At 38.2% G+C, this 72,089-nt stretch overlaps 2 long non-coding RNA genes across 3 annotated transcripts; both read right to left on the minus strand.

The window, feature by feature from the left end:
* Positions 1–10,098: 10,098 nt before the first annotated feature.
* LOC112662318 (uncharacterized) lies at positions 10,099–53,411 on the minus strand. Of its 2 annotated transcripts, none has more exons than XR_004814716.2 (3): positions 53,321–53,411; positions 12,495–12,641; positions 10,099–10,945 (listed from the first exon to the last, which is right to left on the minus strand). It is a non-coding gene; the product is annotated as an uncharacterized LOC112662318 (long non-coding RNA). The 2 variants fall into 2 exon arrangements; XR_003138398.3 differs by lacking the exon at positions 53,321–53,411 and adding an exon at positions 29,649–30,281.
* Positions 49,124–52,085, minus strand: LOC112662380 (uncharacterized). Its single transcript, XR_003138473.3, has 3 exons — positions 51,547–52,085; positions 50,038–50,286; positions 49,124–49,597 (listed from the first exon to the last, which is right to left on the minus strand). It is a non-coding gene; the product is annotated as an uncharacterized LOC112662380 (long non-coding RNA).
* Positions 53,412–72,089: the final 18,678 nt, after the last annotated feature.

Raw genomic sequence — 72,089 nt, forward strand, 5'->3', positions numbered from 1 at the left:
TTTAAAAAATCCAACCACTTCTCATTATGTCCACTAAGTGTCAATCAGCCTGGTCCAAGCTACTACTATTTTTCAAAACATTTTCCTAAACTGGTCTATCAGTATATCATCTATCTATCTATCTATCTATCTATCTATCTATCTATCTATCTATCTACCTACCTACCTACCTACCTACCTATCATCTATCTTCTAGTGTCTGTTGTTAGTGGGGCATACAGAGTGGTCATAGGATATTTCTCTGTTCAAAATCTGTCTTTAGTCTGCCTCAAAGCATTTATAACAATCTGCTACGTTTTATATGTTCATCTGTTTATATTTGTTTGTCTTCCTCCTCTTGAATATAATTTTTAAAAGAAGTGAGTGGGTCTACTTTTAATATGCAAATAATCACATAGTTTATTCTGTGTAGTGAATTATATAGTATGATAAATATTTATATGGTGTAAGCAACAGTGGTGTCACAGATGACAGTTTGATCAATTTTGCTTGGGGTTCAGATGGTAGAAAGATCAGGGAAAGTTTTGCAAAGGAATTAGAGTTTAAGATGCTGTTCTTGGACTTTTATCTCTACGCTTTCTATATAAAAATAGCCTCTAATTGATAAAAATGTTTCCTTATCACTTATTCTAAACAGCCTCTTACTTGAGACAACTTTCTTGATTCTTTGTTCAGGTATTTAACAAGAATTTATTGAGTGCCCTTTTTTTCTCTCATTTTTTCAGTTTATTCATAAACTCAAATGAGAAAAACAAAAGTATGATTTATTGGGTCCTCTCACAGATCACATGATTGGTGTTGCTTGATTTTCTAATTTTTAAAGAGAAACCAGGAATTCATATTTTTTGTATGAAAAATTCTTGATTTGGAAATGTTGGCAAAGAACTCATATATTTTTAAAATCTTAGATTCCAAATGAAATGTATCAGTAGGCCAGTTTTCATGAGAAGCCACAGGCTTGTGATGAAGCTCTAAACTCTATGGTTTAGGTCAGAGAAGAAGCATCTAGATTTCTGTCCCAATACCTTCTGTTGAATTTAGTTCTCACTTGGAGTTAGAGCTCTGATCTTTATCCTAGCTGTCTAATCTGGATTCCTGATATCTCAACTACTGAACCAGCCCCTTCTCCTCAAAGCTAGATCCCATTCTCCTCATCCTCCTTCTCTTCCCAACTAAAAACTATAGCTCTTCTTCAATCTTGCCCTTCTCCGTATCCCAGTCTTGAGAATTATTGCTCCTGGAGGTCTCTATAGTCTTGCCTATCTACAAGTTCTGAACTCTTGAATCAGTGACCATACCTCTTTGACCTTTGATCATAAAAACTTATATATGGGGCACCTGGGTGGCTCAATTGGTAAAGTGTCTGCCTTTGGTTCAAGTCATGATCCCAGGGTGCTAGGATGGAGCTCTGATTCAGGTTCTTTGCTCAGCGGGGAATCTGCCCCTCTCTCTCCCTCTGCCTCCCTCCACTCCCGCTTGTGCTCTCTTTCTCTCTCTCTCTCTCTCTCAGTAAATAAATACAATCTTTTTTTTTTATAAAGGGCTTATATAACTGGCCATCAGCACTCCTTTCCTGTAGGAGGGGAAAGCCCAGTTAACCCATGTTCCTCTCCATTCTCAGATTATTCCTCTCTCCCAGTGTACCTCCCACTGAGATCCAAAAATGCATCATATTAACATGTACCTTGTAAGACCTGGATAAAGTCTAATCCTTCCTTTTTCTCCCTTTCCCACTTGCTACATAGCTACTAATAGAAATTTTTTCTTTTTTCTCTTATCAATAGGAATCACCAATACAAGTTATTCTAGGTTTTGTGTTCTTATTTCCCTTACCACATTCTTCTTATTATTTTCTTTCAAGTTACAGAGTCCACTGGCAATCTCTCTCTTTAGGTCCTCATTCAGGCAGTCTGATAGCAGCCTGGAGGAAGGGCAATCTGAGTTAATTTGGTTTAATTGTGGACTATTTTTTGAAGCTTGGACTTGTCAATAATACAACATGTCAGCCTCCCCTGGGACCACCCATTTAGTTTTCAGTCCAGCTTCTTTGACTTTTTTCCAGCCATCTGTTTTCCTTGGGCAAAGAGAGTCAGTCTTGATGTCGACATGTTTTTCCTTTCATCTATATTTTTGGCACCTTTAGTTCATTCAGAGTTAATTCCAAAAAGGAAACATTTACCATCCCTCAGCAACTGTTCAGTCCTGGAGGAGGAAGTAGAGAATCTTGTTTCTCTTCCCATTAGCCTGTTCTCCCTTATTCTGGCCATAGGTATTCCATCATTCTTGCACTCTGGCCTGCCTGACACCTGGATGCACTGATTTTTGCTTTGGGATGAGAATAATGTCTTCTGAGCTCACCTCTTGTCAATTCATTTTTCAATCTGTACGAGTTCTGAATCTCAGTATATGGTCCAAGGCTCAGAGGCTGAGATTCTACCTTTGGCTCTATCAGTTATCAAAAAACCCCACATCATTGAGTTGGACTTCACTTTCCCTATCTGTGAAATGATCTGTAACAGAGATCCTGAATTCAAATGTCTTTACATATGTATGGATAAAGGAAAGGAGACACTGCTAAATTGAGAAGCTGTCTGCTATAAGGCGACTGGACATGACAGGGATTTAAAACAAGAAGACATATCCTACCTAAAGACATTTGCTGGCTCGGCTAAATCTATCTGCAAGCTCCTTGGCTGAGGACTGACTTTAGCTGGTAGTTAGTAGCTGTGTGATACCTTAAGCCCTTACATTCAATAAACCCTAAGTCCCCTGTGTTATAGCTCTTTCTCCTGAATGGTTTTTCCCTTAACTAATATTTGAAACAGAATACTAAATATAATGTGGTGGAAAATGGGATATAATTTTATAAATCATACTAGCCAGCCCTTTGTTCATGGAGGTAACACAGTAGCTTGGAGCTGATTTATTAGTATGGAGCAATCACTGGAATTGGAGCAGATATATAAATGCATTGCAGAAAGGATATTAAAAAACTTCTCTGGTTTGAAAAATGCAATTCTCAAAATATTGTTTGCTTATCAGAGCTGGAATTTGGAAAAGGCAGGATGAAATGTTCAGAGATGACAATGACTTTGAGGAGACAAATATCAGTATCTCTTTTGGTTTGATCTTTCTGATTATTAGAAACTCTCTGGTAGTTTGGAATTGACTTGGCTGGTGGAAAATGAGCATAGGGAGTCTTCGCTGGTCTCAAACATGGGCTCAGAGGTTCTGGAAGCATGCCAGTTGTAGCACAATGTGTTGAAATTGTAGCCACATTGACTTGGAGGGTATGATTGGAGAGGACAATGGCTAAGAAGGTAGGTATGAATAAAGATTAATACTCTTAAAACCCAAACCTCAAGAATCTTATGGTTAGTTTGGGAATCTACACTAACAATGATATCACAAAGATTTGTAGGATCATGTTGGACAGTCTTCAATAGCAAAATCTAATGGCAGCAAGCAGCAATAGTAGTGGACTGCTGCTCACTCTCCAGTTCTCTCATTACCTGCATTTGGAAGAACACCTATGCAATCACCATTTAAACCATCCAAGTCCAGCTGTTGTTGGAAAATTCAGGGGAGGAGAACGCCTCCAGAAAGGGGGGGGAAAGTGATTTTGTGATAATATAAGAATATTGGCACTTGAGCAAAAAATTTAACACTGAAATACATTGTATCAGTTAGCCCTTGCCATAATAATGTTGTGTAACAAATAATCATGGTATTTCGGTAGCATTTAGCAATCAGCATCCTCCCGGACTTATGAGCTCACTAGAGTGCAGCTGATCTGGGCTGAGCTCAGCCAGGCCACTCTACTTCTCACTGCAGAATTTTGTGTCAGTTGCGGCAGCCCTGTTCTACATGTGTCTCGGCCTTCTGTACCCTCATGCGAGCTGAGGCATGTTCTTTAAAAGTGGTGTCAGAGGGAATATTCAAATGCACATGTACATTTTAAGCCCTTGCTTGTGTCATATTTTCTAACATCCTATTAGCCAAAGAAGTTACACAGCTGAGCTCAAAGGGAAGAAGCAGGAAAATATATTCCTCCTAGGAACAAAAAGTTATATGGCAAAGGCATGAAGAATCAAGGCCAGTAATTGAATCTACAACAGATGTGAACATATTTTGTATCCTGAATTGAGGAAAAGGGCTTATCAGATAATTATAGATTTGGATGAGCTTCAAGGTTTTATATGTTGCCTGTAAAATAAAACACATTGCCTTTTTGCCATAGAGATATGTGGTGGGAAAAGGTATGCAAGATCCTATGTGAGATGTGTGTTTGTGTGCATATACATAAATATGCTTATATCAAATGTAAGTTGAATTCTATGGCAGAGACTTACTGATCACCAGTGATTGAGGCCTCGACTTCAATATTTAGTAACGTTGCTAGGAAGTGGATGTACACCAGGAACTGGATTCTCCAGTCTTCCTTGCAACTAGGTAATACCAGGTTCTTGCCAATGGAAAGGAGTACAAGAAATGTGCCGTGACTCTGGCCAAGATGAGATGTGGATATTCCTTTTTATCCTGCTCTTCTTCACTTGCCTAGTGAATGTAGAAGATTCTGAGGCCTGATCTGACAACTTAGTGTCAGGATGGAATAACTGTAGGCCTTTGAATCCTGTGGAGTACTACCTACCCATCCAAAACACTTATATATTGTTACAAGAAATGAATCTCCATTGTATTTGTGTTATGCCGCTACACAGGAATAAGGATTTCTTACAACTAAAAATGTCATATGGAGAAGATGCTGAAGCTCCTTTCTCACTTTAAAGAATTTATAGAATAGGATAAAATAATCAGAAAGAATGTTTCCTGTGCACTTACCATGTGTAAGCCCCACAACTAAAATATATTACACAGGTAAATCTTTCAGACCTGTGGTATGTTTTGATGAGTTATTGGACTCAAGTAGAAAGAGAGGCTGATTTTCCTGTCACCTTCTACATTGGGCTGTGCAAATGGCAGATGAAAAAAGAATAGTAAAAACCCTCTATTTTTGACATGGTGAGAAATACATGGAGACTCTAGAGCCATATTATACAAGTTAGTTACAGAGCATGTTTAAGATCCTTTACAAGAGGATGTGTGCATGAGCTTAAAGGAGGTGCCCAGTTATCTCAGGTGCAGTGCAAATGTTAACAAATATTATGCAAATTCAGTAGTTTGAGGATTGGGTCACTGGAATCCTGAGACATTGCCCTAGGGAACCCACTCTTATTTGGGATGCCTCAACTCTAGACAATAGGTAGGGATGACACATTATGGAAGGAAGACTGTAGGTTATAAGGCTGTTGAGGAAGGTATTAGGACATGGGCAGACATCTTTCTTTCTTTCTTTCTTTCTTTCTTTCTTTCTTTCTTTCTTTCTTTCTTTCTTTCTTTCTTTCTTTCTTTCAGATTTTATTTATTTATTCATGGAGACAGAGAGATACAGAGGCAAAGACACAGGCAGAGGGAGAAGCAGGCTCCTTGCAGGGAGCCTGATGTGGGACTCTATCCTGGGATACCGGGATCATTACCTGAGACAAAGGCAGATGCTCAAGCACTGAGCCACCCAGGCGTCCCGGGCAGGTATTTTCAAGAGAAGAATGAGAGTGAAAAAAAATTCCTTTAAGGGTGATAATGGTGAGGTGTTGGTACCCAGATATTTTAGGAAGAATCTGTGCTAGAACTCCGTGGATAGCAAGAAAAGCTCTGAAAGTATTATTCTTTGTGCTTCTATTTCCCACATGTTCTGACTTGTCCAAAGGTGTGCTTCAGGGAAAACAAGCATTTTTTATAGCAGGAATGCAAGAAGAAAAAAGTTAATATTCTTGTATTTTTATTAGCCAAAATAGATACCTCAAGTCAAAAGACAACCACTAAGTGAAATGGTTGTACCCTACAAATATATGAAAGATGTACATGGTTGGAAGGAGGTCTTTCTCAGAGAGAGTTTGGATTCAAATCAGAAAAGTACTCAATGTGTTACTTCACATGAATATTTTTCCAAGAACAAATGTAAGAAATATCTTTTATTTATTTATTTATTTATTTATTTATTTATTTATTTATTTGAGAGAACGTGAGTAGGGGATGGGGGCAGAGGGACTGAGGGAGAGGGAGAGAGAAAATCTTAAGCAGGTTCTATGTCAGCACAAAGTCTGACGTGGGGCTTGATCCCAGGACCCTGAGATCATGACCTGAGCCAAAATCAAGAGTTGGGTGCTAAACCAACTAAGCTACCCAGGTGCCCCTTTTTCATTTATTCTGTTAGAAATAACTTGAAGTTGAGACTGCCAGAGGGAGAGCTGGGATTATATTCTGTTTTCAACCAAATTAACGGCTATTTCAGGCATTCTGGTATTAAAAATTGCCTTTCCACTTTGTCTCTCCAGAAGAAAACCGACAGTTTGTAAGTGAATGAAATATTCCTTCACAAAAGCCAAACCTAGAAGTTTGCTTGTCCATAGTTCTATTCATTTCAGATAATTTCAGCATTCTGCTTTATTAATAAAGGGAAATTACTCGACCTCATAAACAGGGTTGATGGCATTCCAAAAACAGTTTTATAGTGGGCATTCTCATTTCTCCTTAGTTGTACCCTTGGCTTGCAAGCCTTCAACAGAATGAGGTTGATTGTGTCAGAAAAGGCCCCCTTCCCTAAAAGAGTTTAAATTTCAAAGCAAGCAGCTCGATCCATTTTGCAAGAATTGTGGAGGAGTTCCCTTGGATGATAAAGCAAGTTTGCTAAATGCTGAAGTACAATACATGACATCCCTTACTGGGAGAATTTTCCCTCCCACATAATTGCTTAGGCCCTATGTTCCCTTAACACACATGCAACTCAGCTATAACAGGGAGTAGCAGTAACTGATTCATTATTTCTCTCGATTCTTGCCATTAGTTTCCTATAGCGGGTGTGTCTTATTGGCACAAACGTACTGGCTCAAAACACAGAAATATATTATATTATGAAGGTCAGAAGTTCTACATGGGTCTGGTTTCTGTATGCAACAACATTTAGGAATACAAGAGGCAGGCTGGACTTAGTCTGCAGGCCATAGTTTGCCTGTGCCTACTCTTGTAGCCGAGGGACCACACCGTATTCATCTTTTGTGTTTCCTGCCTAGTAAAAAATAACTTGCACAAATTGGAGACTCAATAAATACTGTTTTGTTGAAATGATTTAAGATATCTCCCCTAGGATATAGATTGGTGCAACCTTTCCAGAGGGTGATTTGGCAATTGCTCTTAAATTGGACCAAGTAAGTGACTTCCAGGAACTTGTGGTCCAGCAATATTGTGTTGAATCTTCTAAGGAATGTAAACAAAGGTTTTTATTGCAGCATTATTATAATAGCAAAAAGTTGGCATTCACCTGAATTTCTTTCAATAGGAGAGTACTAAATGTCTTCATGATTTAATCAATGTGTAAGAACTGTGTATACCATATCTTATTGCGGTTTTTGAAAGGATGTTGTGTGTATATTTCTATGAACATTAAAATTCCCGTAAAGCTGTCCAACAGATTGTTAAGACTCATTATTGTTGGGTCATGACTAGTGGTCAGGAAGAAAGAATACTTTACTTTTCATTTTATATTTTTCTGTACTTTTCTCCCTAGATCCATACATTATTATAATGTATTTGAAAAATGTTAGATTTCCCTATTGCAAAATTGCGCACCATATATTGATCTTGCTGGTTCATATGATTGTAAAATATGTGTGCCTTTGGCTTTAGTAATTCTAGAGCAGAGACTCCACTTTAACTATTAAAGACAATATGAAAATGAATACTAATATATTCATCTCAATATTGTGATAACTAAAAATTGATAAAAACTTTAATGTTCAAGAACAAGAGAAGAGTAAACAAAAATTGTATACCCACCTAATAGGGACATTATATCACCTAAAATTATGCAATGGATATTTTTGAGTATATTACCTTTATAATAAAATATCCTATGTTTTTTTACATTATTATATCAAAAATCAAATAAAATTATGCGATGGAAAACTTATGGGAAATACTTGTTATTGAAAAAAATATACAAAAATGGGGCACTGAATGGCTCAGTTAAGCATCTACCTTTGGCTTAGGTCATAATTTTGGGGTCTTGGGAGCAAGCCCCTCATTGTGCTCCTTGCTCAGCAGAAAGTCAGCTTCTCCTTCTCCCTCTGCTCCTTCCCACTGCTTGTGGTCATTCTCTGTCTCACATAAATAAATAAATAAATTTTTAAAAATATACAAAATTATATATACAATATCATCACAAACATATTAAAGAAACATGGACCCTGACAAAAGGACTGTAGAAATACATAACAAAACTCATTGTGTTATTTCCAAGGCATAAAAACGAGGTGACTTTTTTCAGAAATTTATAGTTGTTTGATATGTTTCTTCTCCTCCCTTTTACTTTATTCCTCCTTTCTGTAATGAATATTCAATTATTGTATGGGTGGATGCCAATGTCTATGTTTATAATAAAGAAAAGAGAGAACATTATTACCTTTTATCTCTTATTAATTCATGGTCGTAATGAAACAGGGCATTTTAGGTTGAAAGAAAAGAGTGTCGTTGTGTAATAAGCATGAGTGCCATGCTAAAAAAGAAGGAGGAGGAGGGGAAGGGGAAAGGAAGGAGATCTCACAGTCATTTACTTTCATTTTTTATATCATCACACTCTTTAGAGGAGTTTGTAAAACTGGGAATGTTTCACTCTACTCCAAAGTATATTTAAGACTTCCCAACAGCAAAGGGAGTAAATAACTTCTTCTTCAAGCATAAAATTCATGAAATAGGTATCCGAGAGTTAGTATAGCCCAAACTCAGCTCCCTATCTGTTTTTGTAAATGAAGCTTTATTGGGCCAAGCTCTACTCATTTCTTTACATATTGTCTATGGCTTCTTTTGTGCTCTAATGGCAGAGTTGAATAGTTGTAAGAGAGATCACATGGACAACAAAACCAAATATATTTACCGTCTGCGCTTTATAGAAAAAGTTTTCTCAACCCCTAGTTTACACATCTGGGGACAGGGGGTAGCAGATAGATTTACAACAAGTTAACTCAACAATATATTGGAAGACAGTTACCTTGAACTCTTTGTCATATGTTACTGCTCCTTGACACCTTTAATTTTGTTAGGTTTTAGCCCGATACCGTAAAGTATTTGGAATTCAAATCAAAGTCAACATTATGTGGTAGTAACAAGTAAAAATGGACAGCTATTGTTAAAGGAGATCTTTTAATGGTAAAACAATTACTCACATACATGTATAAAATAAAAATAGGTCACAGATTTTAATTGACTTATTAATTAATAAAATGTTACAATGAGTACAAAGATGAATCCAAAGAACTGGCAAATATATAAACATTCAGAATACAGCAAAAAAATTATAGATAGATGCAAAACTGGTAAAATTGTTCGATACCCATAGGGCAACAATCAATTGTACATCTCTGGACATGGTTTCCATTTTGATGGACAGCAAGCAATGCTTTGCCTTTATTATAAGCTCTCCATAATTTATAGGGCAATAAAAGTTTGAGATAATCTGAAAGCTGAGTCAGACAGTAATCTTTTTGATTCATTTCAAAGTTTTTCACAACTTTTCTTTTACAACATAGAACTGAATATAAAATGCAACACTCAACTTGATTGTATAAATGTAGCACCTTTGTACAGGCATATATGTTAAAAATAGATAAGGGGCTTCTAATTGTCACATATCGAAGTAGTAGAAACTCCATTTGAGGCTACCTCATTAACCCTGCCAAGGATCAGAGGTAACTAGGAAGGAGGCAGTGTTATCAAAAATCTTATATTCACAGGACGCCTGAGTGGCTCAGTGGTTGAGTGTCTGCCAGGGTCCTGGGATCAAGTCCTGCATCAGGCTCAGGCTCCCTGCATGGAGCCTGCTTCTCCCTCTGCCTATGTCACTGACTCTCTCTCTCTCTCTCTCTGTCTCTCATTAATAAATAATTAAAATCTTTAAAAAATATAACTTATATTCATGAATAGCTGAGAGCTCTCATAGGAACTCATCCTAAGTAAAAAGTGAGCTAAGCATGACTCTGAAACAAGAGGTGGGCTTTGAAGTGGAGGAGTGATTCTGATTATGGAAAAAAAATGTCTGTTTCTTCAGTTTGTCTCCTGACTTTCTCCAAAATTATATTCACTTTGGGCCTTATTGGCAGTGTTGTGAGAAAATTAAAATTAGAAAATCATTATAAAACTCTATAAGGTATTGGACCCATGCTATTGATGTTGAACCAAGTATAACAAAAAAGGAAAAAGACATCTCCCTCACTTCAGTTTTTTTTACCTCAGGGGTTCCAGTTAATCAGTAGCTGGGGAGGTAAAAAAGGGAAGAAAATGTCCTTAAATATAGAATAGTCTGCACAGACCATCCGATGTTAATATCCGTAACCATACCATCCACTAAGTTGTTTAATAGTCCATAGGGGGGAAATTATCCACTGGAAATGTGGAAGAATGTGGAATATGATAGTATGAGAAACCAAGCTGCCCACATTGTAAAACACACGCTATGGTTTTTAGGTTGGTCTCTGCTGATAGAAAAAATGCAAATCTAAATATTTCTCAAATTCACTCACTTCTTTCCATTTTTATTGTCATCATCCTTGACCAAACCACTACTTTCACTCACTGAGCCTATGGAGAACATCTCCTCAGAGTAAAAAGGAATAAATCACAAACTAAGAACTGCTTAAAACCTTTCGTGGCTTCCTATTGACTTTCAAATAAAGTCTTGACGTGCCCTAGAAGACCACACTTCATCTTGACCATGCTTGTCTCTCTATTCTTAGCTCATGACACTTTCTCTCTTTCTTAATCCATTGCGTGTCTCTCCATCTCTCAGTAACTGGACACTGCTTTGGTTTCTCCTCTCGCTGGGTGGCCAGTTTCTCTGTTTGGGAATAAGTAACCAAGAAAAAGAAGAGGAAAGAATGTTTTAAGCTAATCCCCCATACTCAAGCTAGATTACACGATCCCATGAAACTAACTTATACTCTGAAATCCAGTATTCTATTAAGTTTGTTTTTCTCTTTATAATTCATTTTTCAATATCTGTTTGTCTCTCTAGGCGTTAAGTGTGTAAAGATAGGTATGTATAGCATATAATAGGTCAAGACTAAGTGGAAAAAGAAAAAAAATTGAGGACCACTTCTTAGAGATATCTACCTCTTTCATATATTTAAGTATACCCCTACCCAGCCATTCTTTTGTGTGGCAATATAGCACTTACTTTTACTTATGTCAGATGTAGTTTCCCCACTTTGGGTTATGTGAAAGCTCCTTGAATCAGGTCAAGTGTGTGGTGAACACTCTATAATGATTCAATTTCTTCATTTTTCAGTACTGATGCACAAAAAGTTTAGATCTTCTGGGATCTGAATGCTGCTGAATCATTTCTAGGTTTCGGGGCTGCAGAGGCAAATGTAGCCTCCAGAACTAAAGTCTTTGATTCTTTTAAGTGGATATAGAGTCAGAGACTTTGAGAAAAGATTCATGGGCCAGGTCAGGAAATGTCCTCTTAAAAATTCTAGGCAGTGTTATTGCCTTGCTTATAGCTTTTGAATATGCTGAGGCAGCCTAGAGATTCCTTTGGATTTGAAATTAGGCAGCCTAGTTTCAGAAGAGCTTTAGACCAAGGAGCTAGTAGCCCTTGGAAGGCCCCTCTTCAGGGACTAAGGTCTCTCAGGCACAATTTCTGCCAGTGGCAGGAGATACAATGGGCACTCTTGGAACAGCCATGCCAGACACTCACCCATTGTTGAACTAAAAGATATGCTATAAGCATCCGATCCTGAGGTTACAAACTGGCAGCATGTGGGCAAGGACTGGGCTTTCAGATGTATTTTGTTTGTCATATACAGTTTTTAGGACTTGCTCAATCTCATATAGGAATACAGATAGCCAAGCTTCCTTTAAAAATTAGACCAGGCCATATTGCCACAAGACAGCAGTGGGACAATGGTGGAAAGTAGCTGTATTAGTAGCTTCTCATATAAAGGTACCTTACTCCCTGTTGGAATACTTGGGACCCACTTGGTTCTTTTATAGGCAGTTATTTTGTGACCCTTTTTATAATCCAATCATCTTATTTTCCAATAAAGAAATCATTTCTTTCTGTGGATAGTTTTAAGGAAGTGGGAGGAGATGAAGTGGTCTCAGTAACAGCAAACTAGTGACAGAGTTGGAACTAAAATCCCAGCCCATTTCTCCTTGCCCCATGTCATACAGTGGGTGTCTCTGTAAAGGATCCAGTGGATCGGAAGGTAGAATAGGGGATGGTCCCACTCAAAGTTATCTCACCAGAGAAGTGCCTGGACCAAGGTCACACTGCTTATACGTGGATGACTGGTTTGCTAATGATTTCTGCATCTCCCCTCACCCCTTAGTACTAACAATACAAAAAATAGTACTTAGGAATTGAATTGAATCAGATCACATACCCTCTGTGAAGTTGTCTTATCACCAATTTTTTTTTTCCTATTCTTCCTTTTCATTTGGTTACGTTGAATCCAGCCAAACACATTAACCAGATGAGCGGGGTTACACATTGTTTTCACAGGAAATCCTCCCTTCCTCCTTCAGTTTACCTAAAAGGATGGGAAGTGGGGAGGGGGTTTGCCAATGTATACACACACATGTCGATGTATATATTTATACACCACACATATCCATATACACATATGTCTGTAAAACAATATGTGCTCACTGCAGCATCTGGCTTTTCTGTGAAGTCTTGACCTCTGCTCCCTCACAGCTGTGTTGGCTCAGAGTTTAGAGCAAGACTTGCAAGACTCCCTGAAGAACATATGTTTCTAAGCAGTCTCCTCATTCTCTATCCACTTTTTTTTTTTTTTTTTTTTTTTTTGCAAAGGGAGTCATAAAGGGTTACTACTTAGGACCTTGTACTGGTAGCCCTGCTTACCCAAAGAATTTCTCATGGTTAAAGGAATCATCCACTAAAGACAGAGTTGGTGTGAAAAATCTTGCTTTGCAAGATTCCCCTCCCTCCCCACTCCCTCCCCAGCTTACCCGCAAAAGAGTTGGTGATATTTTACTTTTTAATTGCTACGTTCTTCATACTGAACTGCTTTGTCTGGAAGAAGGAGTTGGCAACTCTGGACAAGAGTTAGACCCATTGATTCAAAGTAGCAGATAAAAAATTTGTTGGCAACCCAAGAGACTCTGATTCATCCTCAACACCTTGGCCCTGTCACTTCCTCAAGTGATATCTTTGTAGAGCCAGGTCTGGACTGGTGGGTTTTAGGAGGTCCCCTATATCAGCATTACTTGATATAGTTTCTGCCCTCAGGCAGGAAGGAAGCAGCAGTGAAAGAAAACCCAGGTGCTCTGATGCCTGTTGTACTTTTGTTTGGGAGGAACATCATGTATGAGGTGTTATAAATAACCACATGATCATGTAATTTTAACATATTAAAAATATATTTAAGACAATATGCTTTAGGAAGGCACAGTTAGACTTCCCAGGTTTTGTAAAGTAGGTGAGTCTCCTTAACTTTACTTGACACCTTTTGTATTTCACCAGCTGAGAGCTGGGTCATGACGCCAGGGAGGGGCAGAGAATCCATCCATTCTGCATTCACACCTGCTGGATTCTGCACATTTAATCTACCTCCTTTCTCCACCCCCAGATATCCTCCCTTTTGGTCTTTCCTAGCTCAGTAACCTATTTGGAGTTTTCCTTGATTTCTCTTAGAAATCACCTCAGTTCATTAAGAAAAAACAAATCCAGTTGGCTATCTGCAAGGCATAAACAGACTCTAGTAACTTATGAATGCTTTCACTTCCACCTGCCTTTTATTGTTGCTCTGTAGAAAGAGTCAGAAAGAAATGCAAAATTACATTTAGCCTGGGCTTACTGCAGTAAACCTATTCTAACTAGTCTTGCTTCCAAGTTGTCTTCTTATAGCTGGTTTATTAAACAGTAACTAAAGGGATCCTTTAAAAATATAAGGCAGATCATTTTCTCCTCTATCCTGGATCCTCCATTGGTTTCTTACATCATTCCGTGCAAAAGCCCAAGCCTATGGTTTTTGAGGCTGTAAGCCCCTATTTCATTTTACCCACCCCCACCCCAGGTGTCGCTTTATTCTTCTCTTGCTTAATCTAAGTCAATATTAAAATACCACCTCGTCAGAGAGACCTTCTCTGTCCCACTGATGTGTATCCTGCCCCAGCTCTACATACCCACATCCTGCCTTTTTTTTTCACAGCATTCAATACTATCAGATATTTTATATATTCACCTATCTCCTTGTTTGTCATTTTTTCTCCTCTCAAAAGAAAGTACATCTTTTTTTTTTTTTTTGAAAAGAGAGATTTTGTGTTTTTATTCACTACTTTATACTGAGTTCTTTATAGACCAACTGGTCCATAGTGTTTAGTTAATTTCTATTGAATGGATGAATGAGTTGAATTGGCGGGGCCATATAAGTGGGGTTACAGAGCCAAAGGCAGAGCTCACAGAAAAAATGCAGGCTGCTAAGAAAGGTGAATAAGTGGCCGAGTTTGTGAACTGGAGGGATCAATACTAGTAATGTAGGACCAGAGTGAGTTTCCAATCCAAGGGCTGCAAGATGAATTACCAGGACGTAGAGTAAGACCCTCCTGATGCTGAGCAATTTGTGTTTCGCACTCACTATATACTTGTACTGGTTCCCTGGGGCTGTTGAAACAAATTACCACAAAGTCGGAGGCTTAAAACAACATCTCTCACAGTTCTGGGGGCCGGTAGCCTGAAATCAAAGTTGACACAGCAGGGCCTTGCGAAGACTCTGTTTCCAGATAAGGCCACATTCTGAGTGTCCAGATGGGCATGAATTTTGGGGAGGCACTCCCCAAAGTGTCCCCATCCAAGTCTCTATAATATTTAAACCCTTTATTTGATTTATATCCTCACAACAACTCTCTGAGGTAGATACTATTATTGGTAACATTTAAGGGACACCAGAAACTGAGGTCCAGAGACTGTGAGTAAATTGCCTAAGGCCATATAGCTAGAAAGTGGGTTCAAACCTAAAAATATCTGACTCCACAACCATCTCGTTTGATTCTTTGACTATACCATGCTGACTCCAATCCTTACCACAATAATACGTTCAGAATATGTTGCTGGTTACGAAGGTACTTATTTTAGTAACCCTGTATTTAAAACCATGGAACCAAGCCATCTTGCAAATACAAACAGCATTTGTAACTGCTCCCAGCACTTTTACAAGTCACTGAACAAAAGCCCAAATATCAGGGAGTTGGGAGAGTCACAATCTTGCCAGGATTCTCCAAGGTCAGAGATCACAGTTCAGGGAAGCTCTTACTAAGGCTCTGGACGAAGGGAAAATTAAAGCAGTTGCCCACTTGGGGCACTGGGCAATCACTGCAAGAACAGTCTTCACCTTGGACGGAGGGTGAAATCCAAGGCAGTTGGTATAGCTTCTGCATGCAGGCAGGTCCTGTCAACCAGGCTAGGACCAGGCTAGGACCACCTCCGGGCCTGCTTTCGGCTAGAATGCACGTGAAAGGAAAACCAAATCATTGATACAGCAACTGCCAGTATCTGCTCAGAATGATGAAGCCACTGTACTTGGGTTTATTTGTAGTCAGAAGACAGGAAAATTATATCTTATATTGTTTTTCCCCTCTGACCTTTATAAATAATGTGCACTGCAGCTCTGAGCAGAATTTTTCCTGATTTCCCCTGTGAAATGCTCCACAGCCCTCCAGCCTGGGAAGATATTTACTTCTGTGATCGAAATCTTTGCCCTGGTTTGCATTAACTTTTACCAAACCTCTAGCCTAGAATTCATCATTGGTTGAAAGCCAGCTAGTCAACAAGAACGTTTAAAGGTTTAAGGCTTTGTTTAGGTTCCCCTTTCTAGGAATCTTAAGTACAAAATGAGGCATTTCGATGCTCCGTGATGGCATCTGTTTCTCTCATTAGCTTCCTTCTTTTCTACTCCTTTTCTGCTTCTTCCGGCACCCTGCCTCCTCCTTCTGTTCCCTGAATCTCTCTCTCCCTCCATCCCTCTGTTTCTCTCTTCTGTCTCTCTTCTCACCCCTGCCCCAACCATCTCTCCCTATCTCTCTCCCATCTTAATCATTTTGTTATTTGTCAGATCCTTGTGGTTTTATTGAGCCAGGCAATTAGTTTCTTTGGTCTAATGTCTTAAAAAATAATTTCCGCCAACTCCCTAGCTTCCAGTGTGCGTTGGTGCCAAGACCCCCAGAATGTTTATAATGCTGAGAAAATTAATTGTGGATTTCAGGCACAAACTCTCTCAGCTTCCCTCCCAACGCCTCTGGACTGTTGCTCAGGTCCATGCCCATCCTCTTTCCTTTCTGGGGTGCAAGGGCAAAGATGCTCAGCTCTGGCTTCCTCAACCACCCTCCTTGAAAGTTTTTCCTTCTCTACCTGGAAACATTTCTAAATATCTCTTACATTCAAGTCTTTCCTGTCTTTTCCTTTCTTCCTTCCCCTCATCACTATCCTTCCTGAAACAGTGGAGTGGACTCATTGTCCTCTCTCCCACTTCTCCTTCACTCTTTTGTACACTAAATACCAATTTCTGCTACCCTCCACCATCCCACCGTTCGTCAAAAAGTACTTTTGCAAGATTAATCACATACATGCTGTCATTAAATCCAATAGTCTTCCTATTTCCCAAACATAATACCGCTTGGATTTTTTTTGCAGTCCATTGCTTTTATTGACCAGTCATTTCAACTCTCTTAAAACTGTCTTGGCTCTTCCTTTTCAGGGCACAGGTTCCCCTGGTTCTTTGAACTCTGTGTTCTTTTAATTCCTGCTAGGGTTCCTATGTGCTTCACTTGATTTGCTTTATCTCCACTGATGCCATCCTCCATTGCTTCTCCTCCCCGCTCCTCCTTTCCCCAAACCCCACCACTGGTATGTCTCTAGTGCTTCCAGAGCGTCACTTGTCACTTTTAGGCTTATGTTCCCTATGTGCAAATCTGCCCAAAAGGCACCTAGGGGGTTTACAAGCCTGGGGACTTCGGGAAACAAAATGTTCATAGACATGATCCAGCGCAGTGGCAATAGATTTTGGTTGTAGTAAGGGAGGGGTGGAACAGGGGAAGATATGCCAAATATACATGTGAATTTCTAGACATAGCCAATAAGAGGTGGGTAGGGATAGCACAGAATTTTCAGGAGACTAGGGGTACGTGTGATGCGGATTGGGGTAAGAAATTTAGGATATTGTTTACAATATGATCTCATAAGGACCATCTAGTTTGGTGAAGCTTAGGTAAAATCAGATCACGTGGTCATTTTGACAGATATGTAAATTGAGTACCCTTTGGGGCCTTCAAAGTCAGGGCAGGTCAAAAGCATCCTGGCTGAAACACAGTGCATGGCTTGTAAACTCCTCTGAGGAGGGCCACTGATTTTGCAGCCAGAACTGCTACATCTAGGAAGGTTTGTGACAAAATCAGACCTTGCGTTGCAGGGCCATGTTTGTCAAGACTGGTTGGGGCTTGTCTACCATGGTGAGGAAGAAAATGTGGAGTGGGGAATTAGGCCTCCATAGGAAGTCTGCCGGATACAAGTCTGTGCCCAGGTGAGTGGTCTGTGATGACCGTACAGAAACCTTAGTTTCCAATCACGTCTTTTTTGTCAGATATTTGTTTTTGTTATGCTTGTGATTGCTCATTTGATTCCTTGTTTTGTTTGCTTTGATTAGAATTCGGTCACTAATACTGTACTTCTAGCATTAACCCCATTTAAACCTGACATCTTCTAAGTTACCTAAGTACCTGCACTTAGTTTTGCTTGTGTCTCAACAAATGGAGTAACTCCTGCCAGAAAATGTTATTCCAGCATGACAAGTAGAATTTTCCAGTGGTCCTAGTTAACACCTTGGATGTAACACTCCTTATGACCTTATAACTATCTAGTTATAACTAATTATCTAGTTCAGTGGTTCTCAAACTTTTAGGTACACCAGAATCATATCTGGAGGGCTTATCAAATCATAGTCTCAGGCTCCACCCCTGGAGTCCCTAATTCAGTACACCTGGGATGGGAAGTGAAAACTCGTATCTCTAACTAGTTCCTACATGATGTTGCTGGTCTTGGTATAACACTTTAAGAATAGCTGCTCTAGTTTGTGAAGTCCCTTTGAAAAATATTAGAAATCAGTGTTATTTCAAGTACTAGAAGTTATACATAAAAAACTTTTAAACAATATTTTCCTTCCTTTAGTTCTTGAGATTTTTTTCCTTTTTTTTCCCCCTTCTTGCCTTCTGTCCCTCCCTTCCTTTTCTTTCACTAAGTCTCCACAGAACAGTTTCCTGCTGTTCAGCCAATGTATGGTTTGTCTACAGAGGAACCAGCACCCATTCATTCCTGGCCTTTGGACCTAGCAGTAGAAGATTCCTAGAACTCAGATACACAATGGATCCAAGTGAAACTTTTGAGGTTTTAGATCCCAAATCAATTAGTTTGCTTTCCAAAGTCAAAGTAACTGCATAGTCTCTAGGTGGGTTTTGCCTTTGCGAACATTACTCTGAGCTTTCGAAACAACTCAAGTCTGGGAATCTGAACGTGTTAAAATTCAAAACAGGATTCTCCAAGTTAAAACACATGTAATGTCAGTGAACCATTTCTTGAAATGTTACCCTTTGTCCTCTATCTGTTAAGTATAGTAAAGCCTTGACTAATCATATGAAACCAGCCAAACCAAACCATTAATTGCTTGGATTTTTTGTTCTTGTTTCATAGCATCTGAAGAAAGTTGATCTGAGCAAACAAACAAATTGAGAGATTTATTAAAAAAAAAAAAAAAGGATGGACGTTGGACTTTGGCCTGTTTACTTATGTCTTCTTTATATATAATTTTGGGCAGCAGAATTCAGAATTATTAATCCTCAGAAACACCAAACTAAAGCTTCAAGCTTTAAAGAAAAAGAATAAAAAATAAATAAATAAATAAATAAAATAAAGAAAGAAAGAAAGAAAGAAAAAGAATGCACTTGAGCTGATTACTTAAGGCAGAAAGGTAAAGGACTTATAATTAAAACAAATAAGAATAAATTTCAAATAAAAAAGAGTTCCCAAAATAAATTGAAGAAAGGTTTTCTGATTATTACTTTAATCAGGAAATAGAGAAAACTGGAACTTTTCATTTGAGAGCACTTAAATATTACTCTGTCCTATTGTCCTTCAGCCACTTGGGTTCAGATTTCACTCATAATTTGAGAGCATCTCTAGTGGCATGTCACATCCTCAACTAAGTGCTCTCCAATATGTTATGTATTGGTCCTGAGAGCAATTTGGAGAGGTTGAGTTGTACCCACCGGATGGAGAAGCACAAATTCAAACTTAGGATAGTTGATGGTATAGTTGAAAGACAAGAGGTCTTCAAGCTGGGAAAATCTAATTCAGTCCCATATCAACCACATGCAAGCCTGTGAATGTTTGGGTGATAATTCAGCCCTTCCAAGTCTCAGTGTCCTTGTTTGTAAATTCAAGAAGAAATGTCATTTTTAAATCTATCTTTCAGAGTTGTTTTCAGATTAAATGAGAATAAACGTGGATTCACATGTAAGGAATTGTCATGAATATATTTTTCTCACAAAAGTGTGTTAAATCTTAGACAAAAGCAAAATTGGGCCTGGTTACTTCATACATAAACCTTTAGATTTTTGAGGAACAATATATCTCAAAGATTACAAACACGTTCTTTTCAATCAGACTAATCTGGATTCAAATCTTTATTTTAAAACTGATGAATTATTGAACACTACATCTGAAATTAATGATGTACTATATGTTGGCTAATTGAATTTAAATTTAAAAAAACAAAAAATAAAACACTGAAAGATTAGAAACAACGAAAAAAATAAAACTAACTTAAGTCACTTCTGTTAAAAAATTATTAAAGAAGACAGCTTAGGTAATACAAACAAACTTTACTTAGTACTTCATGAAGTGGATAATCTCCTTTTAGAGAGCTACAAAATGGGGAAGTCAGAAAGATTTTATAGGATAGAGAATAAACAATAAAGAAGAGAAAAAGGAAAATATATTGTTGGCTGAGGCAATGGAGTCAACCTTGTTTGGGTAAAAAGGCCCAGAGTTGGCTTGGTGTTTAGGGATTGGCCAACTTGATATATATTGCACTTTTGGGTCAAGCAGAGAATTTACTCGGACAGGAAAGTTATCTAAGTTTTGGTTTGTTGATGTGGCACTGTGAAATTATGATTTGTAAGAAATATATATTTGGTCATTCAGAGGACCCTGAACTCTGGGGAGGGGAGAGCAGCTGGAGGTGGAATCAACCAGTGCCCAGTGATTTAGTCAATGATGACTATATTATGCATTCACCATAAGAACCCAAATGAAGGGGCACCTGGGTGGCTCAGTGGTTGGGTATCTGCCTTTGGCTCAGGTCATGATCCTGGGATCCAGGATTGAATCCCACATTGGGCTTCCTGCATGGAGCCTGCTTCTCCCTCTGCCTATGTCTCTGCCTCTCTCTATATGTTCCTCATGAATAAGTAAAATCTTTTTAGAAGAAGAAGAAGAAGAAGAAGAAGAAGAAGAAGAAGAAGAAGAAGAAGAAAGAAGAAAAGAAAGAAGAAGAAGAAGGAAGAAGAAAAAAAGAAGAAGAAGAAGAAGAAGAAGAAGAAGAAGAAGAAGAAGAAGAAGAAAAAGAAGAAGAAGAAGAAGAAGAAGAAGAAAGAAGAAAAAAAGAAGAAGAAGAAAGAAGAAGAACCCAAATGGACTGGGTTCCAAGAGCTTCCAGGTTGGTGAACACTGGGGGAGAGCAGCACACCTGGAGAGAATGTGGAAGCTCCTAGTCCTTTTTTCATACCTCACCCTGTGTATCTCTTATGTGGCTGTTGATTGTCTCCTTTAGCATATTTTAATAAACTGGTAAACATATGTTAGTGTTCCCCTGAGTTCTGTGGCCCACTGTGGCAAATTGAAAGAACCTAAGGATGAAGTCATTGGAACTTCTCCTCTGCAGCTGGTTGGTCAGAAGCACGGGTAACAGCTGAGGCTTGTGACTGGTGTCTGAAGTGGGGTATGGGGGTGGTCTTGTTGGATTGAACCTATAACCTGTGAAATCTGATGCTATCTCTGGAAAGTAGTGTTAGAATTGAGTTGAATTCTTGGTTACCCTGCTAGTATGTAAGAATTACTTAGTGTTGTGTGTGTGTGGGGGGGGAAACACTCTCATATTGGAATTGGGTCCTGGAACCAAAAAAGAGGCACCCTGGGCAGGAGTGACTCCATCTTGAGCCTCAAAATTTATTTCAACACTACTAATCTCTGTGAACTTGGTTTTTTCATCTTTAAAATGTGAACATGATAGCCACTAGGATTGTTATAAGTCTTAAATATAATAGCAATAACTACACATCAGAAGTGTTTAGCATAGTGCCAAGGAATAGTAAATGTTTCACTAATGGTACTCATAACATAAATTCTCTTTCTGACATCTCCTGCTCCAGTAGTGGTTGTATCATATATCTATGTGGACTCTAATTTGTACTTGACACAGATCAGAAAGGATTTCACTTTAAGATGGAATAAAAGAGGTTTTGAGCAGGAATAAATTGCTGAATAAAGTGGGGCCTCTTATATGTTAAGCTTCCTCTTGTGACCTGGAGAGCACTGTTTCTCAAATTGGGAACACATCCCAGCTGTACTTGTTAAAATAAAGATTCTTTAACCTTGCACCCCTATATATACCTCTTACTATTATAAATATATATATTATTTTATATATAAAAAATATATATCACTTTGTATAAAATACATATTTATATGTTATAAATATAAAATATATATATATAAAGCTTAGCAGAAGACGAGGACTAGAAGAGACATATCACTATGTATGTATTTTTATATATTTTCTTATATGCTATAAATATTATAAATATATATGTTTAATAATATGTATTTAATACGTATGAGTATATATAGTATATACAGCATACATAACTTAAGGAGACATGTCACTATATAAATATTTATATATATTATTACATAAATTGAAAAACTGGCTTTCTTAATAAAACCATTTAACTGTAGCAGTTAAACCTGCATTTACTCTGATGCAGCTAATGGATTTCTTTTCTATTTTTTAAAATATTTTATTTCTTTGAGAGAGAGAGCATGCGAGTGGTGGGGGCAGGATAGGGGAGCCAAGTGGGAGGGAGAGGGACAAGCCAACTGTGCCAAGTGAGCCTAAGGCAGAGCTCAATCTTAGGACCCTGAGATCATGACCTGAGCTGAAACTGAGAGTCAGACACTTAACCAACTGAGCCACCAGTGCTGCCCCACAGCAAATCAATTTCTAAGTATTGATCCAAGGGAAATAAAAGCATATGTCCACTAAGTCTGGTATAAGACTGTTTACAGCGGCTTTATTCATAACACCTCATTGGTCCATCATCAGGAAGATAGGTAAACAAGCTGTAGAATATTCATATAATGGAAAAGTACTTAGCAAGAAAAAAGAACCTCTAATACACCTAATGTGAATTTCAAGAACATTAGGCTGAGTGAAAGAAACAAGATGCAAACAGAGTTCCTACTTACTTCTTGGTTACTGTAGGATTACATTTACATGAAATCCTGGAAGAGGTAAAACTAATCCACAATGACAGAAGCCAGAGCAGTGGCTGCTTTCGTGTATGAGTGGGGAGGAAGTGTGGGAACAGGCATGAGGAGAACTTCAGGGATGATGGAAACATTCCATATCTCGGTAGAGGTTTGGGATACATGCGTGTCTGCATTTACCAAAACTGATGAAACTGTACTTTTAAGATCTGTTTATTTCACTTTATGTAAATTATATCTAAATGTTAGAGATATTGAGTTTGAGTAAATGCAGGCTTGTGCTGGGTTTTGAGAGGAAGAGGAATGTGTGTGTGTGTATGTGGGGTAGTGCTTATCTTGCAATTGTGAGAGAAATATTATGGTGATCATATAACCATGCACCATGCTCACGTGGGGGAAGAATAAAAAAAGATAGAAGGTACTAAATCAGATATACTCTTACTTTTAAATTTTCCTTAAAAATCTTAAAAGCATAAAATATTTTTGCTAGGAACACATAAAGATAACAATGTCGGTTTTTACTTTGATCTGGATCCTTACTTGGCAAGTATCTGAGTGTCAGGTGTAGTAAACACGATCAGGTTTCTCTACATTATGGGGAATGATTGTTCTGTGATCATTTGAAAAATTAGGGATGCCAGGGTGGCTCAGCGGTTTAGCGCCACCTTCGGCCCAGGGCTTGATCTTGGAGACCTGGGATTGAGTCCCACATCAGGCTCCCTGCATGGAGCCTGCTTCTCCCTCTGCCTGTGTCTCTGCCTCTCTCCGTGTCTCTCTCATGAATAAATAAATAAAATCTTAAAAAATTTTTTTGAAAAAATAAAAAATCCCAAATGTTACCACTGTAGTCAAGCCCAAAATGTCAGTATCATCTTACTGTCCTTTGACAAAAAAAAAAAAAAAAAAAATCACTTTTTTTTGTCTCTGATATTAATTTGATCACAATCACACAGAAGCGCAAAAATAGAGTTATGCTCAATCTACTTGCTTTAGTGGCCCATGTAGACAAAATAGTGTTGGTTAAAAACTCTATGGGTGGGGGATCCCTGGGTGGCTCAGCGGTTTAGCGCTTGCCTTTGGCCCAGGGCACAATCCAGGAGTCCCGTCGGGCTCCTGGCCTGGAGCCTGCTTCTCTCTCTCTCTCTCTCTCTCTGTGTGTTTGTGTGTCTATCATGAATAAATAAATAAATCTTTTAAAAAAAAACTATGGGTGAAAAAGTTATATTTTGAAGACCCATTGATTTCTTCTCTTTAGAGTGCTAAGATCCAGTGCTGGCTGTGGAATTATTGGTGTGCTTGCATTGATGGTGCTGGTTTACCATTAAGAGAAGCACTCATACGACTGTGGGAGGACTCAAGAGAGAGCTTGGCAACAGATAACATATGGTTAGTAAAACAAAGCTAAATATTGTGCAGTTGAAACCCAGGCCCAACCAAAATAGAGCTTTCCACAGAGAGAGTGGGTTTTTTGAGCCTCAGCCATTAGTCTTAGTCTGATTCTACAAGACATGAAGGAACAATGCTTGGATATAGTCATCTGTGGTGGGCATTTGTGGCATTTCTTTCCTAGCTAAAGAAATAAATTTTGGGGGTACTTGCTTACTATTGTTATATGCTCAATTAACTGTGGGTTCTGGTAGTAGAACCAGACTTTCAGTTAGACAGGAATTTCAAATGGAAAACAATCAATCGGAACAAATATTAGAAGTTTAGTAAGAAAGTTTGTATTGATTGATTTTTTTTAGACACCACAAAACTGTCATCCATGTTATTCATCATTTGATTATTGTCCATTCATAGAATTGTGGTATTTGAACCATCTCTACACAGGGAAGTTGAAGAAAATAGACTTGGAGAGAATTCTAAGTATGCAGGCAGTATTTCTTCAAAACCCTAACAGGAACTCAGTGCTCATTATTATGGTAACACTTTACATTCTTTATATAATTAGAGCCTCCTTGCAACACTCCATACATTCTATATACCATTCCCATATGCATTCATGAGGCCTTAATTGATTTATGTCATGTTCTATGTCTAGTAGGTGACAGATTTAGGAGTGGCCCTGGGATTTTTGGATCCAGAAACATGATATAGCAGAAAATGAAAACTAGAATTCACTGAAAATTAGAATATCCCAGTGGTAATTTGATTGGTCAGTCTACACACATACAAGACAATAATTCAGTTGTTATTTTTCATCAGAGAGTGATTAGACTGCAGTAATTGAAATGTGATTCAGTGAAAAGAGATTCATTAACCATTCACATAGAAAAGTTCTCTTTTCACCCAGGGCTGTTAGTATTTATAGCAATTTACCTTGGTACAGCTTTTCAAAGTGTTTTCACAAACATTATATTTCATTTTGAACTTGCCAACAACAGTAGGCTGAAACAGGATGGACATTACAATTTATAGATGAGGAAGCAGGTTCAGAGAGCTTTAGTACTTCCCAAGATCAACTAGTGAGTGGCAGGTAGAGATAACAAGTGAGTTCCACCTTCCTCTTCCCACCACACCTTTCAGCAAAGACTGTCTACAAATGATCTAGCTGTTTCCTACTTACAGAGGTGGAGAACTATATGGATAATCCCCACATTATCACAGATTAAGCAGCTCTAATGAGCTCTAATATCCAGGAAGTATTCTTTTCTCATTGTCATTAACAATGACAGGAAATGGGGGTCTATTTTCTTTCATTCCTACATTTGCAGCAGAACACCATGAGGGGAAAGATCTTTTTAGTTAAAATAAATGTTCATTTGGATGTAGTTAGCTCAGAAAATAACCAAACATTTTGCAAGTCTGGATTTTTTTTTTGAGGTAATTAAAATGAGTTTATAGTTATACTTTAAGGAGAGTCAAGGCAGTAAATATCCTAGCAATGAAAATATTCAGTGGGAGATGTTCCTAGCACTGGGAACTTATTTGAAGCTATTTTCATCCTGCCATTTTGCTTAGTGTTTCTCTATTGAGTGGATCATTTAAAACTCACAATTTTGTGAAACCCAGTAGGGACAGCCCTTCAAGAGTCCTTATGAGTAATCATGAAATTGTAGATTACTGTAGCTTTCTTTCTTTCTTTTTAAAATCATTATAGCTTTCCAATAACAAAGCACATATTAGAAAAAAATCCTGAAGCAAGAAGACTCAAAATATAAAATGTTTTTCACCCCATGGCAAGAATTAGAATTTGTGTCTGAAGCTCATTTTTAAAAATGTCCCTTTCTTACCAATCCCAGCTGAATGACTTAAGCTCCTTTATCATACAAGCCAAAATCGTTCCCTTCCAAAGTGAGGGTCTTATTTTTTTTCCTCTAATTATTTCTTCACTTTGTAACCCGTCTTGAAGTTCATCTCATTATCATCATCATTATTAAAACCATGTAATGCTGATGGGCAATACAGTGACAGAGAAAGGGAAATAGAGAACAGATTACTTGGATGTAAAAAGAACATTTGGTTGGCAAAGACTCTAATTGGTTTTCCCTGAAACATGCACCCTCCCTCTTATGGGGGGGGGGGGTTATATAGACTGATTTTGTTGATTAGGTCATTCCCAAAGGAAGAGCAATTGGTGCCAGAGACTCATTAAATATGTGTGGGAGCACATTCAAGGAGGAGAGGTTTCTTTAAGGAAATGGAGGACATAGAGCTAAGGAAAAGAGGAAAGATACTGCCGATTATACATTTCAAAGAAATCATCAAAAAGACCAGGACATCGAATTACTTTTAAGTGCCGTGATCAGATGTTGGTAGGCACATTGCTGAGAAAGAATTTGAAATCTTCTTAACTTCGTGGTAATCACTGTCTTGATTCTCTTTTTTTTTCCTCCAGGAGTAAATTAACTGATTCTTTTTTTTTTTTTTTTTAATTTATTTATTTATTTATTTATGATAGTCACAGAGAGAGAGAGAGGCAGAGACACAGGCAGAGGGAGAAGCAGGCTCCATGCACCGGGAGCCTGATGTGGGATTCGATCCCAGGTCTCCAGGATCGCGCCCTGGGCCAAAGGCAGGCGCCAAACCGCTGCGCCACCCAGGGATCCCCAAATTAACTGATTCTAAACACAAGGATTAATTAGTCTAAATAATGCCACTTACTCCTTGGAAATTACAGTGTGCTGTCCCGCTTCCTCTGAAGCAGGGTTTCTCAATCTTGGCCCTATTGACATTTTAAACCAGATAATTCTTTGTTGTGGGGCCTACATCGTAGGAGGTTTAGCAGCATTCCTGGTCTCTACCCACCAGAGGCCTAGTAGCAGCTCCCCAGCTGTGACAACCAAAAATGTCTCCAGACATTGCCAAATGTCCCTTGGAACACAAAATCACCTCCAGGAGAGACAGAGAGGAAGAAAATACCAATTGGAAGTTATACCAGCCGGTCTATTTTGCATGTGACTCTGCGCTCAATGTCACTGGTAGTAATTGCTGCTACATATTGGCTCAATGTATTGCCCTGGTCACTGGAAAAAATGTGTTGTTTAGGAATCTTTGGTTAAAAGCATAATAACTGGGGCACCTGGGTGGCTCAGTGGTTCAGTGTTGGCCTTTGGCTCAGGCTGTGATCCCGGGGTCCTGGGATTGAGTCCTGCATCAGGCTCCCTGCATGGAGCCTACTTCTCCCTCTGCCTGTGTCTCTGCCTCTGTGTGTGTGTGTCTTTCACGAAAAAATAAATAAAATCCTTTAAAAATCAAAAAATAAAAGCACAAAAACTGAATCCTCTGATAAATGTAAGCACAAAGGAAACTTATAGGAAATTCAGTTCTATAAAATGAATCATATGATTGAAGAAAAAAAATAAAGAGCCAGATATCAGAAAGGACAGGAACCAATGAAGCTCCCATCCCTTATAAGGTTCCTGTGTTCTTGATCTTAAGAAATGATGGATTATCTTAGGGCTCATGCATTAGGAGGTTAACCTGAACCTCATTTTCAGACACTGGTTTCGAGATTTAAATTCCAAGAAGAAAGTCTGAAAGCCTGTTCTGGCACACATGACTATCAATTGACCAGAAGCAGATGATGCCTTGGCTATCATTAAGTGGAGGCCTTAACTAATGGGACAAAATTAGGTGCCATTACTGTAAGATGGTATGAATGTATACAGGGAAGGACAAAACAACCAATATCTGTGCATTACACTGTTTCAATTGCCTCAGCCAGGTTGGAGAGTAGTATATATGATTGTTTATGGATAAGGAATTTGAAATTCAGTGTGTAACTAACTCCCACCACATCACAAAGTTAGTAACTGGCTGAAACAAGATGGAAACTTGGGGGTGTTTGACTTTGAAGTCTCTACTACTTCCTAAATAGCCCATTGTTCTTATATTTATGGAAGTTCTTAGTCTCTCATTTATTTGACCAATCACAATTCAGTCAATAAATAGGTGTTTATTGAGGGTTGATGAGACCTAGCTTCTTTATTATGATGTGAATGAGATATAAACAAATTGCTAGAGAATTCCAACTCAGGGGAACCTGCATCCTGGTTGGAGAGACAAACTAACCATGAAGAAATGAGAAAAGAAAAGAAAATTGAATTTCAAATTCTGTGACCCATATAAGCTAAAAATCAAGGAAAATATTATTAAGTTACTAGTTACACTGACAAAGAAGTTGAGAGAAAATGAAGCTGGTATAAAGTAGGTCTATTAGGCAAGATTATGGAAGTGGGACTTGAGGTAAATAAGTGACTTTTAAATTTAAATTTACATCAGTCTTGAAGCAAGGTATATTAGTTTCCTAGCGCTGTCATAACAAATTACCAGAAGTTATTCTGTCATTGTTCTGGAGTCCAGAAATCTGAAATCAAGATGTTGTTAGGGCCATGTTCCCACCAGAGGCTCCAGGAAAGACTCTTCCAGATTCTGGTAGCTGTCAGTGTTCCTTGGCTTGTGATTCCATCACTCCAGTTTTTGTCTCTGCCATGACATGGCTTTCGCGTGCGCGCATGTGTGTGTGTGTGTGTGTGTGTGTGTGTGTGTGTGTCCAATCTCCCTCTGACTCATTCTTATACTGACATATATCATTGGATTTGGGGACCACTCAGATAACACAGGATTGCTTCATCTCAGGATCTTTAATTATATCTGCAAAGACCTCTTCTCCAAATAAGGTAATAGTCACAGATTCTGGGGATTATGAAATGAACATATCTTTTGAAGCCACCATTTAACCCCCTATACAAAATTTGGTATGCTTGTTGGCACTGTCCTAGAACTCTGGATTTTTACAATATAGTAATTACAGCGTAGTAATTAAGCTTACAGATCCTGGAATCAGAGAGTGAGTGTTGGATTTGCAATTCTGACACATAGAAACTGTGTGTAATTGGGTTATCATTGACTTCCCCCCAAACCCTCAGTATCTCACATACAATAATCATCATAATAGTGCTTATTGAGTGTTTATTATGTGCTAATACCTGTGCAGATATTACATGCATCATATTTAATCTTAAAAGAAATCCTGTGAAGTGGGTATTATCATTATTCTTATCTTAATGATGAGGAGGCTAAAACATTAGGTGAAGTAACATTTCCGGAGTCATAAGTATCATCAAAGCCATGTCTATGAACAATAACTGTCTTAAGTTAAGGCTATAACAATACCTAACTAGAATATTGCCAAAGATATTAAAAAAGATATTGTCAGTGGCAGTCGTTATTAAAACTGAACCATAACACCTCACCAAAGAAGATACAGACATGTAAAATAGCATATGAAAAGATGCTCCATGTCATCTGTCCTTATGATTCTTGGTACTATCACAATACCCACCAGAACTGTGTTTTCCAAGAGCTCAGTTTTTGGAAGCTTTGTGGTTTATCAGATAGTCAAAGTCCATGAGGATGAGGGCATTAGATAGCAAACACGTAACAAAGTGGGTGGGAAGGCAAAGAGAGAAGACATGGGAACATAGAAGACCCTCTGTGTGTTTATTTTAGTACTGTTACACATGTATTGAGTACCTACCATGTTCCAAACTCTGCTAAGTGTTTACATGGATTGTCTTCACAATCTTCGTATCAATCACTAAAGGTTGAAGATATTTAGCTGCCATTTTCTGCTTAGACTTCAGGCTCTACTGCCAACAAATGAGTAAATACCTCAGGAAAAAAAGTGGTAGAGATCTGGGGCTCATGTCAATGCATTTCCCCTTGCTTTGCAATCTTTACTCCTCCAAGTATTGACCATCTTGGCATTTTTCTGATGTCTACAGTTAATTTTTTGTATTTTGCCCATATCTTGTTGTCATTTTCTGGTAGAAAGGTGAACTAGATATAAACAACTCCATTTCACAGCCACCAAGGTGAGGGTAGCTAACACTACAACACATTGCACCCTGTAACCCAGAACTTTGATTCAGTTATGTAAATACACTCTTGTTTTTTGTGAACTCCCTGGTTACTTGTGAACCTCAGAATATAGTGGACAGTCTATGTCCTAACTGGAGATTATTATGAAATGAATGAGTGTAGTTGATTCAATTCTCCCATACAGTGCAAATACCATTGCAAGATATTATCCAGTTTTTAGAGAACCTTGGCTTCTAACCATTATCTTTTACTTACTTGTTCTATTTTTAAATTATATCAGAATAAAAATAAAGCATATCCACTCAACACAGTAACCTATACTTAGTGATAAACATTAGGCAGTTCTTAAGCAAACATAAGGAATTACTAGGACAACTGAAATAACATAAACTTGCAACATGCCAAGAAGACACATGCATTGAAAAAGAATGGAGAAAATGATTCTGTATTGTTTACTGCCACCTTTGTTGAAATAAACTCTGGATGAGCATTTTTTCCTATGAAGAACTGTGGTTTTGCTGGTGGTTTTTATAAATCTGTGCAGCATATAATTGATGGTTTTTCAGTTATGAAGAGAATTACTAATATGTACCCAAACACACTTTATGAGAGTGAGAACATTCAAGCACTGGCTAGAAAATTGGGAAATCTCAAATTTACTAAAGACACCAGAGGAAGAATTTGCCTTTTTAAAATTTAACCTATGTATAATTTCCATCATGGTTTAGTTTTTTTTAAGACTTTATTTTTTAGATATGTTTTAGGTTCAGAGCAAAATTGGGAGAAAGGTACAGAGATCTCCCAATAACCCCTACCCCCACATATGCACAACCTCCCTCATTTTCAATGTACCACTGCAATTGTACATCTAGTATGAGGATGAACCTACAATAACATATTATAATCACTCAAAGTTCATAGTTTACACTAGAGCTTACTCTTGATGTTGTACATTATATAGGTTTGAATAAATGTTTAATGATGTATATCCACCATGGTAGCATCATACAGTGTATTTCCACTGCCTTAAAAATCCTTTGTGCTCCAGCTCAGCTATTCATCTCTTTCTTTCCAACTCCTGGCAACCTCTGGTTGTTTTACTGTCTCCATAGTTTTGACATTTCCAAAACATCATATAGTTAGAATTTAGGGGAAAAAATTTAAAGATTATATTTATTCATTTAGAGAGAGAGAGAGAAGGAGGAGGGATAGAAGGAGAGGGAGAGAGACAGCATCTTAAGGAAACTCCATGCTGAGTATGGAACTGAACATGGGGCTCAATCCCAGGACTCTGAGATCATGATTTGAGCAGAAGACCTGAGCCAAAATCAAGAGTTGGATGCTTAACCAGCTGAGCCACCCAGGCACCCTGTAAGGGAGATTAAAAAAATATATTTATTTATTTATTTATTAGAGAGACAGAGAGAGAGAGAGAGAGAGAGAGAAAACATGAGCAGGACAGGCAGAGGGTGAGGGAGAGAGAATCTCAAGCAGATTCCACACTGAGTATGGAGCCCACACAGGGCTTAAACTCACAACTATGAGATCACGATGTGAGCTGAAACCAAAAATCAGATGCTTAACCTACTGTGCCACCCAGAAGCCCCAAGGAAGATTTTAGTAGGACTCAGCAAATATTTAGTACTAGACTTGGGAGAGTGTTAAGCAGTCCCCATGAATCACTTAGATGCTCTAAAACGTGTTTGCAAGTTTTTTATTCTTCTCCAATTGAGAAGTGAAGTCTGTATCCCCTTTCTATCAATTTGGGCTGACTTAAATGACTCACTGGTCACTAGGACATGTAACTGAAATGACACTATTGGAGCACCTGAGTGGCTCAGTCAGTTAAGTGTCTTCCTTCAGCTCAGTTCATGATCCTGGAGTCCCAGGATCGAGCCCATGATGGGTTCCCTGCTCAGTGGGGAGTCTACTTCTCCCTCTCCCTCTGCCCCTGCCCACTTGTGTTCTCTCTCTTGCTCACTCACTCACTTTCTCTCTCAAATAAATAAATAAATAAATAAATAAATAAATAAATAAATAAAATCTTTAAAAAAAAATAACACTATGTAACTCCCAAAGCTAGGTCAGGAAAAGCCATGCAGTTTCTACATGGTGCTCTTGGAACACTCACCTTTGAAGCCAAAAAATGTGTAAAAAAAATCTACCATCTGAGGCTCCCATGATGTGAGGAAGCCCAAGAAAAAGAGGCAACCTGTAGATGCTCCAGTTGACAGCCCCAGCTAAGGTCCCAGCTGATAGCATCGACCAACATGTATGTGAATTAAGACAGTTCTTGATAATTTCATCCCAACTGCTGCTGTCATCCCCAGCTGCTGAGTTTCTTCAGACATCATGGAATTCTCTGAATTCCTGAATTCAGAATTCCTGACTTTCAGAATCTTGAACTTAATAAAATGGTCAAAAAGTTTTGGGGTAGTACTTTAGAAAACAGTATGAGGGTCCTCTGAAAGTTAAAAATAGAGCTACCCTATGACCCAGCAATTATACTGCTAGGCATTTATCCAAAGGATACAAACATATTCATGGTAGCCCATGTGCCCCAATGTTTATATGTGCCCACAACAACCAAACTGTGGAAAGAGCCCAAATGTCCATTTGGATGAATGGATGAAGAAGATGTGGCCTATATATACAATGGAATATTAATCATCCATCAAAAAAAATCTTGCCATTTGCAATGACATGGATGGAACTAGAGGGTATTAGGGTAAGCAAAATAAGTTAGTTGGAGAAAGACAAATACCATATGGTTTCACTCATATGTGGAATTTAAGAGACAAAACATGAACATGGAGGAAGGGAAGGAAAAATAAACTGAAGGCTGCTGGAGAGGAGGTTGGTGGGTGGATGGGGTAATTGGGTGATGGGCATTAAGGAAGGCACTTGATGGAATGAGCACTGGGTGTTATATGCAACTGATGAATCATTAAATTCTATCCCTGAAACTCATAATAGAGTATATGTTAACTAAATTTAATTTCAATAAAAAATTAGGAAATAAAGTTTTGGTGGGACACCTGGGTGGCTCAGTGGTTGGGCCCCTGCCTTTGGCTCAGGGCATGATCCCAGGGTCTGGGATTGAATCCCACATTGGTTTCCCTGCATAGAGCCTGTTTCTCTCTCTGCCTGTGTCTCTGCCTCTCTCTCTCTGTCTCTCATGAATAAATAAAATCTTAAAAAAAAAGGAGAAAGAAATAAAGTTTTGGGGTAGCTTGTTATGGAGCAATATTAATGGGATCATTCTCTTCGCTCTTGTTCCTAACTCTTATGTTATAATATGACAGGTGCTTAGGGAAGTAATTAAATTATTTCAACACACCAAGGGAACATTTATATCACAGGTTAGCAGACTTTTAGCAGTAGATCTTCCGTAGGATTTAGCAAACTCCATGAATGCTACAATGAATCAGTGACCAACTTAGGATCTGTCAAACAAAACAAAACAAAATAAAAACAAGCTTTAAATATCTGGGTCACAAGCTTCCCCTCTGTCACATATTCTACCAATATCCTCAGTGACTCGAGAATCAATGCAAATGACCCCATCCGAATTTACTAAGGCATCTACGCTGTCTGAACATTTCACTTTATGTATTCGCACCCTAAACTTGTCATTTGGAATCAGTCTATGCCAGTATTCTCCAGTTTTCACAGCTACTTGCTCTTTTTACCTCCAGGAACCGTCTATTCCTGGTCTTTCCATTTGTTTCCATTTGTCACCTCCTGACTTCGTTTACTTCACTACTGAACCTAGACATCATGGTTAATCATTGCCACACCTTGAATACCAACTCTTGATCCCTTTTATTTCCAAAGCTCCTGCCTCACAAACTAGGACCTATCAACTCACTGTCTGCCTTCTCACCTCCTATAATCAAGCTATAAAGAAAACTGCAGGAAAAGAATCACAATATTATATGAATTGGTGACACTATAAATGTATGATTCTTCAAATTCTGTGGGACATTAATCTCAGCCAGTTAACTCATTTTTCACTTATCTTTGGCCATGATCCATTTCCCACCTTCAGAAAATGGTTCAGAGTTCACTCTTTTCTTGCACTTAGCATTCACCTTTCATTTCTCAAATGTCCTCACCTTCTGCAGCACCACAAAAGTACATACATCCTCACTTTCATCTCCTGATTTAACCTTTCATCTCATCTGTATAATTCTTCCTTCCAGATCAGAGGAAGAATTATCCCCGTGTGTATGGATCAAGTCTCCACCTACACTCTAATCCTCTCTCCACTCATATCCTTGGGGACTAGTTCTGTGTATGATTTCTTTTTCTTCTGTATGTTAAACCATTTTAATTCTACTGGCTCTTTTTCCTCCTACCCTCTAGTTTATCTTATCCCTAAAAAAAGTTCTAACTACCATTGCCCCTGAGACCCTCTGTATAAACCCTCCTAGGACTCTTTATTCCCCAGATTTAAGGTCCTTATGCATGTCTTCTAATATCGCTATCTCTATTTCACTTTCCATTCACCCCTCATATAGTCCCATCAGTATATAAACATGCTATTTTTCTCCAATCTTAAAATATAAACAAACTTCTCTTTACCATACTTTCCCTACAAGCTTGCCCAATTTCTTTATACCCATTTATGTAAACATTTCTTGAAAGAATTGTTTCTAATCAGCTTCTCATCACCACTATTCCACTAAAACTTCTCTTGTCAGGTCCACTAATTACTTCCATGTTGTTGAATCTAGTTGCCAGTTTTCAGGCCACATCCTGACATGTTGGTAGCATCTGACATACCGTACTTCTCTCCTTCTACATATGCTTCATATAGTCATCAATTTCCATGTCTTCTTGTTTTTTTTCCTTCTTTCTCTGTCTTCCTCTGATTGCAAGGCTTACTCAATGGTCCTCCTCTGATCTACTCTAGCTGTCTTGTTGATCTCAGCTAGTTACGTAGCCTGAGTTCCCTCTGTCAGCCAATGATCCAAGTTTATAGCTCCAGATGAGCTCTATCTCACAAACACCAGACTCATGTAACAGCCACCTTCATGAAATTGCCTTTTGGATATCTAAGATTTATCTCAACCTTACCATGTCCAGAATTGAATTCTGTACTTCTCTCTGAAACCTGCTGCACTCATGGCCTTTCCCATCTCACATACTAGTCATTTGATCCTTGGCAAAAACTCTTAGAGTAATCCTGGACTGTTCTCTTTCTGTTATACCTACATACAATTTATAAGGAGATCCTATTGGCTCTACCTTTGAAATATATTCACAATTCAACCAATTCTTACTTCCTCTACTCTTACTTCCCTAGTCTGAGTCATAATTATCTCTTGCCTTAAAAGTATTTTCACTAATAACTCTGTATCTGCTTTTGCCAAACCTATAGCCTATTCCAAACATAGTGGCTATAGTGTTTCAGTCCTCTGCTTAATGCCCTGTGATAGCATCCCCTTTCTCTCAGAGGAAAAGCCAGAGACCAGACAATGGTCACTGAGCTCTGCATGGCCCTTCATCATCACATCTTGACCCCATTTCTTTCTGGTCCCCTGCTTGCCTGCTGTGCTCCAGCTGCACTGACATTTTTGCTATCCCTCACACTTCCTAGGCACTTTTCAGGGACTTTGCATTGCCTCTTTCTTAGCCTAGAATAACTTTCTATTAGATACACAGCGAACTGTCTAAATTCTTCAAGTCTTTGTTCAAAGCTTCTTATTTTATCCCTTTAAGTGTTGGAATTTCACAGGACTTCATTCCTGCCCTATTTATTTTTCCTCTCTTTGAGCAATGTCTAATGACTCCCAGATATGCATCTGTAGCCTTAATTTCTTTCCATTTTAATTGATGTGATAAACATGGAAAGATCTTGAAGGAGAAGTTTACATCAAATATTGTTTTATCTCGCCCTCCCTTTTTTTCTCTACCTCCTGGTACTAGACCACTAATATCCAATATTCCTCCCTTCGATTTATATCTAGCTTATCTAACTATAATCACTCTCCTTAATAGGGAGAGCTTCTCCCAAAAACCACTTGAGGCTGTGCATATCAAATGGGAAATCTTTATCTTTGTGGATACTTAATAGTATAAAGGCTATAAAAAGCCATATGATAACCTTGATATGTATTCTTAGAACATAATTATTCTCAGGGGCTAGTGAAAAATATTGTCATTAAAATATTATTGCTACATAAACATTAACATAGGAGAAAAATATTATGTCCAGCAATCCTCTGAGAAAAAAATATTTACTTTCTTTTTCTTAGGAGTACTTCTCTGAATAATGAAGAAGAAGAGACTTAAAAAAAATAATGGGCTTAAGATATTAGTCTTAGCTGGGGTGTTGTGTGTGGTATTTTGGAATTCCTATGGAACAATACACCTTCGAAATAACAGAAATAAGTCTCCACAGTGAAAGGATTTTAGGTACCACAATTATGAATGAGAGAAAAAATAGCAGTCTGATTTTTTTCCAAAAAATATAGGTCTCAATTCCTGCTCTTGAGCATATACAATTGAGACCCAGCAAAGATAAAAAATAACTAACAACAAAATAAAGTCTTAGGAGTCGTCCTGGACCCCTCTTTCCCTTTCATTGACACCCTCCAGCATGCAGTCCTTCAACTCCATTTCTCTGCAATCTCTTGTCTGTCCTTTCCTGCTTACTCCTGTTGCTGCCATCTTGCTCCAAATGCCCCTTGGTCATCCTTGAAACGCTACATTGGTGTCTAATGTCCTCCCCTCCTTTTCCACTTTCACCTGCTCTAATCTATTCTCCACAAAGATCCCAAAATAATTTTTCTACAATGTAAATCAGTCACATCAAACTCTCTTCAAAGATTTCTCTTTTGACCTTTCTCTTTAGACCCTAACAGCCCAGGTGCTTGTTTCATAGGCTTTGGAGCTGCTGGGCTTCTCCTCATGTGTCTAAGTATTCACATGCTACACATTCTGTCTAGATGTCCTTTTTTTTCTTCTCTCTCCTACGACATCACTCTGACTTACTCTTCATGGTCCATATAAAGCACCCCTTCTTTTCTGGCACCAACTTCCCACCTTGGTTTGCTTTGTACTCTTATAGAATCCAATATCTATCTTTTTTTTTATAGCAAATATTACTCAATTCTACTCTCATATGTGATTTTATTTTTATTTTTCTAGATTGAAAGCTATGTGAATTTAGGGACTATGGTTTTCATTTTTGTTCAAGTAGTGCCTAATACTGTAATAGCCTCATAAATATAGAGGCCACCTATTTTTTAAGGAAAGGCAAGAAGGCAGGAAAGAACAAAGGAAGCAAGGAAACAAAGAAGGGGGAAAAAGGAAAGAAAGAAGGAAGGGAGGGAGGAGGGGATAAAAAGGACCAAGACCTCCAGAAAAAAAATGTTTTGTTTAGAAGGCAATCATGGGAATAAAATTTCTGTCTTTTCTAATCTGGGCTTTTCTTTCTGCAGATATTTTAGGCTCTTGTCAATTTATGACTTTGGAATGAGGATATTTACTTGGACAGTAGTGAAGCTGCAAAAATTCTTTGGCTTTAGTGGTTGTGGTTATCTCTTTCTAAACCCGTAGGAGAGGAACTACAGCTAGCTGCTGCCTGTGGCATCAGCTACACTGTTTGAAGTCCCTGGTGAGGAGACAGATGGATGCCACAGTGGCAATTTGAGGGCCACAAAAAAATTGTTAACTGAACTTGATGTTCTAGTTGGCAAGTTTAACACATATTCTACTCCCACATAATTGGATAGTGTTATGATCACATCATACCACTAGCCCTGCCATTATTATAAAGAGGCTTTGTCATGATAAGAAGGCATAGTAGCTTCCTCATAATTATAATTTTGGCTAGACTAGCTTCCCTTCCTCTTAGACTCCTTAGACTTGAATTCCAAAAGTGAATTGACCATGGAAGTACTGACATGTTTAAGAAATTAATTTCACTTGGATTTTTTTTCCAGGTTTGGTAGAACTAGCTTCACATTTCCTTAAAGAGGGAACCATTTGCTTCCCAACTTCAACTTCTTGCTCCTGAAAATATAGTCAGTTGAGAATCATTTCATTGTCAGAAATATCTTAGTGATCTGAAATATGTAGAGGTAACACTATTTCCTATTTTAGAGTAAGAAAGCTTAAAGAATTCTTGAAGGTTGCTTCATTGAAGTTCCCCATTTTCCTTTTAAGGGACCTGGAAAGGAGAGAGGGTCAGGAACCTGCCTGCCATCACACCTTAGTTACCAGAAGAACTAAGATTAATTTTCTCATGCCAGTGCTCTTTTCAGTTCATTATGTTATGGACAAAACTTGTGTAAAGCACTAAATGTTTTTCTTTTTTTTCTGAAAATGGAAATAGTTTTATTCTTTTATAATCTAATAATGAAAATAATACCTGCCCAGGAAACATACCCAGAGAATATTGTTTAAAAGAATGAAGCAAATTTTGAAGGGGGGTTATAGTGACATGAAATAGTTTCATTGTTAGCCTAGTTCTTCTGTTTAACATTATTGGCTTTATTTTGGATGAAGGCATTGAAGGTATGCTTACCAAATATGTCAAAGATACTAACCTGGAGAGAGAAGTAATGTTGTGGTTTGTTCTAAGTGAGGAATCAAATAATGGTTAATGAGCATCTACTATGAGCCAGGTATTAATTAATCTCCAAGACAGTCTTACAAGGTAGCTCTCCTGTATCAGAAAACAAGAATCACATCAGGTATTTTGATGGGAAGAATATTGGAAATTGATTAATCTGGGATTGGAATTCTGAACTAGCAAAACAGGAAGCTCTGAGGTAACACAAGAAGGAGCTTCTATCCCTAGGCTGGAGTAAAAGGAAAAGAAGAGGGTTTTCAGGGTCTAGAAACTCAAAAGAGAAACCTCACAGAGCCAGATCTAAAACTCTGAGGAGAAGAAGCTAACAGGTTGGTATTATATTTAGGAGCTCACAGGAGTCTCTGAGAAGCTAAAGACTCAAACTTCTGAGGAAGGGGTGACACCTCGTTGATGTTGATCCCTCAAGAGTTCAGAAAATAGGCATCACAGAATTAGGGCTAGGGCCTCCCAGCAGGAGGCCCTGTGTGGCTGCTGCTGGTAGCTCTGAGGGGATGCAGTGGGGCTGGTTCTGGGAGCGTCAAAGTTGAAGACCCAAACCAACTGCTGGTATTGGGAAGAGGGTTGTTGTTATGTGATGCTGAATGGAATGGCAAACTCAAGGAGGAAGCTCTCTCCCCTCTTCCTGCCTTTCAGCCCTTCTAAGGTCCCCTATAGACAAAATTTAATAGGAAAAGGAAGGAAGGAAGGTTGGAAGGAAGGAAGGAAGGAAGGAAGGAAGGAAGGAAGGAAGGAAGGATGGAAGGAGAAAGAAAGAAGAAAGAAAGAAAGAAAGAAAGAAAGAAAGAAAGAAAGAAAGAAAGAGAGAAAGAAAAATAAGAATTCAACAAACAAATGAAAAATAAGTTTTCAGTCTTAGCCCCATATTGTAGCATAAAATCTAGAAGGAGAAGATTTTGTTATTTATTTAGACTTTTAACAAACACTCGTTGAATGCCTACATGCCAGGAATTGCCCTACACCCCGTACTACACTTCAGTTTCCTCTTCTGTGAAATGAAAATAATCATGTCACTTCAGAGAGCTGAAGAGTAAAGTATAGAAAGTATTTAAGAGCTTTGCACAGTGCCTAATAATGATTATCTACTGCAGCACAATGAAAGTAGCAAGTCCTCAGTGTTCATCAAATACTGATGATATTCAAGGTACAGTAAACTTTGATTTGATCCCACCATAGTGTTTGAAGTGGTGTGATTTTGAATTTCAATAGATGGAGAACACACTCTCCAGGTTTCACTGTCTCCACTTCTCCATATTGCTTACATCTTACTATTTCACGTGTAAGTCTAGCTCCCAGTCTTTGAGTTTTGAAGATCTGTTCTAGAATATGATTCTTTACTCATCTCCTTTCTCTCAGGTAACTAATTCCATACTTTAGCAGCTTTGGTTATCGATTTTTAAAATTCCTTCCAGCTCCATGTTCATCTTTTTCATGCAGTGAAAACCTAAGGTGTAGTTTCTACTCTCTTTAGTAGAATAAACCAAAACCCACGAGTAAAAGTTCTTTTGGTATTAATTTTTGAAAGTTTAGAGGTAAAAAAGGAGACAAATGATGATTACTACATTTTTTCAAGTATTTTTAAGCATGAGTTTTACATGATCAGATTTGGGTATGGTAGTGGCTTTGGGGAATTAAATCCATTTCAAAGATTTTTTTAGAAGTGTACTCTTTTTAATCTTTGCCATATTGTCAATTAGTATTTAAATACCCCCTGGCCCAAATACATCATTTCTATGTTGATTTATTTGGGAGCTGATCTCTCTAAATTCTTGGCCACTGAAATCATCCTAATAAAGGACCGTATTAAAATGTTCTGTTCTGTATTTTTTGAGGGTTTTTTGTTAGTTATTTTTATTTAGGAAACATTTTCTAGAGCAATGAACCATAGGATAATCAAGTGACCTGCATTTTCATGAAAAATAAAATGCTTCCAGATGGTGTTAGACACATGGAAAAGGATGTGTTGTTCAGCCTACCCAGAGTGTTCCTACATAGCCAATTCTGGTTTTCGTAAGGCAGTGTTTCCAAAGTTGCTACCTGTTTCAAGCATAATGGGGACAGGCTTACAGGGTATGAAGTGGCTAAATATTGGGAACAGCTGGAACTAACTAAATGCTGTTAACATAACAGATTAGGCAGATCTATGAGAGAAGAATCTTGCTGTAAGAATAGGTTAACCAGTCCATAAATCAAGTTGTAGGGAGAATCAGGTGTAAACCTTAGTTCTGAGATGTCTGTGCCATAAAGGGTCCCTATTTACTTCATAGACGTGTCTGCAATCTTGAGCCACCTCTTGTATATTAGAACAATCTCTCTGCTACAACTCTATTGGCCACAATATGCAAAAATAACTTTTCATGAAAACAAAATAAAACTCATATTATCAGGAATTGAAGAAATGAGTGAATCCAATGGTTTGAAATCCTCTAAGTATATATTAAATTTTGTATCTTTAGATCAGTTTATTTGTCCCCATTCCTTAAAGTCCACACGTGGTTGAAGAGAGCGGGGGGCCTGGACCATTTCCCCACTGTCTGTCTTCTAATGGTTTGCCCTTTCCAAGTATTTACAATTTATTCTGATTCCTGATTGGTATCTGATCTTTTCAACACTTACTTCTTGTTTATACCCTCACTTTACTTCCCTGACCTTCATCCCGGGAATTTCTCTGACTTTTATCTGTGCCTTATCTTCTTCTAACTCACACTGCATATTTTTATTCCAGGCCATTCTGAGGAAGTACTTCATTTAGGCCTGCCCTGCCTGAGTACTGATGTTCTACACTGAGGTTTCCATGGTCATAATTCCCCCTAGGTTAGCTTCGGTAGCATAAATGAGTCAACATTTTCACTGCGAGTGTCACTTTCAGGCCACAGAAGGCGTGGGTCACACAGGAGCACACCATATTTCTCTAAGGCCAAACCTGTAAAGCCACCTATAGAAACTTTTTGCAATGCTCCTGCTGACAAAAATCTCTTCAGGTCAGGCTGCTTCATGTAACTGTTTGTAAGTCACTTCTTTATAGATTGGTCACTTTGGTCTCTTATTCTGGGTCATTCTGTGGCCAATTTGCAGTCTTCATGGTACCCTCTATTATCTTTAATTCTTTGTATACCTTATGCATTATTTTATAGAAAGAAATCAGTAACTATATCTTTAATGGTCATTGATTTGAATATTCAATTGAAAGGACTCTCTTGAGCAGCTTCCTACCAATCAGCATCTCCATTTCTTTCAGAAGATCCAACCACTTTTAGAAGCAGATTCCTTGCATCCTCAAAGAAATATTTCCCAACTTCCCACATTCAGTATTCTTTTCTCACGTCATCATCATTAACAGCTTTCTTCCCCCCAAGTGAATAATCATGCAACTCAAACTTATGTACCTGTCTTTGTCCATTTAGGGTGCTGTAATAAAATGCAATAGAGTAGGTGGCTTATAAAAAAAAAACAAATTCATTTCTTACAGTTCTAGAGGCTATGAATTTCAAGATCAAGGTGCCAGAAGATTTAGTGTCTAGTAAGAGTCTGCTTTCTTATAGGTGGTTGTCATTTCACTGTCCTCACATGTTGAAAGGGTCAAGAGGTCACTTTGGGGCCTCCCTTACCAGAGCACTGATCCCATTCATGAGGCCTTCACCCTGATGACCACTTCCTAAAGGCCCCACTCCAAAAACAATGACATTGACAGTTAGGTTTCAACATATGAATTGGTGGCCACTGGTGAGAGGGACACAGGGCACAAATATTTAGACCATAGCAGTACCCTTCCATTCACTTTAGAATATAACTTAAGAAGAAAGATAAAGGAAGAACTTATGAATATAATCCAGTTCTTACAGTGGGGTAGGGTGGACAGAGACTAGTCCTTGGTGAAGCAGCAGCCTCAGCACAGTCTTTCTTATTATAGTCAAAGTGCCCCCACTGGGAATCTTTTCCCACATTGCATGTGGCCGACGTGGGGCTGCAAATTATTTCCTCTAGGCCTCAGCACAAGGATGACCTTCCTCAGGCAGGACCAATAATAATACCCTTCCTGACAATAATCAGCCCAAGGGGTAAATCTGTAATTCAATAAGTCAACTCAGGATTCTTTTATAGGATTGTTAAATGACTCCTGGGAAAACTTTCCTTCTGTTGATGGTGGTGTTCTGCTAATACTGCTAGATTGGAGGTTAAGAAGTTGGTTGCTGGTTATCACTTTCAAAAACAAAGTCAAACAGTCAAACAGTCAAATAAAGTCAAACAGAGATAATCAGAGATTGGAAGTCAGAGGGAGAGAGTCCTGATGATCTGAGTCTCTTGACACCATGTCCTATTCCAGGCAGCTCTTTGATTCTTAAGTGCTAATCTATTATTCTTCCTAGGTATATGAGCCAATAAAACACTCTGTTAAATTTAAATTTGTTTGAATTGCGTCTCTGGTACTTGAAATTCAACATCTTGTCTATCATGAGATATGATGGTTTTGAGATGTGTTGGTAAAGAAGGGGAATGGTAAGGCTTTCCTTCAGTAGACTCAAAAACTATAAGGCAGGAGTTTTCAATCTTTTCTCTGTTGAGATATAACTGATAATTAATGTCCTTTGGCAAGACATATTTCTATGTGTAGGTTCCAAGGTAATAGCAACTGTTGTTCTATCCTTTTCTCTCTCATTCTTTTTTTTTAAATATTTTATTTATTTATTTATTTATTTATTTATTTATTTATTTATGAGAGACACAGGGAGAGAGAGAGAGAGAGAGAGGCAGAGACATAGGCAGAGGAAGAAGCAGGCTATATGCAGGGAGCCCTATGTGGGACTCAGTTCCGCAACTCGGGATCACACCCTGATCCAAAGGCAGACGTTCAACTGCTGAGCCACCCAAGCATCCCTTCTCTCTTATTCTTGAAAGCGTATTAAAATGCTGGTGTTTTGATCATCTGATGTTCCATAACAGCTACCCCAAAACAAAAGAATCATAAAACAAAAAAACATTTTATTAGTGCACACCTGGATGGCTTATCTCTGTCTGGGACCTCAACAATCAGGACTCAGATGGCTGGGAGTGGCTGAATGGCTGGGTCCTAGAATTACCTGGCAACTTCTGTCCTCCTGTGTTGGCAGGTGTGACAGAAAGAATGAACTTAGCTAGAACTATCGACTTAAATGTTTATGTAAAATGTCATCATTGTGGTTTCAGGATAGTCAGACCTTTCATATGGCAGTTCAGGACTCCCAGAGAAAGTGTTCCAGTGAGTAAGGAGGAAGTCAGATGACCTTTTAAGACCTAGCTTTGGAAGCACATACTATTTCTGCCATGTTCCACTGGTGGAAGTAGTCAATTCCCATCCAAGTGCAAGGTGAGGGGACATAGACTTCACTTCTCAATAGTAAGAAAATCAGAGATTTGTAGCCACACTTGAAAACTGCCATAGCTAGTGAGTAGAAAGGACACTATTACAGGAATGGCTTTGAAGCCATTAATATATTTATATATGTATTAATATATAATATATATAAATGTTATCATGTGATTATACATATTACAATATAGTATTAGCAGGAAGATGAACATATTTTTTGATAGCAAATTAAAATACTTGAAGTGCATAACTCTTGGGCTAGGGGTGGGATGCAGGGTACTATCTATATAGTTAGGGTAAGAACGGGAGAGGATGACTGTAGTAGAAAGAATTAAAAGACATGAGTTGAATAAGAAGTTGGCAAATGCTAAAGCCAAAGTTGCAGATAATCTAACGTTTCCAGAGTTATCTCTAGCAATAGGATTTAGCTTTCCACATCCCTGATTCATTTAGTCTCTGCTGAAATATATAGAGATGACATCTGTGGGCAGAATGAAGAAAGCAATTCCATGTGGCACAACCAGTGTGAGATTGCTGAGGTTCTCTGGGCAAGGTCGTCCAAGATGTCTTGAAAAATAAATGAGAGAAATGGTAGCGTACTTTAACCATTCTCCTATACCTCTGGTATGGGATGCTTGATTCCCTCCTATATTCTGAATAACACCCCACTGCTTGCTACAGACTATTTGAGGACATGAGTTTTTGTATCAGATCCAAGCTATCGACAGCTTCTTTACTCTCAGTGGTTGCTACTTACCACTAATCACTCAATCTCAGGGATTGGTGTGCATTGTGGAAAACCCCCAACTTCTTTTTTGAAAAATATACTTTATCAGTGTGATGGCTTCTGACAAGAGGAAGTATGGGGATAGTTGTATCATTATCACTGAAAGTGGTTAAGAGTGAAGCCTCAGATTCAAATCTCAGCTCCAACTTTTACTCACTATGTAACCATGGCCAAGAAATGTCATCTCTTTGGCTCTCAGCTTCTACAGAAAAAAAAAAAAAAAATGGACATAATGCAAGCACTTCCTTCCCATGCTTGCTGTGGAAGAAGGTGACACATATAAATAGATGAGAACAGAGATCATCACAAATGTAAGCATCCAGGAAGTATTAGATATTAGTGCTTGCCGTCCTGCTCCATGGGTAAACAGAGCTTCTGAAGCATGTCTGATATAAGGTTCCTATGTGTATTAGATTTTCACGTGAATTTGAGGATAGCCAATCTTGAAATGGGCAAAAGACATGAACAGAAATCTCACAGAGGAAGACATAGACATGGCCAACAAGCACATGAGAAAATGCTCCGCATCACTGGCCATCAGGAAAACACAAATCAAAACCATAATGAGATACCACCTCACACCAGTGAGAATGGGGAAAATTAACAAGGCAGGAAACCACAAATGTTGGAGAGGATGTGGAGAAAAGGGGACCCTCTTACACTGTTGGTGGGAATGGGAACTGGTGCAGCCACTCTGGAGAACTGTGTGGAGGTTCCTCAAAGAGTTAAAAATAGACCTGCCCTACGACCCAGCAATTGCACTGCTGGGGATTTACCCAAAGATACAGATGCAGTGAAACGCCGGGACACCTGCACCCCGATGTTTATAGCAGCAATGTCCACAATAGCCAAACTGTGGAAGGAGCCTCGGTGTCCATCGAAAGATGAATGGATAAAGAAGCTGTGGTCTATGTATACAATGGAATATTCCTCAGCCATTAGAAACAACAAATACCCACCATTTGCTTCAATGTGGATAGAACTGGAGGGTATTATGCTGAGTGAAATAAGTCAATCGGAGAAGGACAAACATTATATGGTCTCATTCATTTAGGAAATATAAAAAATAGTGAAAGGGAATAAAGGGGAAAGGAGAAAAATGAGTGGGAAATATCAGAAAGGGAGACAGAACATGAGAGACTTCTAACTCTGGGAAAAAAACTAGGGGTGGTAGAAAGGGAAGTGGGCAGGTGTTGGGGGTGACTGGGTGATGGGCACTGAGGGGGGCACTTGATGGGATGAGCACTGGGTGTTATTCTATATGTTGGCAAATTGAATACCAATAAAAAATAAATTTATAAAAAAAAGAATTTTAGGATAGCATAAGAAATTAATAAGATAGTAAAAAGGGGCATCTGGGTGGCTCAGTGATTGAGGGTCTGCCTTCGGCTTGGGTCATGATCCTGAGGTCTTGGGATCGAGTCCCACATCAGGCTCTTTGCAGCAAGCCTGCTTCTCCCTCTGCCTATGCCTCTGCCTCTCTCTGTGTGTCTCCCATGAATAAATAAATAAAACTTAAAAAAATAAAATAGTAAAAACACTGTACCACGGTACCATACTATTATTTCTCCCCAAGTCCCATTCCCTCTTAAGTAGTCACTGCTTGTCATCATTGTTGTGGTTCTACTTATCTCAAATTTCAGACTCTTTTCTCTTCCCAAGTATTAAATCAATGACCCCTGTTACTTCTCTCTCTCTCTCTCTCTCTCTTTCTCTCTGTCTCCATTTTCAATGCAGACAAAACAAAACAAAATTTTAAAAAACCTTAACATTAGAAGAACATCTTCATGTAAGTAAAACACCAACTTGCTTCGATACGTAGAGAAGGTAAGTTTGTGCTTTTCCAGCACAAATGAAGTTTCCATAACTGAAAGGCCTTTGAAGCATTTCCCCAAACTAAGTAGACTTTTACTACCTGTGGCAAATACTGTTACAACCCTTGATCGTAGAAACTGTGGCAGATTTTAAAAATCCCAATGTTTGATCTTTTATTTCTTTAGAAAGTAAAATATAAGAAAGAGAAAAAAAAGGAACTTTTTTATTACTATTAAAATCATTCTTCAAAATGTGGAGAGAAACTATCCATATTTTCCTGGACTTTATGAGCTTTGTAGTTTAGGAGACCAGAATTTGAATAACTAGCTCAGTTATGAATGAGTCATGTGTTTTGGGGCAGATTCTTTCCTCTTGCCCTGACTCAGTTTCTGCTTCTGGGGATAATAATTCTGACTTCACTGGTTTGTTTTGATAATTACATTATATAATATGTGTAAGTAACTGACATGCAGGAGATACTAATGTTAGTCTTTCTTTTTCCCAAAAGGGAGAATTGGTTTCATTTTCTGCCCCTACATGCTAATGGATCACGCTTGGATTTATCTCAAATTTAAATTACAGTCACAGTAGGTGTGACTGTGCCCAATCAACACGACAACAATCATTCATTCTACTAAGATCATATTGAAAAGAGAAATACTTCAGAGGATCAGATCCAAGAATCATCCAAATAAGATTTCTGGATATTCAACATGGCATTTCAAGACTAAACTATTAAGGACATTCAAGACTATTCACAGCCTCCTTAAAATTCCTTAAGGGTGGTTTGCTATTCTTTGACATCAGTAAAGTTTAGTAGAAACTCCATGTATATTCTTTTGTATCCAAAAGTTTTCTTCAATTCTAGTGATGTGAAATTTAGCGAGAGTCCTGGAGATCATAAATGGTTATTGAATGAATTAATTTTTTTTTGTTGTTTAGACACTTTCACAGAGTGCCCTCAGTATTATAATGTAGGGAATTGGAATACAGTTCTTGGAACAAAGGGAATTGAGTTGGCATCTCATCTCTACTACTCACTGGCTATGTAACAGTGAACCAGTTATATTTAGTTTTTTGGTATCTATCATTTGAAGAGTATACTTAGTGCCTACTTCTTAGGGTTGTTAGGATGATGTGAGATCATGCACTAAGCACATGCTTGGGAGTGTTAAGTGTGTCTCCTCCTTCTCCCCTTCCTTCCTCTTCAGTCCTCTTTCCCTATGGCAAGGACTTCATTATTTATTTTGATGCATACAATGGGTTCTTTATGTGTTTCATAATTTAATTTCTGATTATTTATTTCTTAAGGGAACTTGATCTGGCCTACATGTGGTATTCCAAGGAGTAATAGGGTGAGGAAATTTTATATAAGGAGTAGATAATTTTTTATGCTCTATTATGGTCAGTTTCTCTGTGAAAATGCATAATTCGGTCATTCCTTTAAGGAGGGTGATAATGTCATGTTGCTTTGATTTTAATGAGATCTGTCCTGAAGGTAGAACCCTTTGAGGGCTCCTTTATGAAACACCAACCCCAGCTGTTTTATATTTTGCAGGTGCTATGTAAATGTCAAATATTAATCTTTTACTATCTAGTAAAAGAGATGAAATAAGATTTTTTTTTGTTACTGCTTGTTTCATAGGCTGCAAATAAGACTGGGTCATTGTCCTCTTGATTATTCAGCTGCAAAGTTTCTTTGCTTTAAATAACTGCCAGGAATGCTGTCATATTAATAATAAGAGTTAGCAGAGTTAACATTTAGAGAGAGCTTTTTAGGTACCAGGAGCTGTACTAAGCCCTCTTCAGGTGCTGTCTCCTCTAATCCTCACAAAACCCTCCAAAACAAATCAGTCTTAGCTGCAGATAAAGAAACCAGCATTTTAAAACATAAAAGGTCTAACTTTGTAGTATACAGCTAGGGGGTGGCTGAGTGCAGAATTGAATCAAGTTGGTTTAAGAATAAAGTCTGTGTTCTTAGTCACCTGTCCAGTGCTAACTCAGGAAGGATCAAAAACCATTTTCTAATTAACCATCACTCAAAATAGACAAAGAGAATTCCATGAAATAAATTATATTATGAAGATGGAAGAAAAGGTTATAGCATGTCTGGAAGAGTGCATTAGAAAGGTATTTATGAAGATATTGGCTGTTGATGAGAGGCAGAGTGAGGCAGGGTTACCAATATAGAGGGGACAGTTCAAACAATTGAGTGGGGACAAGACAGCCTGATAGCAAATTATCTGGTGTGACTACACTTGGGGCTTTAAATGCAGATGTGTGCAGAGGTTTGACAGAGGATAAAAATGACTAAAGCTGGTTCATGTAAGAGCCATAGGGAATGACACAGTCTGCAGAGAATTGGAGAGGCTGTAGCTATCCAAAGAGGACAGCGGCCTCTTGGTGATACCTGAGAACATTGTCACATGAAAATGAAGACCTAGTGGTGCCAGAAATTCTGAAATTTTTGAGAAAGGCAGAACCCTAGATTTTCATGTGCTTCCTTCTGATTTTGAAGCGTGGACAACTCACAACATTTTCTCTTTTTTTAAAAGATTTTATTTATTTATTCATGAGAGACACAGAGAGTAGAGAGAGAGAGACAGAGAGGTAAAGACACAAGCAGAGGGAGAAGCAGGCTCCATGCAGGGAGCCTGATGTGGGACACGATCCCGGGACTCCAGGATCATGCCCTGGGCTGAAGGTGGTGCTAAACTGCTGAGCCACCCGGGCTGTCCCAACATTTTCAATAGTATCAACTCAATCAAAATATTTTAGAAGCAATCTAGTCTAGAGATTGTCAGGTTGCTTTTTCTGAACTTGAGTATGGGCAACTGAATAGTCAGTACAGACTGTAGAGGACACTGAATGCCAAGCTAAAGACTGATCTTAAATTGTGAAGCAGAGAGAAACAGCACTTGAAGGTTTTTCAGGAGGAGTGGTATGAAGGTTGGAGCACGATTGTCTTGACAGCAGTCCACAAATGCCTAGTGGATGAGAGAAAGAGCCAACATGATGGCCAGGTTTGCAGACATTACATCAGTAGGGTAGCTGCATGAAATTGAAACATTAATAATTGTGAGTTGCCAAATAACTGCTTTCTATCAGCATTATCACCTATTTATTTATTTATTTATTTATTTATTTTTAATTTATTTTTTATTGGTGTTCAATTTACTAACATACAGAATAACCCCCAGTGCCCGTCACCCATTCACTCCCACCCCCCGCCCTCCTCCCCTTCCACCTCCCCTAGTTCGTTTCCCTGAGTTAGCAGTCTTTACGTTCTGTCTCCCTTTCTGATATTTCCCACACATTTCTTCCCCCTTCCCTTATATTCCCTTTCACTATTATTTATATTCCCCAAATGAATGAGAACATATAATGTTTGTCCTTCTCCGACTGGCTTACTTCACTCAGCAGCATTATCACCTATTTAATTCTACTTTTCAGAGTACATTAACAAAGAAAAAAGGAAAAAATAAACTTACCTAAGGATGGGACATTACACTTTGAGGGATGCTTCCTAAATTTCAACATAGCTTATCAAAGAATATGGCTGCTCTTGATCTCCAAAGTCCTATGATGCATTTTCTACCTCCTCCTCCTCTCTTAGCTTGATGTACCTTCCCAGTTGGACTCTCCTCTCAAGCCATATCTTGGTATTAATATCCCAGCCAGACTGTGAAAATTGATCAAGGAGAGGCCCATTCTCTCTACTTAACACTCCCTATGAGAAACTGAGATACAAGAAAGAAGAAGGATTGACCACATCAAAGTATCTCACACACACATAAGATGAGATTTTAAAGTCAGGCCCAGAAGGTTTAAGCAGTTTTCTAAAATGGAACATGCCAGTTTTCTTTATACAGTTTTATGCCTTACTATCTATACTATTCCAGGCACAATAAGAAATTAAAATATGAGTAAGACAAAACCCCTGCTTCACAAGGAGCATGTAGTTTAATTATTTGATTGTTTATCAGTGACATTATGGTATGGGAATAAAGTAGTGCAAGGTGAAAAGTGATACACTTGATGATGGAGACTAGATAAAGTTCCTATGCTTTTCAGTGGAGGGAGAGATTAAATATATTAAGGAGAATTAGGGAAATCTTTAAGTAAAAAAGTGATATATATTTTTTTATTGGAGTTCAGTTTGCCAACATATAGCATAACACCAAGTGCTCATCCCATCAAGTGCCCCCCTCAGTGCCTGTCACCCAGTCACCCCCACCCCTAGTTCGTTTCCCAGAGTTAGGAGTCTCTCATGTTCTGTCTCCCTCTCTGATATTTCTCACTCATTTTTTTCTCCTTTCCCCTTTATTCCCTTTCACTATTTTTTATATTCCCCAAATGAATGAGACCATGTAATGTTTGTCCTTAAAAACGATATTAAAGACCAGCTTTGAAAAAGAATTAGGAATATCATGAAAAGAAACACTGTGGAGCTAACAGCATTCCCAATAGAAAGAAAAGTGTAAGTGTGAGATCAGAGGAGGTAATGTTTACGGAATGTTCAGCTTGTCAGAAATATAAGAGATGTAGTAAATAGTATTGGGAAATAAGTTGCAAAGATAGGGCGGGGCCCTAAAGTCTGCTCAAATTTTTTGATTTTGCAGACATGTAAAACCCTTAAATTACTCTGTTCAGAAAAGTAATAAAAGAGAGGCTGGACTTTGGGAATACTAACCCCATGCTAACTTTAATAGGGCTGCCCAAAGTGTGTTGTAAGTACCATTGGTGGTATACCAGATGATCTCTGGTGGTTCATGAATGTTTATTTAATAGATCCATATCTATTTTAATGTAAGCCCACCGAGTTACCAGGGTATTTATATGTAAAAATACGAATTGAGAAAGAATGAGATCCTCACCATTGGAATGGCTAAATTCTAAAGGTTTGAGAATGCAGAGAACCCTGAAATTCAACCCTCCTGCCTTCCCCTCAACCCATCCCCAAATGCCACCCAGAACCACTCCTATTTGGTCCCCCTTACCTGAAGAAATAGCTGCTTTCTTACAAGGGAAAACAAAACTGCTTCTCTCTTTTAATATTTCCCCTCATATCCCATTCCTTATTGTGGTTTGACATGCCTTTGTGGAACTTCCAGTCTATTGGGGGAGACACACAATAAATAAAGAAATGTGAAAGAAATGTAAAATTGCCACAAAATAAGACATACTCAGGGAATAGTACAGTGATTTCAGATATAAGAAAAATTGCCTCAGTCATAGAGACAGGGAAATGTTTCTTGAGGAAATGACCTTGAACTGAGGTCTGAAACCTGAAGATTGAACAGAAAGTTAGGAATAAAATTTGGAAGAGCCCTACTTATAGGGAAAACAGCCTGTGAAAGCCCTCATGAAGATCAGCCAGGGTAATTAAAAACTAGAAGATGTTCACTGTGGCTGGTGTGGAACAAGCAAGATAGTGTGTTGGGAAAACTGAAGAGGTAGATGGGTAGAGCATGCCTGCACAGGGTTTAAAGACTATGTTAAGAGATTTTTACTGCTCATTTTTAAAATTAATTTTTGGTTAATTTTAATTTTTAATATTTAGTAGCAACATTTTATTTATTTTTTTATTTTTTTATAAATTTATTTTTTATTGATGTTTAATTTGCCAACATATAGAATAACACCCAGTGCTCATCCCGTCAAGTGCCCCCCTCAATACCCATCACCCAGTCACCCCACCCCCCGCCCACCTCCCTTTCCACCACCCCTAGTTCATTTCCCAGAGTTAGGAGTCTTCATGTTCTGTCTCCCTTTCTGATATTTCCCACTCATTTTTTTCTCCTTTTCCCTTTATTCCCTTTCACTATTTTTTATATTTCCTAAATGAATGAGACCATATAATGTTTGTCCTTCTCCGACTGACTTACTTCACTCAGCATGATACCCTCCAGTTCCATCCATGTCAAAGCAAATGGTGGGTATTTGTTGTTTCTAATGGCTGAGGAATATTCCATTGTATACATAGACCACATCTTCTTTATCCATTCATCTCTCGATGGACACCGAGGCTCCTTCCACAATTTGTTTTGTATGGTTTACTTCTACTTGCAGTTTTCTCTTTATGATAATGAAAACGTCGTTTTAAGTAAATTAATGACGTTAAAATGATGAATCTATTTAAATAAAAATGTGAGTTCACAAAATTCCTGCAGATGACATATGAATGACTGATATTTGGAAACATAAAACTGTGGCTTAACTGTTTGGTCAAATGATGACATCACCACTGTAGGACCAAAAGTCTGGAGGATATATCTCAGGCCAATTCTAGCATTGGGCATTGTTTGTCTAAGGCCAAACTCTGTTACAATGTCTATGCAATATTCTCTGCCCTTTTGTGACATGAACTCATATTAAACTTTTGTGTTCCAAGTACAGTGATATATCTTCTTTTGTTTTAGACACAATGTCCAACGTGCACCATGGGTGGTCATCAATATCTCAGCTCTTCCAAAGCATAAACTTTGGCCATTGCTCACATGGAACAAGATATGAGATTAGGAACCAGAACAACAGTGATCCAGACATCATCATTTTGATAGCAATTGTATTCCATGCTAAGAAATTCTGAGGTTTACATTGGCAACTTAGAAACTTCCTCTGAAGCCATGACTTTGACATGAAGAAAAATTCTATGAAAGCTCTTGCTTTTTTGGTTTATGGATGATTAGAGCTTGAGAAAAACAAGGTTTGTCTAATCTCAGCTCATCCAATTTACACAGGAAACACCTGAAACTCAGGGAAATGACTTACCCAAAGCCACATGGATCCTCATGTCCTGCCTCAATCTTTTGTCTCCCGTCATGTCAGGCAAGAAGAGTGCTAACAGAACCAAAGAAGGGGGGTTGGAATGTGCATTATGGTAAGGCTTGTATGGAATCACAATCAGCAGACTTTTGCTGCTCACAGGATTCTGTGCTCCATAGTACGTATACAATGGACCACTGTGTTTGGCCCATGCTTGGTACTATTTAAAACACGGGGATAACCTCCTGGCTCCAAAAGTAGTGGACAAAAACAAGAGCATGCAGAAGGGAAAGATTTGCTTGTCTTCTGTTTCTGAATCGCGTGTGCATTTGGCTATTTCTACTATCCACCTATTGCCATTCAAACCAAATTTCATCTTGACAAAGGATGGCTCATAGAAAAGACATCTGGCTCTACTCATTAATTATGGAGGGCTCCTTTAAGGAATAATATTTATTTTTGGGAAGAAACTTCATTTGCTTCCCAAGATGCAAATGATGTGGTCATTTAGGCTAAGCAGCAAAATATGTTTCCTGTTTTAAAAGAGTGGAGCAGAAGAGAGAGTCCTTTGAGATTTTTTTCTCTCTATGATGAATTTAGATCACTTATCGCATGAATTATGATGCAGACACAACCAGATTCCTGTGGCAGGAAGGGACTAGGAATTGGTTTTTCCCAGGAGCAGTCTTTTGTCCTGGAACAGAGAGAGCTCTAGCTTTATCACAGCGTCAATTATTTAATTATTCTATTTTAGGGTCCTTTTTCTTAAACAGGAAATTTCTGAGATATAATTGCATCCAATATAGTATGTAACCAGGAAAAGACACACTAGTAATGTGTGATAATGACAAAGAAACATTTCTTTGTAACAATGTGAAATAAAATTAATGAAGTGGATGACTCATATTAAAAAAAGAATTCTTTGTGCAACTAAAGAAATTACTGCAGTTTGTCTTAATTCATAAGCTCTCCTAGTGCATTAAAAAGAGGCCCTCATGTTCTAAATCTGTTTACAAACAACTATGCATCCAATAAAACTGAACAGTAGGGAGATTTCTACACTTTTCCATTTGGATGCAAGCATACTATATTTTCTCCAAGCCTCTTCACTTCACTCTGAGAGCCAGTCTGTAAAAACTATTTGACCACTGGGCTGATCCAACCAAGGAGGAGACTTGCACCCCCATCTCCACCTCTTCTTCCTGACTGCCCTTGCAGGAGGCCATACACATTTCATAGTCTAATTTTGCCTGTGTTCTGGCAGCTGCTCAAAGGGAGAAGCATTAGCATTAAACGGGCAGCTGACATTTTGGAAGATGATTTCCTTTGTCTGTTTTGAATACAGAATAAGGTTAGTACCATTTTTAAGGGTTACAGTGATCAACATCTGTTTTGGCCCCAGGAACGCCTAGATCAGTGGATCCAAATCCTAATTTCTCCACTTATTACCTGTATGATTATGGGTAACATACTTAGCATCTCTGAGTCTCTGTGTTTTTCATTCATAAAAATAGAAGTCATTGCTCCCTTTCCAACATTTTTCTGAAATTTAAACGGAATAAAATAATGAATAAGTAGCTAGGGAAATTTGGGAACATTATAGTTGTATAACAATTAATAGTTATTGTTTCAATTTAAAAATGTTTCCTAAATTCCAAAATTTTCATTCCTGATGATAATAATTTACTTTTGTATTCTCAACAGCACCTAACAAAGTGCTTTTGCACAAAATTATGGTTCAATAAGCATTTGTTGCATTCAATTCAATTCCCAAGTCTGAATGAGCAATAAAACTGACACATGCTGTGTCTGCCAGGAAATACACTGGCAAGGCTCAGATTGTTCACATGTGTTAGTTGGAAATGGTCTAAGAGGAGAGAGAAGCCAGGCCTTTAAAAACAGCACTTTGGAAACTATCCAGCAATCAGCTTCACTTATCTTGCAGAAAAGCACAAGGAAGGAGACTCTGTTTCTGAGCTTTTCAGTAGCCTTCATTAAAACCAATGTCCAGAGAGGCTGGTCAAGAGTGTGTTCTGTAGAGCAACTGGTTCTTGTAAGTCTAACTTATTTTTTATCATGAGTTAAAAAGCAGAGTCAAGAAAAGTACTCTCTGTCGATGAAGTAATAATCAATGCAAAGGGTTACTATAAATACATGAAAATAATAACTGTTACCGATATTTTAAAAATAAACAGAACACAAATATCTAAACAAGTGTATTAGGACTGATAGAGTAAGTACCTGAATGCTTTAGGGGCTGGTAGGAAACAAATGGTGTTCTCAAAATGAATTTTTGAAGATGGTTTAACAGAATATAGGGAAACCACAAGTTGATAACATAATGTCCCCGAGATAGTAACATCAAAGTGCTGTTGTCACCTTAAACCAGTGGTAATGTGAAGCTGGTGTGCGTCACGCAGAGAGGGTTACCTTGACCAGAGCTGTGAGTTTCAGTGGAGGGATATAGTCAACCTCTCAACAATCATTCAACAAAATGGTTCAATCAGAGGGGAATACCCTAATCTCACTTCCCTTCCTCTAATTTCTGCCAGTGTTCCCATTGGAGCCAGATAGCAAAGATACCCATTGATGTAATCTATACAAGGGTGCAGAACAGGGAGGAGAAAATGGGGTGCAGGTTTGGAGGGACAAACTAGTTAGTTATTGAATCACCTTTCAAACTAGTCTTACTGTACAATTCAAAGTGGCTTGAGGGGATGTTGTAGACAGAATGTTTGTGTCCCCCCAAAATTCGTATGTTGAACCTTAACCTCCAATGGGATGGTATTTGGAGTGAGGCCTTTGGGAGGTGATCAGGTCACAAGAGGATTAATGCCCTTGTAGAAGATACCCCAGAGAGCTTCCTTGCTCCTTTCACCATGTGAAGATAGAGAGAAGATGGCCATTTATGAACCAGACATTGAATCTGCCAGTACTTTGGATCTGCAACTTCCCAGCCTCTAGAACTATGAGAAATAAAAATGCTTGCTAATTATAAACCATCAATTTTATGATATTTCATAATAGCAGCATGAATGGGTAAAGCCATGGATATTAACTGCTCCCCTTTAAAATGAAAATGAACTTCTTTGGAGCTCTAGTGTATTTTCTTTTCCTTCTACTACCTTAACTCCTCCTCATCACCAATACTATACCCACCCGCTACACCGCCAAACATGCATTTCCAATAGTTATTACCCATGCTTAGTTGACCAAGTTGGAATTCCTCCCTGGTATAAGTTGGCATCATGTCCATATTTGTGAGTATAGGGTAGATGCCATCTGCCCATTCTTCTTTTGCTACACATAGGCATAAGCTATGGTGAAGGGAAGGGATCATTAAATAAAAACTACTTTGGTGAATGGATAGAATGTGATTTAACAATATATGGTCAGTCTTTATGAATGTACTGCATAGTAATAACACTATTTTATAGCCTTGTACAGTTCATAAAATGCTATTCATGTTTGCCCCATTTCTAAGATATGAAAAACCAAACTCCAAGAGATTAAGTGGCTGCTGCAAGGTCATAGAATTTCTGTGTGGAAAACAAGGAACCTAAAACTACATCCAAGGTATGCAAATCCAGACCTATATCCACTGTACATATTAGTGTGCTGTAAATATTGGTGAGGATGGCTGAGCATTTTCCTGCCATCTCCAAAATCTCTCACCTTCATGTTTCTATTTCCTTGAAGACTCCTATTAAATTGACAATGCTGTCAGAAAGGGAAGACTTTATATGGATTGTTAGTGTGTCGGATTTGTCTTCTAGAATCATTTTACAGAAGCAAATGGTACACAGGACTGTTAAGTTTGCATGAAAGCAAATTAAAAATAAATCAGTCAGAAAATCCTTAACAGCCATGAAACAACATTGTATCCAGATAAATTGGGGAGTTTTTATCAATAAAACCAAAGATGAGCAACTCATCCTGGTTTGTCTGGGACATTTGGGCTTTAGCATTGAAAGTCCCACATCCTAGAAAATCCTGCAGACCTGGGTAAACAGGGATAGTTGGTCACCCTACAGTAAAACCCTACATTAATTATTCACTATCTAGAGAGCATTGCTTTCATGAAGTAATCATAACCACTTCTGCCTACATTTTCTTGGCCAACATATATCACATGGATACTCCTGGGTTTAATAAAGTAGAGATAACATAATCATTCTACTGGGAGCAGCAAAATTAGACTGTTTGGCCAAGAGTAATACAATCCACCATAACTGGTAATTAGTATATCTAATGATCCAACCTAGAAGGAACAGAGGAAGCATGGAAAGCCTTCAGGGCACTAACTTCCACTTGTCATGGAGGTATCAGTGGTTAGTCACCTGCATTCTTTAAGTTTTTACCAAAGTTTAGATTTGGACTTTAGAACTAGAGGAGGCCTCAGAGAATGGCTTAGCCCTCTGGTGATGGACTGGTAAAGTGTGACTATCATTGTCTTAAAATGAGGCATCTGATGCCTAAGTGATTGGATCCTTCAGGTGTTCCAGATAGGAAGTGGTTGAAGAAAGGCCCAATCCTTTGTCTTATAATCCTTCTTCCTTCTCTCTTTACTGCTCATGGATTGGAATTTGGCTCAAGATTTTTTGATAACTGTCCAATTGTTATTCAACAAGCTTCATTTTTAAAGTGAGGCCAGCAATATCAACTCTCGTAAAAGTAAATACCTCAAATTATAACATTCCAAGTAAAACTTTGTTTTCTTGGCTTACTTTTCTTAATTATTCCATTAATTTTAAATGTGAAAACATAATTATATCATTGGATTCATCTCCTAGATAGTATAGGAAACAATCCCCCAAAAGAAATGATATCAACCAATGTCTTGATACAATAATTGGTCTTGGACATAAAATTGATTATTAGACATTACATGAATATTTTGTTTAGGTGTCTCCACTTTTTTATTGAAAAAAAAAGAAAAAAACCCTCTCCAAATTGTACTGCCTTGAACTAGATCCAGAGTAATAATGAGAAACTTAGAGGTGGTCAGGACATATGGTACAGAAAACTGTTATGAGTTTCTAAAATTAAGGGATCTGAAGGCCAGAGAAGAAAGGCCACTCTTCCATTCTCTTGGCTAGATCTTCAAGCCAAAGTAAAATGACATGCTTACATATTTGACCTTTAGTGTCATCCAAGTACAATGAACGATATTTTCAAAGAGAATAGCTAACCCATGTCATTCTTAAATTAGTTTATTTCCTTTTTGATCAATTTGGAAGTCAGAATGAGCCAGCAGGACTAGGGACAAACCATGTACTAATAACACTCTCCAAAGTCTTTGCTGACTAATGTATTACTAATTCTTATAGCCTTTTACCTGCTCTAATTGATTCTTTGTGCTAGTCTTCTTTTTAAAATTCCCTTGCAAAGAGCCTAATAGGCTCTCAGTTTCATTCTACAGTAAGAATATCTATTTTGGGTAAATTTTGAAACCCTCATAGCCTCACCTCACCCTATTTTTTAAAACTTTTATCTGGGTATAGATAGGTAAGTGTGCATGTGTGTGTGTGTGTGTGTGTGTGTGTGTAAAGAATTGTAGTTCATTTACTTAAACACTTGAGATGATCTAAATGAACTTGATTGTATACAGATATATATATCTGTATAACATGTTGAAATTTGACATAAACTTTTTTTCCTGACTCCCCTTCTTATTTATGAGTATTTTTCATCTGTAACATGAGGGCTCACTAAAATAAGCATATTAAGTGCTTAGAATACAGTAAGAGGGGCGCCCGGGTGGCTCAGCGGTTTAGCAGGAAAGGCCCAATCCTTTGTCTTATAACCCTTCTTCCTTCTCTGGTCAGGCTCAGGCTCTGGGCTTTTAGCCCAGAGCGTGATCCTGGAGACCCGGGATCAAGTCTCATGTCGGGCTCCTTGCATGGAGCCTGCTTCTCCCTCTGCCTGTGTCTCTCCCTCTGCCTGTATCTCTGCCTCTGCCTGTGTCTCCCTGCTTCTCTCTCTGCCTGTGTCTCTGTCTCTGTCTCTCTCTCTCTCTGTGTGTGTCTCTCATTAATAAATAAAATCTTAAAAAAAAGAATACAGTCAGAGTTTAACAAAAGGTAGTATGGAATAGGAGCTAATAGAGAAGCAGATATTACATAGGAGGTATAGAAACAGCAGCAATGGTGATATTGATCTTAGTAGAACAAAATCCCTGAGTGACACAGCAAAGGATGACCTCATCAGCTCTCTTCCTTCTCTCAGAAAAGGGCTATATGTGATGTGGCAGAGATTGTAGCTAATCACCAAAAATACATGTTATACTCTTTTGTCCTGGGCACCCAACTAGAGTTTATTTCCCATTCTTCATCACAGGTAGGTGTGTACAAATAAATTCTGGCCAATAAAATATGAGCAGAAATTATGTATACCACTTCCAGTCCTAGATTGGAAAACCTCTGATATATTTTCCATCCTGATTTCAGGGCTCGATCTAATAAATATGACTCTAAGAACAACTTTTTAAAACCATATTAAACTTCAACTTGTTTGCCTGCCCAATCCTATTGAATAGGCTTGGGCTATCACATATGTTGGGGGTTTCTGTTGTTGTTGTTGTTAAAGCAGCTAACTCCTGAATTTATATCTTAAATTTTATGTAACATATCAAAAATTTGTGCATTGGCTTAAGGGTAAGGCAATAGGTGACTGACAGCAAGGAAACAGATATTGGAGACCATAAGGATGAATACCCATTTTATGCAAAGTGTTATCAGTTAGCTATTGCTACATAGCAAACCACTCTGAAACTCAGAGGCTTCAACAACAATGGCCTCCCACTCACACACCTGTGGGTCACATATCTGAGAGACAGCTGCTCAAGACTCGATGTGGTAGTCCATGCTACCTCAATCTGGAGGCCTGGCTGGCTTTGGATCTTAGTTTAGGGTTGTGCTTGAGTGTACTGCACATAGATTCATTCTGGGGCCTGACCAGAAAGGCAACAACTATTCAGGGGAAGGTTTTGACATGGTATTGGTAGTGGTGCAAGAGGGCAAGCCCAAAAGCAAAGCACATTACAAGTATCTGCTTATGTCATACCTACTAACAGCCTACTGGCCAAGACAAGTCATGTGTCCATACTTAACATCAATGGGCCAGAAGTATATACTCCTTCCATAGTGTTGGAGGAGTAAATGTTTGATTAATAGTGTTATTTATCCCACTAGGGAAAATATTTGGTAAATTAGATTTCTGAAAAAGCAAACCTAGTACCAGAGCTTCCTTAAGTGGAGTTATTAAAGTAAATCAGAATTTTCGTGTATGAGTTGAGCTCTGAATTTCCCACTTTATATACAGAAATGAAAAGGGAAGAGAGAGTCCAGAAGTGTGGGTCCTCAAGGAGTTGGAAATGTCACTGTGGAAGATCCATAACTGTGGATGAGCATGGACTAAAAAAGGTTTTGAGCACCAAGAGCCCACTGATACTTCAGTTAGAAAAAATATCTATTCCCCACAGCAAAGTTCAGACTGGTGGTGTTACCTGCCCTACTCATTCACTCCCCCTACAAGCCTGTTGTTCTACAGGCTTCAGGGAAGCCACCATTAATTTGAAAAAAAAGAAAAAAGAAAAAAAGAAAAAGTGGCATGTGCGTAAGGAGGTAAAGAATGGACTCTTGGAACACATACAGGAAGAAACCTTGGGTTTGGTTGTCTCTTGGAACTGGCTAAAACATGGGTCTTGCCTCAAAAAGCCTCTGATTATCAAAGACAAACAAATAAACCACTTTGGACCTATAAGCCTCAGAAGCAAGAGGCACGCTCACAAGGCTATGCTTCCTCAAGGCTTGCTTGCACCATGCAAGTTTGCCTTGTGCACGTACCTCCCAATGATGGGAGATAGGGCTGTGGAGAATAGTGGTCCTGAGAGCTCTTCCCAAAGAAAGGAACCTGGGCCTAATCAAAGAATTTTCCCTACTCCTAGGATAGAAGTGCTTCATAATACCTGCCCAGCAGCATTCCCTCATTGACATAATCCAATGACATCTGAATATATTTCATGTGTCCCATTTCACAAATAGGAATTCATATTATAGTTTTGCCATCTTTGTTCCACTATTGTCTGTTGGATGTGTGTGGGTGTGTTTGACAGCTCATAGTGTCTTTTTAGTCTGTAACTTACTGGGAGATGAGAAACCATATCTGTTCCTGGAAACATGGATCGTCTACTATTTTCACCCTCTTGTAGCTCCATGTGGCCCTGTGATTGAGTTCTGGTAAATGGAATATGAGCAGGAGTGCAAAGTATCTCTTCTGAGCCTGCACGTCAGTGGCACAGTCTTCCATGCTCTCTTTCCTTTCTGGCCTGCTGAAATGGATTAAATCTTCAAGGTGACTTTAGAATCCATTTGTTGACAGTAGCAGATCTCATTAGCCTTTGTCTCTAAATTACTGTGTAGAGAAGGGGAATCACTTTGATCTGTGCACTAGCCTAGTACTGTTTCATGAGTGAGAAAGAAACCTTTATTGTTGTTGGGCCATTACATATTTTGGGGTCTGTTAGCCCACCTCAACTGATACACTTGGCACTATCAGATGACTTAACCTTCTATAAATGTATTCTGGTCCTTCAGGCTGGGGACCATGCTGGCACTCCCCAGGATTTGTGAAAAGCAATGCATGGTCAATGCTTTCAACTACTGGAACCCTGCTAATGCTGGGCAAGAGTGATTACAGCAATGTTATGCTATACATGGAAAGCATGATTTGATTTGATTTTACAATCACATCCATAGAACAGGGAGAGGCTCTACAACATGATTTTGCTGCATTTTTGTACGCATCTGTGTGATACTTCCCCTGATATTTAAATCAAATAGAATACAATATGCCAGAGCATTGAATCGGAAATGTTCCATTTTATTCTATAACTTTAATTCTTATGGCATAAGTATTTACTAAAAGTCTGAAGAAGTAGAAATTCCCTTTTCATTTTCAAAAAAAATTACTGAAATGTACCAGCCCAAGCCTATTATTAACGTGTTATTTATCCTACCAGATTTACAGAGAAATCAGCTCTGAACAAAAAATTTTCCTCCCGGGATCCCTGGGTGGCGCAGCAGTTTGGCGCCTGCCTTTGGCCCAGGGCGCGATCCTGGAGACCCGGGATCGAATCCCATGTCGCTCCCGGTGCGTGGAGCCTGCTTCTCTCTCTGCCTGTGGCTCTGCCTCTCTCTCTCTCTCTCTCTCTCTCTGTGACTATCATAAATAAATAAAAATTTTAAAAAATAAATAATAAATAAATATATAAAAAAAAATTTTCCTCCCACTTTCATTGGTGATTGCACCACCTTTTCATTAGCCTAAAGTTGCGGAAAATATTTTAGGGATTTTTTTTTTTTTTACATGAGAAAGATTAAGTTTTCTTAGTAGTTTAGTTGTCATCTGTAATCACACGTATAGATATAAATATGGCACAACTAGAATTATGCACTCCAATGTAGGTTCATACCGATGAGTTATGTGTAGCTCTTGGCCTTACTCTGCCAACAGCAGCAGACATCTATAAATATCTCACCAGTTTTGCATGCCCTCTGTAAATGTTTGCAGTTTTTATTCTGTCTGTGAAGTTTTTCAGATGGAAGATTTATTTCCACCATTCTTTTATTTTCTTAGTTTTTTAACCTTTCTGAGCCGTAGTTCCTCTGACTGTAAAATGGAGACATGAAAGCAATCTCTCAGATTTAGAAGTAGTATACCACCCTGGATGGTATTATGTTCTCAGTAAATGGTAACCAGTACAATTTAGTCTTTCAAAGAGTCAGTGCATGGCATTTAAGTCCATTTAAGAGTAGGGACTCTGGAGGCTAAAAGACTCATTTCAAATTTTGGCTCTGCCACTTATTAGCCACGTGTCTTACACAAAATACTTATTTTTCTGTGACTGAGTTTTCTTATCTGTAAGCAGGGCAGAATAGAATAGAATAGAATAGAATAGAATAGAATAGAATAGAATATGACCAACATAATGGGTTGCCATGAAACTAAAAACATTTTGTAAAGAAAATCAAGTGCTTTAGCATAGTTTCTGATGCATAGAAAAGGTTCAACATGTGATAACTCTATATGCATACATTATACACACACACACTCAACCATACATCTCTCCACACAGTCATTCAATTTTCCACAAAGTTTTTTGCTTACTTAGATCCCTCTTTTGTTGGTAATTTAGAAAATAAATTTTCTATTTTCTAAAATTTGCTGTTAATCACTTCCTGTGCCTAACTCATAAATTAAACTTTAGCACAGGTACATATGTATAGGAGAAAATATAATATAGACACAGTTCAGTATTGCCTGTGGTTTCAGACAACCACTAGGGGTCATGGAACCCATTCCCACTCATTTGAGTCAGGCACCCATTGCATAACTGCCTCAGATCATTTAGCTGCACTTCTCTTTTGGCCACTTATTCCAAGCCCTGCCCTGCTACTTCCAGAATGACTGACCTGGTGTGGATTTGGACCAAATCTTGCAGCCAAAACTTGACAGCACCTTGACTAGTGTCCATACTGTGCCCCTTGAGCTTTCTTCCCTGGGGTACTAAGACATGAGACTGTTCTTGTGCTCATATAAGCAACACGGAAATGCAGGGGGAATTCACCTATTGATTGATAACAAAGAAGAAAGGGGCTCTGTGTCATTTCTGGAATAGCTAGAACCAATGCAAAGAGCAGCAAAAGTATTAATGATGGCAGTGGTGTCAATTCACATTTAAGTGTCTACTGTGTGCCAGGTAGCATGCTAAGCACTTCTCATATGCTTTTGCTCATATGCTCATTTGCTCGGGAAACTGAGCACTCCTCAGCCTCAGTTTCCTCATCCATAAGATGGGAATGATATCATTGCTTATCTCAAAGAGTAAATGAGGTAACTTATGTCAAGCATATGGCCCAATGCCTAGCACACAATAAATGCTCAGTTTATATTACTTTTATTATTGCTGTTGTAACTCTCTTCAGTTTCTGAAGGGCTGCCACATGGAAAAGGAAAATCCTTATTTTTCCCCCCAGGGAGACTAAAATAGAAGCCTTAATGGAAGAATGCAGAAGACAGCAAATCCAAAAATATAAATTTTTTTTCAATGAATAGAACTATTTTATGGTGATAGGCTATCCAAATAATCACTGACCTACTCACTAGAGTAAGACAGAATGAGTGAATTTCTGCCTGAGATGCTCTAAAATAGCACACTCTAAGAGACATATAATGTAAGACCATATAAAATTTTAAATTTTCCGGTTGCTATAAATTAAAAAAGCAAAAAGAAGTAGGTGAAATTAATTTTAATAATGAGCCTATGATTAAATCAATTTCACAGATATCTATTCTAAATCTATTATATGCCAGGTGTAATGCTAAGCATTTTGATGGAATTTAAAGTGGAATAAAAGATAACTGGACAAGTAAATGATGTTACTAAAATTTTGGTCAACTGGGAAAGACTGGTATGCATAAAGTGAGCCATTCAAAAGAAATAGCTGGGTGATTTTGGAAGAGTCTCCTCAACAGATTCAATGAGAGCAGCATTAATTATGGATGGAGCTGAGAGAGAATCTCACACCTTCCATCAAGCACAGCATGAACAATACCTGAGGATAGTGTGTGTGTGTGTGTGTAATGATGTTCTTATAAAACATTGACCTGTCTTGAGTTGATAGAGCATGAATGAGTATCAGAGATGGGAAAGAGGTTATTTATTACTAGAAGTCAAGGACGGAAAAATAAGATAATAGAGCCTCCGGACATATAGATCACTAGCCAAATTATCTAATATCTGGATCTTGAATGTAACATCTCTTAAAAATTTAACCACTTTTATAACTAACCAACAACCTCTCTGTTTCTGTAAACTACCAACATTTGGGAGTCAAAGATATATAATTCTGAGGGTAAAAGTTTGATGCAAACAAAATTAAGTTGATATTAAAAATTATTTTGATCCTAAAGTTCATTTTTTTTCCTATTCCATAAACTTGGGTGATAAGACTCAGCTGTTCTCAAAGAAGCCTTACTTAGATAAGGAAAGGGACTAACATTAACTATCTTTTAAGAGCTATAGCTAGTTTAAAATTTTTACATGTACTTTGCCAATTAATCTTCATAGCAATACCCTGAAGAAGTATTATTTACTTCCTTTACCCTAGAATGCACAAATTGAGCATTTAACTCTCTTGAAGATTGCAGAGGTGGTACTCGAATCCTGAACCTGGAATTTCAGGCATCATGTTCACTCCACTGCAATGTGTAGCCAGCTGGCAAAGCTATAATAGCTTTAATAATTAAGCTGAAGTGGGACACATACGCCTTCCTTTTCTGAATGATAGAGGTACCAAAATATTTCTTGCAATGTCTATTCTTGTACATCTTACTGAGTTTCTATTGGTTTAGAAAACTCCCTAAGGAAGTTTACAGGGGTCATAATGAAGTTCTCATATAATTCAGTTATCATTACTAAGTCCCATGTCTACTCGTTGCTTACTTAACTCCAGCTAACCAAGAGTCCGTGGTCATTATGACAAGCAATTTAGAAGGTATTGAATTAGATTACTGAATTCTATCTCATTACTGGGCCAGGATCATTAGTCTTTGTAGGCCATTGAAAGGTGAAAGATTTTTCTCAAGATTTTACTTGATTTTCTTATTTAAACAGTCTCTTCCCAAAAGACATTTACAAGGGCATGATTTTCATTCTAGATAATGAGAAAAATGGTGACACAGAGAAACAAAAGGAGTCATTCAAATTTCCTGTTCTGTGACAGCGCTGTGACTAGAGCCCAGGTATTTGACCTTAACCCAGAAATATTTTCACACCAGCATATTACCTCTTTAAAAATCAAAAGAAGTCACAAAATATCAGTAAAATGAAGTTAGAATTGTTTTGTACCCAGAATGCTATGGCTTATTGGCCTAGAGAGAACAGATTATCAACCTGGACAGCTGCTCAGTGAATTTAAGGTTGTGTGTATATTGAGGGCTTACTCTGTGTCAGCCATTGAACTGTCTACTTACATCATTATTCCATCGAATCTTCAGGAACCCTGAAGTTAGGTGTTAATTTATCCCTCTTTTACAGCTGAGGAAACAAGCTTGGAGAAGGTGGGTGTCTTTCTCCAGATAACTCAGCTGATAAGGGGTTAAACTGAATTCATCTTCTATCCATGGGTAGGAAATTCTTGGATCTTGTTTGGTGGAGCTTTCCGGAAGTGCTCGCTTCAGCAGCACATATACTAAAATTAGAACTTTCTGGAAATTAATTTATTTTACAAATTCACCACCAAATTTGGCATAAAGGTATTAGGAAATCCAGAAACAAGGAGGCAATGATTCCAGGCCACAAGAATTTCTCTCTCCATTTGTTTCAACTCGACAATTTGTTATATCCTAAAGTGATAGTACATTGTTGGAAAACTCTTAGAAATAAATGAAATGATGGACAAAAATGCTCAACAATCTGGAAGAAAGATCTATAAGGGCTTAACTTCTTAACTGTTGAATCTGTTGCCTTTTTTGTGCTTTTTGGTGAAAGGACAATTCTGTAGAACACTCTACACCCATTCTGTGAAAACAGCTGCTGTGCATGTTCAGTTCATTGCCCAACGAACATATGGACAATGTCTGACACTCTAATTTGAGTCCTCGATGGAGAGACAATTGCTATTTTAGTAGATCCAGGCTCAGTCTGTATAAGAGTGGCCCTGATCCAATCTCTGGCTCTAGGTACATTTTCTTAGAAGATGATTCTGCTATCATAACTTTTCTTCTATACTTTCCAAGAATATTCTATAGAGAGCAATTTAATTGTGGCCAAGTACAAAGTGACCTAAGCAGAGTAGTCTTCTTCTCACATCCTTGATGCTCAATAATAAATTGGAAACCTTGTAAATAGAACAGGGACACTGTGACTTCTATGCCTCCAGAATCAGTAACCAAGAATTACTACTGTTATTCTTATTACTATTTACACACAAGCGAATTCTACATTTACCTTTCAGGCATGTTAATTCTTCTGAAGGAGTACTAGACTGGTTGGGGGACTACATTTGGAGACCGATTCTTCTTTGTCTTTAAGGTAATCTGTTTCAAAGGAATGGTCATAAAGTTCCTACAACAGTAAATTCTTATCTTCATAAAATATTTTATTCACTGTAATAGTCACTTAGAAAGGATCTTAATGAAAATTGCTCCATAGGCAAGCTCACTCAGACATGTGCTATTCTTTTATTGTTTGTTTTATTTTACATTTTGTACCTCTAATTGTCTTGAAAATTATAGGCAGAATAAGAAAAAAGTCAATCACATAAACTTCCTGGACCACAAACTCTCCTCTGTAACTGGGAATAATATTATTACCAATCTGAAAGGGTTGTTGTACAGAGCAAATAAATTCATACAAATAAAGTAGCTAATAAATATAGAAAAGAATGAGTTTTTGGTAGGTATCAATATTATTATCACCTATTTAAGATAAAAGATTGGCAGCATGATAAATTCCTTAAAGCCCAATTCAAACATATCACATATAATATATATACACTAATATATATATATTGCATTTTAGTGGGTTGATTTTGTCAGCAGTCATTTATTTGAATATTTTTTCACAAAGCTGATGATAACTTAGCCACGCATCCACTCCTTGTTTCTCCTGTTCTCACCATTGTCTCAGCATCCCTCCGTTGGGAAATGGAAGCTTGAGCTAGTTTTACTAAATAATAATTCTTCCAGGAATAATTATGTACAAGTTGGAGAGAAGGGAAGGTTAGTCTGTTTCTTGGATAAAGAACTATCCCATCACCTGGCGGATCCCGATAGAAGCCAAATGTGTTCTCTAAGTCAGTTTTGCTGAGTAAATGAAATATCGCTCAGAGTCAATCTCAACAGTAAGTCCCAATTTATTTATTTGTGCAATGTATTCTGTACAAGAAATTGAACTATGTGATTAATTTATATTACATAACTTATCAACAAACTTATAAAGATGGAATTATTAACTCAATTTTACAAATTATTGTGAGCAGAAAACAAGAGAGGTAAAGAGAATTGCATACAGAGAAGGGATGAAAAAACTTAAATCACAATTCAGACCACTGGGTCTCAGTTTTTCTTCCCTCCCTCTCCCATTCTCTGCCTCTTTTACTTCCTCCCTTCTTTTCCTCCTTTCTTCCATTTTTAAATCATACCACATATGGGATAACTCACTAAAGGAGGAGGTGGTTGATATACTTCTCTTGGGTCAGAAAACTGTTTAAGCTTGGTACCCAGGTTTTGAAGGGAAATCTCTCCCTACCTAGTTTTGGCAGGGCTTGCTTGGAGGAATGCGATTTTGGGAGATGGGAGGCACATGACACAGCTCTGGGTAGTCCTCTCAAAAGGCAAACAACAGGAAATAAATTGAAAATGACTCTCATTTACCTACCTGCTCAGGTTAACTGAAGGCAATTAAAGGTACAATTTGCTTGTAAACCAAATTAGGTTGGAGAAATGGTCAGAGAGTACAGAAAGGGAGGAAAATTGCCATTGCAAAAATTGGCTCAAAAAACTAGCTATTAAACTCCCACTTGCAGTTAATGCTTAGAGCATGTGTAATATGACCCTTTGTAATTCTATCTTTTATACTTCTAAGAAAGAAAGAAGTATTAATCTAGAGGGTAATGCCATACATCGGCTGTAGTGAAGGAGTGTGGCTATAGTTTTAATTTCACCAGAGTGTGACTTTTTCATGACCTTTTCCACTGGAGACATAGATACTCGAGGTAAGAAATTGAAAAAAAAATACTGAACTTTGATAATTGAGTGCCAGACACCTACCAGTTTACCTACCTGTTTTGAGGCAATGTGGTAAAGAAGGAAGGGGGCAGATTTTGCCGCCAGCAGACCTAAGCTATTTCATACCTCAAGCCCTGCACTTTGTAGCTCTGTGATCATCAATAGGTTACTTAAGTTCTCTGACATTCACTTTTTTCATCCTTATATGAGAATGAGACGTACTTGTGAACATTCTTACACTCTGCTCTCCTGTAACTCTGCCCTCAGGAGCTCTGCATCCTCAAATTGCCTTTCTATTTAGCTTCCCAGAGGGTTTTACCTCCTTGAGCAGTGCACCCGAGAAAGATTTCAAATGGAAGTGAGATATGCCTTTATTTTGTAAGCCAGGCAAAGACTGATTGTGAAAGACAAGTGGACAGATAAGCTCCCAGACCTCAGATGTCTCCTTGGTCAATGCAGGTAAACATTGGGAAAGAGCACAGTTGATAGATTGAAATGTGTTTCCATTAAAACCAGCCTTTCTGTAGTCTTCCCTGGGAAGTCTTGGTCAATTCCTCAAGTGGCTCTGGTAAGGAGACATTGAGCTGGATGCTCTCTGAGGTGCCTTGGAACTATGACATTATATAGTCCTAGGAATTGGCTTGAAGAAAAAGTTTAGTGTCAAAAAGGATGAAACATTTTTCTGAGAACCCTAAGTTTCCTGGGTGTTGTGTAAAGCATCAAGTATTTAAGTCCCAAATATCACTGTGTTATCACAATATACTCAGGTTTTGCAAATATATTTCAGCCACTTTCTCAGCAAGGCTCATAAGAAAATGCTGGCATCCTAAAATGTTCAACTGAGCAGAGAAACAGAACAGAACAGCAATTCCTTTGCTACTTCTTTGGGAGCAGGAAACGCCAAGTCCTTTGTGATTTCTACGGATCTAACTAATCATCTGATAGTTACAGCTGCATGAACAGGATTCAAGGGCCTCTTAAGTCAACTCCAAATTACTAAGGCCTACCTTTACCTTTTCTTTTCTTAAAACAACAAACCAAAAACTTCTCCAGGAAAAAAACAACAACAGTATCTGGGAGTTAACCCAGTTAACTATCCAAGGGATGTATGTATCATTGGGATCTAGTGTTCTGGCTCCTGGAATATGAATTTCATTTATTTGTTTTTTTAAGATTTTATTTATTTATTTATTTATTTATTTATTTATTTATTTATTTGAGAGAGAGAGAGAGAGAATAAGCAGGGATGGGGCAGAGGTAGAGGGAGAAACAGACTCCCTGCTGAGCAGGGAGCCCGACTTGGGGCTCAATCCCAGAACCCTGAGATCATGACCTGAGCCGAAGGCAGATGCTTAACCAACTGAGTCACCCAGGTGCCCCCAGAATGTGAATTTTAATATGCTTAAAATCATACTAGAGATTAGATTCTTTTTAGCTGTTTATTCAAGAACAGTTAGAATTGGGACACCTGGGTGGCTCAGTGGTTGAGCATCTGCCTTTGGTTCAGGGTGTGATCCCGGGGTCCTGGGATGGAGTCGTGCATTGAGCTCCCTGCAGTGAGCCTGCTTCTCCCTCTGCCTGTGTCTCTGCCTCTCTCTGTGAGTCTCTTGTGAATAAGTAAATAAAATCTTAAAAAAAAAAAAAAAAAAAAGAATAGTTAGAATTGACTAGACTTTGACCTTTGGATCTTACAGATACCTTGGGGTACAAGCTCAAGATCATTACTTGATTTTGGTAATTCTCAGTTTCCCAAAAAAGACAGAGGGATAATAACAGCAGCTGAGCTTCCATGAGGTTGTTGTGTGTCTTAAAAAAAGATAAGGCAAATAAGGGATTGAGCACACTTCCTGGCACATAGGACAGGTCCACATATTGCTGTTGCTTTTATCCTAACTCTAAGAGGAGAAGAATTAGAATCTATGTCTCAGCATTTCAAGAAACATATAAAAGGGCATTTTGGGAGTCAACTTAAAATTTCTGCCAAGTCCTTTGCCCCATCCTCTCTCTCTCCCCCACTCCTTCTCAGACAGGAACAGTCTCATAGGTGAAGCACCAGGGAAACCCCAATCTCCCTGGGAAACACTGAGGCTGTTGGGTACACATGAAATAAAGTAGCTTGCTCCTGAGGAGGAGATGAATTTTGCAGTGAAAGGATGCTCTTTGCTTCCGGCTCTCCCTGTGTTGTTATACCCATAAGGATTCCCAAGTATAGATTATGTCATCTGAGTCATTTTATCGATGGCAAGAAAATGTTATGTGGCTTCAGTAGAATAACTCAAATATCTTCCCCATTGTTGTTAAGCTTCATGAACTAAAATATATATATATATTTTAAGAGCATTTAAGACCCCGAATAGCCAGGGGAATTTTAAAAAAGAAAACCATATCTGGGGGCATCACAATGCCAGATTTCAGGTTGTACTACAAAGCTGTGGTCATCAAGACAGTGTGGTACTGGCACCAAAACAGACACATAGATCAGTGGAACAGAATAGAGAATCCAGAAGTGGACCCTGAACTTTATGGGCAACTAATATTCGATAAAGGAGGAAAGACTATCCATTGGAAGAAAGACAGTCTCTTCAATAAATGGTGCTGGGAAAATTGGACATCCACATGCAGAAGAATGAAACTAGACCACTCTCTTTCACCATACACAAAGATAAACTCAAAATGGATGAAAGATCTAAATGTGAGACAAGATTCCATCAAAATCCTAGAGAAGAACACAGGCAACACCTTTTTGAACTCGGCCATAGTAACTTCTTGCAAGATACATCCACAAAGGCAAAAGAAACAAAAGCAAAAATGAACTATTGGGACTTCATCAAGATAAGAAGCTTTTGCACAGCAAAGGATACAGTCAACAAAACTCAAAGACAACCTACAGAATGGGAGAAGATATTTGCAAATGACATATCAGATAAAGGGCTAGTTTCCAAGATCTATAAAGAACTTCTTAAACTCAACACCAAAGAAA

Source organism: Canis lupus, chromosome 13 (genome assembly GCF_003254725.2).
Source record: "Canis lupus dingo isolate Sandy chromosome 13, ASM325472v2, whole genome shotgun sequence".
NCBI lineage: Eukaryota > Metazoa > Chordata > Mammalia > Carnivora > Canidae > Canis > Canis lupus.